This window comes from Populus nigra, chromosome 6 (genome assembly GCF_951802175.1).
Source record: "Populus nigra chromosome 6, ddPopNigr1.1, whole genome shotgun sequence".
NCBI classification, from domain to species: Eukaryota; Viridiplantae; Streptophyta; class Magnoliopsida; order Malpighiales; family Salicaceae; genus Populus; species Populus nigra.
Window position 1 is genome coordinate 16,151,058 of NC_084857.1, and position 60,948 is coordinate 16,212,005.

The 60,948-nt window shown below is 30.4% G+C and overlaps 3 protein-coding genes across 5 annotated transcripts in view; all 3 read left to right on the forward strand.

Moving 5' to 3' along the window:
• LOC133697246 (mitochondrial-processing peptidase subunit alpha-like) overlaps positions 1 to 2,153 on the forward strand; it is a 7,300-nt gene extending 5,147 nt beyond the window's left edge. Inside the window, exons 12-13 of the mRNA XM_062119698.1 lie at positions 1,635 to 1,747; positions 1,834 to 2,153. Coding sequence (XP_061975682.1) covers positions 1,635 to 1,747; positions 1,834 to 1,886 — 166 coding nt within the window. The 3' untranslated portion in view covers positions 1,887 to 2,153. The remainder of the gene's footprint in view (positions 1 to 1,634; positions 1,748 to 1,833) is intronic.
• Positions 2,154 to 12,443: 10,290 nt separating this feature from the next.
• LOC133697689 (uncharacterized) lies at positions 12,444 to 17,167 on the forward strand. 3 transcript variants are annotated; one of them, XM_062120416.1, is made up of 7 exons: positions 12,447 to 12,858; positions 13,121 to 13,230; positions 13,347 to 13,396; positions 13,497 to 14,056; positions 15,223 to 15,303; positions 15,826 to 15,888; positions 16,874 to 17,167. In XM_062120416.1, the coding sequence occupies exons 1-7, from the start codon at positions 12,805 to 12,807 to the stop codon at positions 16,928 to 16,930; spliced, it is 975 nt and encodes a 324-aa protein (XP_061976400.1). In that variant the 5' UTR covers positions 12,447 to 12,804; the 3' UTR covers positions 16,931 to 17,167. The 3 variants fall into 3 exon arrangements, with proteins under 3 accessions (XP_061976401.1, XP_061976400.1, XP_061976399.1); XM_062120415.1 differs by having other exon boundaries at positions 12,449 to 12,858; positions 13,479 to 14,056; XM_062120417.1 differs by lacking the exon at positions 15,223 to 15,303 and having other exon boundaries at positions 12,444 to 12,858; positions 13,479 to 14,056.
• A 17,526-nt stretch (positions 17,168 to 34,693) lies between these two features.
• On the forward strand, positions 34,694 to 36,416 carry LOC133696915 (zinc finger protein 5-like). Its single transcript, XM_062119212.1, has 2 exons — positions 34,694 to 35,670; positions 35,953 to 36,416. Exon 1 carries the CDS (start codon positions 34,870 to 34,872, stop codon positions 35,653 to 35,655), a length of 786 nt encoding a protein of 261 aa, XP_061975196.1. The 5' UTR covers positions 34,694 to 34,869; the 3' UTR covers positions 35,656 to 35,670; positions 35,953 to 36,416.
• The last annotated feature ends 24,532 nt before the right edge of the window (positions 36,417 to 60,948 follow it).

Here is a 60,948-nt window from a genome sequence, read left to right on the forward strand (position 1 = left end):
ATATATAACTAAATCCCTAGAAAAGCTAATGACACATAAGAAATCTGGAATGTACTCAAACAATGACACCTTTTTTTTGGTTGGTAAAACCATGACCATGGCATTTGAAATGCAGAAGTATGAAATCGTTCATATAAGATGTTTTTTTTAGGCGAACCAAACATTGGAGAATGGGGATGATGTTTTACCTAAGGATATTTCATGTGAGACAAACGAAGCCTAATAAATAAAAAGCCAAAGTCAACTACATTTAAATTTGAAGTAAAATATATTCCTAGCCAGAATTACTTTATCTCTACAAGGGATATATAACTAAATCCCTAGAAAAGCTAATGGCACATAAGAAATCCAGAATGTACTCAAATAATGACATATATGTTCTTTTTTGGTTGGTAAAAACATGGTCATGACTTTTGAAATGCAGAAATATGAAATCGTTCAATATAATAAGTTGTTGACCTTCATGCGGCCCCATCTTAGTCTATAACAATGGGCATGCTACGAAAAACAAAAAAAACTGCATCCTCTTCTGTGCATATTCTGTATGGGAATGACAGTCGATTGCTGGAATAGTCTTCAAATTGCCTTGTCCTGATACAAATTATACTTTTACCCTTCACCTTGAGCTCTTTTTTCTCTAGAATAGTTGGTGAGAATTCTTCATCAATGTTTTCACGTTCCAGGTCAATTGAAAGAAACACTTACCATCTTAGTTCAATGATAAAAATATTCAATAATTTGTTTTGATTTCCTATAAAGGAGGTTGCATAATGCTATGTGCCAAGGGTGAGTGCTATTGGGTTGCATTTCAGGGAGACAAACTGAATTGAGACTGCTCAGTTAAGATGATTTGTTAATTATCTTCTATTCTATATCTGTGCATTGTTGTGCATGTCTGTGTTTGTACACTGTATTCTGTTAATTCCACATTTCTCAGTCTCCCCCTTCACTATTTCTCACTTGGTGATGCAGGAGCTCCTAGAATCAAATAATTTCTTTGATTTTGATTTTCTTTCTATTTAGCAATTCTTCTTGTATTTTAGATCTCTAGTTGTCATGTGACTAGCATGTGATGTTTATTAATATTAGGCAGCTAGTGTCATTTGTGATTTCTTTTTGTACAATTGGATCAGGCCTTTTTAACTAGTAGAATTAGGCTAGTACCACTAGGGCTATTTTACAAGTCCTTTTTTTTTTATCAATCTATATAGATTTTAGAGGTTTCTCCATGAATTCTAAACCTTGTTTTTCATTCCAGCTTCAACTATATTCATTCTTCTAGACTTCTACTATAATTGTTGTTTAGCTTCAACTATATTCATTCTTCAGAACACCATGTTATTGCCCTATTTTTAACCCATTTTGATAGCCCACTGGAGATCACACAATTTTAGAGTCTGCCACTGATATAGTGAAGCACCAGCTCATGCGTGTCTGTCTTGTAGATTCTTCTATCACAATGAATGTGTTAATTTATTTTGATTATTTTGGTAACTCATTAATGACTCCACAAGTTTCTTTGGAGGTTGAATTCCCCCATGTATGATCTAGGCCAAATTAGCTATATAATGTTCTGGTTAATTGTCTCAAAGTTGCACGATCATTTCTTTACTCGCAACATTTGCCATCTGCAGGAAACCATTGGGTGATTTCTTGAAAGCGATAGATGAGGTTACATTGCAGGATATTACCCAAATTTCCCAAAAGCTTATTTCTTCACCTCTCACAATGGCATCATACGGAGAAGGTATTCCCAATCAGTAAGAATTCTGTGTTTTGTATCTTGGCAGATTCTTTGATTATTTACCGTTTCTTTTGACTACTTTTCTGCAGTTATCAATGTCCCAACATATGATACAATCTGCAGCATGTTCAAGTCAAAATGAGCCTGTCCACTATTAGCAAACGGGAAGGTCCACTGACAAACGTACAATTTCTCTTGCAACCAATTTGAGTTCAAGTTATCTTCAATGGTCCCTTTCTTTTCTTTATCAATAAATTGGTGAATCTTTGGCCTGCAGCATTTGATATGACTGACGTTGCCTTACACACTGTGTTTTGTTTCCATGCTCGGCTTTGTAATCTATATATCTTCACGGTCATTGTGGAAAAAAAGTTAGTGGTTTGGATGATATTTTATTGGTGATGGGATACATCATGGTGTCGATTTATGCATTTTTGTACTTAGGATATTGATTTATACAGATAATTCCATCGTGATGTTGAGCATAAATGAATTTTATTTTCAAATAAATGAATAAAGGGCCATGAACATGGAAGCATGGAAACTGGCAAGGCAGCTTATAAACGATACAGAATGTCTGCTTAACTGGAAATGATCTGAACAGGTGCAGCTCGCTGATAATCAGGATTAATTTACAATTACTTCTGAAAATATAAGGATTCAATATTAGTTTTTTAAAAAAACTTGAAAAGATCGAGTGATTATTAATGTAATTTAAAATAAATGCGTAACCACCATATTCAACATGCTGTAAAAACTCTATTTTATCATATTTAATTGAAATAAGGCATATAAAATCTGTTTAGATGGCTTCAATGAATTAACTAGATTTTGCAATCACTTGACGGGGAGCTTTTCCTTCTTCATGGCTAATTCCTTGTTGGCTTATTACTTTAACAAATAACTTTCCCGGTATGAAACATAGGATAAAAAAGCTGATCAATTCCTTTTCACATAGATTTATTTATCGAATTATACAACTACACGAGCCACGAGCCACTCGGTCAAGTTTTCATCATCATCATCATGATCATGATCATGTGTTGATGGTATAAAAATTCAGAAACTCCATATTTACTCACAAGAAAGTAAATTTTTAAGATATAGCATGTGTGATACGAAGATTTTACCCGGATGTCATTTTTAATACCGAGGTGACATGTATTTCATGAATTTAAGAAATGATGTGGTTGATGAATGATGAAATGTCACTAATGACAAGGAAAACACCTTCCTAAATATTCTTCTTTTTTTACTTTTAAATAAAAAAAAAAGAATTAAAAAAGAATTGGGGAGCGTTTGGTACTATGGATGATGATGGAATAGACATGATAATTTTGTTATGAAATTATTTGGTCTACATTTGGATAATAAAAAAGATTCTTGTCCTGTCTAAGATAAAGGAAAATTTTTTGTCCTACTAAAAGAGACAAGACAAGCTTGTCCAATTCTCTATATAAGGTGATGCAGGCGGAATTTAATTGGACAACATAATACAGAAAAAACAATAATTTTAATGAGCAAAAATATTATCTTCTTAAAAGGTTTACAAGATCTTTAAATAGATTAGGAAAACCTATCTTCATTAGAAAACAACCTAAAGGTAAAAAAACATTAAGAAAAATTAAAACAAATTCAAAATAAAAATAAGAAATCCAAAAAATCTTAGAAAAAATAATAAAATTGACCTAAACAACAACTTCTGAGTCTAATTTTAGAAGATCTAACGGTCCAATAAGTGATAAAGTAGTTTTCCATGAGAAAATTGCATATAGAATCACTTGGAAAAACTTAAGTTTGATTCAATAATCAAATCTTTTGTTATCTTAGTTTTAAGGTGCTAAGCTAGCTTATTGCGACTAGATCTCCTCTTGGACTAAAACTTGTTTGTATCTCCTAGGATATCCACATAGTCTGTTTGGGTCATATCCCTATCTAGTAGTGTCAGATCCTCGCCTAAATGCTGAGAACTTTCAGTTTCTACAAGTTAAACAGCATCACAAGGCTATTATTTATGAAATGACTATAACGCCTTTCATTATTTTTATTGAACATGTATATTATCTTATGCAACTACAATCATTACATTCTTATCATCTTTCTAAATCAAACTCAAAATTGATTTCATAGCTAAGTTCTTCGACTCAAGGCTCCTTATTTGTAACTAGGTTATCAAATTCCTTGACTCAACTCTAATAAGCTCTCTTTTTTAGCAAGATCAATTAGTAAACTGTTTGGTTATGAAAACAAATAAAAAGTAAAATCAAGTGGCTTAAAGGCGTAAAAACACTATCTTAAGATGTTTATTTATCCCATACATAGACAATATCTCCAGGATACAACTAAAAATTTTAAACCTTAGAAAGAATAAGAAGAAAAGAAAAGGGAAAGAAAATATGTTTTTTGTATATCTTCTCTCTGTGTAGTAATAAGTTTATATAGACTGGAAACATTATAATAAAATTATATTTCTATTAATGAAACTATATGACTATTAATAAAACAATTATATTTTGAATTAAATTAAATAGTTGTTATTCAGTTTTATTTCAACAATCACAAATGTAAAAATTAATAATAAAAATTAAAAGAAATAAACTAAAAAAATAATTAATCTCACTAACAAATTATGTTCCAAGTGTCCAAGTGCTAAATGTTATCTTTTGATATTATAAATATCAATATAATAGTATAAAGAAGTCCACTAAGAGAGCCTATTCATCATGGATTTTACTCAATTTACTACACAATAAAAACCCACACTTATAAACACTTAGGAGGGAATGATTTTTTTTATTCACTTACAAACTTCACCAACAATCCCCTATTAATTTATAATGAATGTCTTTTCACTTGATAGAATTATGCTTACAAGAAGGTATTTTACAATTTAAACTTCCAATTAATGTTAGAACTTGAATCATACTAAAGTTATTGGTGTTTACGGATTAAACTTGAACTTTTTTTTTTATAGAATCAAAGATACTTCACACACAATATTATCCAAACTCTTAAAGATGTTTACAACTATTTAGAACTTTTTATGGGGATGTGCTAAAATCTTATTATCATTAATATTTACAAGAGAAAACCCTAACTTTTGTCAAAAGCAGCACCACTTCTATATTCATATAGGTGGAATTATACATGTCTTTATTATATTAAACACAAACTTTATATTCCATTAAGAGCCAACATTCATCCTCTTTTATGTAATAGAACACACTGAATAATATCATAATAGAGTCCAAAATTTATTATCAGTATCCAACAGATACTAAATAATAATTTGTTATTACCCATTAAACTTAGAGGTAAGCTTCTTGCTAATCCAAAGTTAAGTTTTCATTATCGGTATCTTTAATAATGGGTTTCAACCATATTTCATTAGTTGTTTTCCTTACCATGTATCTAGATAGTCTTTTTGTGAGAGGATCCATTAAATTATTCAAAGACTTCACATATACAATGGTAATTACTCTATTTGTAAACAACTCTCGAACATATCCATGTTAAATATTTATATGTCATGATTTATCATTGTAAATATTACTGTAAACTTGAGACATGGTTGTTTCACTATCTCAATATAAAGAAATAGATGACATGGGTGTGGCCATAACTTAATATCTCATAACATATTTCTTATCTATTCTACTTCTTTACCTACAACAGTCATAACAATAAATTATGATTTCATAGTAGAATGAGATATGCACGTTTGTTTATTAGATTCCTACGACATTGTACCTTCTCCAAGTGAAAAAATCAATTATAATTGGACTTATTATCACTCGAACTAGTTATCCAATTTGTATCACAATTCTTCCAACACAGCTATAAAATTAGAATAAAACAAGCCCAAGTCGATTGTTCTTTTGAGATAATCAAATACTCTTGTAATAGTTTTACAATGATTTGTATTCTGCTTGCTTGTATATCTTTATAACTTGCATATAACAAAAACTATATTTGGTCTTGTACAATGCATAACATACATAATACTTCCAGTGGCACTGATACATTTTATTTGTGCTACTATTTTATCAAATTATCATTTAACTTCACACTAGAGTCAAATGAGGGATTAACCTTCTTTATATTGAAATGCTTACATTTATTAGGCATTTTCTCAATAAAACATGACTTATTAAATGCATAGTCACTACTATGTTTCTTAACCTTGATACCTAAAATTGTATCAAATTCACCAAGATCTTTCATTTTAAAAATAGAAGTGAGATACCTTTTGGTTTTAACTATCTCGATCATATTGATGCTAAAGATTAACATGTCATCTATGTAGAGCCAAATAATCATACCAAATCTTTTGTAAATTTAGAATAAATACACTTATCGGCACCATTATGATGAAAACAATTTAACAAAATTATTTTGTCAAACTTCCCATGCCATTGTTTCAGAGTTTACTTTAAACCATATAAAGACTTTATCAATTTACATTTTTTTTCTCATTTCCAAGAAGTATTTACTCTTAGATTGCTTCATAGACACTTTCTCCTTTAAATCTCCATTTAAGAAAGTTGTCTTAACTTCCATTTGATGAACATGCAATTTATAAATTGATGTTAAAGCAAATAAAACTTTAATGGATGTAATTCTTTCCACTGGAGAATAAGTGTCGAAATAATCAAAACCCTTCTTTTAAGTGAAGTTTTTGACAACTAATCTTGCTTTAAAGGTTTATATAAAACCATCAATATTGTGTTTTCTTCTAAACAACCATTTATATTCTATTGGCTTAGAACTTGGAGGTAAATCTACTAGGACCTAAGTAATGTTAGACAATATTGAATCCATTTCCTCATTTACCATTTCTTTTCAAAAGGCAACATCCCTAAAAGACATAGCGTCATGGTCTTTGGATCATCTTCCACATTTAGGATCATAAGTGTCCTTTTCAATACTGTATTTCTATCACCTTCCACTAAAAATACAATTGAATCATTAAAAATAAAAGATGTATCTAAGTTTTTTTCCTAACTCTTTGACTCCTTCTAGGTTTACTTGAACTTCTGGATTTTTATATTTTTTACTTGAAGTTGAGCTAAGAATCATCACTGTTAGATTTGATTCTTGCATATTTAAATCACTTATTAATTTATTTTCAATAAATCAAACATATACAAATTTAACTATCACATTAGTTTCTAAATCCAAAAGCTAACAAACTTTTAAATTTTATGCATAACTAATAAAAACATTCTTAAGACCTTTGAGTCCTAATTTTGTTCTTTGAGGATCAAAAGCTTACATGACCCTACACTTTAAATTAATTCAGATTTGGTTTTCTACTATTCCATACTTTATAAAGAGAAATATTTAATTCTTAGATAGTATTCTATTATGAATGTGACATACAATAAACAAAGCTTCACCCCATAAGTTATTTGGTGACTTGGCATTTAAAAGCATGACATTGACCATATCCACTAAGCTCCTATTTTTTCTTTTAGTAAGTTCATTATGTTGTGGTGTATAGGGTGTGGTCATTTGATGAATTATTATGTTTTCCTTATAAAATATAGAAAACTCCCTAGAAAAGTATTAACCACCTCTATCACTTCTAAGAACTTTAATTCTCCTTTTCTTTTGATTTTTTTACCATTTTCTTAAATTCTTTGAATTTCTCAAAGGCTTCTTTTTTAGTTTTTAACAAGTAAACATGGGTAAAGCATGACATTGACCATATCCACTAAGATCTTTTTTTTTTTTCAATAAGTCCATTATGTTATGGTGTAAAGGTGCATTAATTTGATAAATTATTTTATTTTCCTCATAAAATGTAGAAAACATATCTTTATCACTTCTAAGAATTTTAATTCTTATTTCCTTTTGAATTTATACCATTTTCTTAAATTATTTGAATTTCTCAAAGGCTTCATCTTTAGTTCTTAACAGGAAAATATAGGTAAAGCATGACATTAGCCATATCTAATAAGGTTCCATTTCTTTCTTTTAGTAAGTCCATTATGTTGTGGTATATATGGTATGGTCATTTGATGAATTGCTTTGTTTTCCTCACAAAATATAGAAAATTTCCTAGAAAGTATTCACCACCATTATCACTTCTAAGAATTCATATATGTCAAATTGTCTGACTCAAGTAATTGATAATTTCTTTCAACCTTAAGAAAAGAATTTTTAGTCATCTTAGCTTTATATACTTCACATTTATCATTATCATCCTGCGGATACAAAATATAATTATGCTTGCACATATATTTTAAATATTTATAATTTAGATGACCTAATTTAACATGCGAAAAGGAAGAAGTAGATCAAACCATATAAGCAGAAATATCATTGATTTCATTAATACTGAACTTATAAATGTCATTACAAGAATAACTCTTTTTCACAAACATCTCATTGTTAATTATAATAACTTTATCAGACTCTAAAACACTATTTAACCCTTTTTTGCTAAAAAAGTTGCAAATACAAGATTTTTTTTAATTTCAGGAATATGAAACACATTAACTAAAGATAATTTTTGTCCAAAAGTAAAGTACAATTCAAAAGTTCCTTTTTTCTAAAACTTTGGTAGAGTTATGGTTGCCCATCAAAACCTCTTAGGGTTTTTTTTTTAAAAATTCTTTATAAGAGTTGAACCATGCTTTGTCATTGTAGACATGAATTGTTACACCAGAATCCAACCACCAATTAAAGTCTTCACATCAGTAGTAACCATATTCAATTTAGCTACTATTCTAATTTGAATGTTTGAAACCATGACAACCAACTCCTTGACTTTATCATTTTCAATTATATTCATTTTGTTAGCACCATCTTTCTTGATGAAATTCTTGAATCTGTATTCTTTTATGTGGTACCTTTTATTTTGACAATAAAAACAAATCCTATTCTTTTTGTTAGTATTTTGTTTCTTCTTGAATTTGTTTCCTTTCTTTTGCACTTTTAAATTATTTTGAGTCATTTTCAAACCAGTTTCAGTAACCAAATTAACTTTAGAATCTATTGCTTGCAATTCACGCATACAAGATTGAACCTTAATTTTCAAGTGTGTTTGATTTCATTCAAAGGTATAATTGTTTGTTCAAAGTAACATCTGCCTTTTATATTCATTCCAGGATGAAGGAATATTTTATAAAATAGCCCCCCTTAAAATGAATTAAGAACTTTGATATCAACATCACTAAGTTTTAATATTAGGATTTGAATTTCATGGACTTGATCCATGATTGACTTGTTGTTAGTAATCTCATACTCAAAAAATTTTAAAGCAAGAAAACAATCAGAACCTGATTTTTCCTGTTTGTGATGTGTCTTTAAGGTTGCCCAAATCTCATTTGGCGACTATAATTTGAAGAAGTTGTCATAAAGTTGATTAGTCAAAGTTTTCAAAAGCTAATTAGAAGAGCCCATCTACCATGACTTTTACTGAATTTACTACATAGTAGAAACCCACACTTATAAATGCTTAGGAGAAAGTGTTTATTTCTAATTTAGGATAAAAATCTTTTCATTCTTTATTCACTTACAAACTACACCAACTAGATCTGGATAAAATCCCATTTTGAAGAACACTAGTTTTGATGAAAATCTCACAATCTTTCACATTTTAATTCAATTTTAGCTACAATCAAATCAATATGACTTTGAGTTTTAAGATTCATTTTTGTCAAGTTTGTATCTTTGTCGCACCCTCGCGGCGGAGCGCGGCGTCGGGGCGATCCTCGATTGATTTCGAGGTCTGTTTTATTGTGAATAAGGGAGTCGCCACCTAGTATTATGGTCACTAGAAAACCTAACTGGTCTTTTAGAGATTCTAAGGCAAGGGACTGGTTGCGTAAATGAAAGGTATTAGCACCTCTAGTACGCCTTACCTAAGGCAAGCTGCTTGATGTTTGGTTTGCCTTATAATTGTTATGGTGTTGGTGTTTTCCTAGGATATGTTTTCCTATGATGAATGGATTTGGGCTGAAAGTTTAAAAAGAAATAAACCTTGGTCAATGTGGATCACACTCTTAGATATGTCTATAAAGTACCAAGGAGAACTGATGCAGATCTCTTGAAATCTGTGTTTGATTCAGACTAAATTTATTAAGATACAAAACCAAGGAGATTCCATGTGCTTTAAAAGCTCATTTTTCCCTTAGTATTTCAAGAGTTTTGAGACTCGTAAATCATAAGGAGGAAGGAAAAAAAATTAGAAATATAAGGAAATTCAAGGCGCTTTAAAAGCCTATTTTTACCTTAGTGTTCCATACTCTCACAGCTCGTAAACCATGGAGTCAGAAATTAAAATGTCCTCAATTATAATCAAGACTTCTTTCAAGAATGTGCGATGACTTATTATTCCTAGAAAATTATTTTGGATATTTACCACTTAGGGTTTCTTTATCCAAATATTAACAGTGAATAATAACAAGTTATTCTCAATAATATTTTGGATATTCATTCATTTGAGATTTCTTTATCCAAACATTAACGGTGAATAATAGATGAATTCCCCCCAAAATAAGATTTTTGCATTTTTTGGAATATTGACCAATACCCTTTAGAGTTTTACAAATATGTTGTAAAATCCAGAAATGCAAGAAAATAATTTTTGTTGTGTTTAAGAAATCCATGCGAAAACACATTTTCAAAAATTTCAATATTTTTTATATAAAAAAACATTCAAAAACATGTTAGGATCTTGGCCGTATGCAACACAAAAAAAATATTTTTTATATTTTCTTTGTAAAAAAAACACATTACAGTTATTCACAATTAAAGTTTAAAAAACCCACATATTAATCAAATTCTTAAGACTTTAATAAATCAGTTATTAAATCCCAAAAAATATATAGAAACATATTCTTATATTTTTAAGGGAAATACAACATGATTTTATTTATCCCTAAAATACTTGATCATATGCAAATTAAAACATTAAATTTTTTTAATCTTTTTGATTTTATAATCCAACAACATACACAAAAAAAAAAATTACAAACACACACACATCCCTTTTTATTTTTTATTATGTTTTTCTCATACACCCATATGTAATTACAAATAATAAAAATTCAAAAAAAATCTAAACACATAATATACAATTCAGAAATTGCAAAATAAACCCCTAAATATTCAGGAATTGCAGAGGAACACTTCTGGGAATGCAGGAACAGTGGTGGTGCATCTGCTTCACGCCCCAACGCCACTGGCGGCGCGTGGGTTAACACTCCGCTGGAAAAAAACGGCATGGGGCAGCTGTAATGGCTTCCTTCTCTCTTCACTGCCCTCGCCGGCGGTGAAGATCACTGTCACCTGCAACAAAAGTAAAACACACAAATAGCAGTTGATTTTAAGTTTTTTCTCTATGTTTTTGATCTGTTTTTTTCTCTCTCTTCTTCACCGTTTTAGATCAACTTTCCTCTCTACAGATCTGTTCTTTTCTTTTTCTTTCCCATTCATCTCTGTTTCAGGTGGCGGCAAGATCAAAGGGTCATCGGCGACTAGGCTCTTGTCGGGTCTAACCGGTGCTGGATGAAAAACTCGTGAACTCTAGAAAAATTTTATTTGTATTATTTTTCAGTTCCTGATTAGAAAGAAGAGATAGAAAAGGGTCGTCGAATTCTTGTAATGAGAGAGAAGTTGTTTAAGCAATTTCTGACCACCAAAATAAATTTTTCTAGAGTTCACGAGTTCCATGAAATGAGATAGGTTTGATGGTGGTTGTTTAAAACTTTAATGTTGCCTGAAAAAACAAATTTAAGCCAAGAAAAACAAATCTAACCCGATTTGATTTTGTGTTTTTGAAACTTTTTTTTGGCTATTTGAGTTGATAGAATTGTTTATAGGTGTTTCAAGGGTGTTGATAATGTGTTTCTGGGTTGAAATGACTTAAAAATTAGATTTTTTGGACAAAAAAAGAACCGTCTTGATTTTCTGGTCACCACAGTATGGTCAAAATTTAAGCTCACAAACGATATGTCATATACATATTTGTTTTTCAAAAAAAAATAAAGTTGTCCACCCCTTTAAAATATAAAAAACTAAACCAAATCTAGACACGCAGGCTTGGCCTTTAAGGCCCACCATGTGCCTCGAATTTTCCTTACAATGGCCCAGGCGTGTTGGGTTGTTTTTCGCCCACTTTTGTTTTTTTTTTGTTGGTTAAGGTTAAATATTAATTTTTTTAGAAAAATATTTTAACTTAGTTGTGTCTATGATTTGGAGGACAAGTTTAACAAGTTAAGCCATAATATCTGGACTATTGTTTTTTCTAACATTGCTTTTTTAAATGATATCTTTTTTAATATTTTTTTTCTTAAATAATTTTTATTTCAATTAATATCATGCTTCTGTGATTTGTTTTCTTATTTAATATTTTTTGGATAAAGATTTTTTTTTTCAATGATGTTACGTGTATTTAGTTTTTGAAAAGATTATTATGATTTATCTATAATTTCTTTTAATATTTTATATAGATGGATTTTATTTTTGAAAATAAAAAATATTTATTTTCAGATAATATTTCTAATATTTGAACTCTTGTATAATTTATGTTTTCTTTTCTTTTATTTAATTAATTTAATATATATTTATTTTTATTATTATTTAATTAAATTAAATAATTATTTTAATAAAAAAACTTAACAAGTATAATCGGATAAATATCTCGCTTTTCACCATGTAACTTCTAACAGCGTGAGAAATACTAGTAGTAAGGTGACGGAGGGAGTCTCGAAATAAGGTTGACCGCTCTCCCTAGTCTCCACAGAATCTTCAGTCAAAACTAAAAAGCTCGTGCCCCCTACGTGCTCTCCCTCCTTTTATCAGCTCTCTCCCTCTCAACTACCGATCCCAAAATTGAAATCTCACAGGGATCCTTTTTTTTCCTCTTAATTTTACTGAGAGAAGCCAATCTTTCTGCTCTTGTTATAGATTAGGGTTTTGATTTTTGCTAGGTTAACCAATAATGGTTATGTGTTGTGATTGTGTGTTGCCATTCTAGTTGATTGTTATTATTATTATTGTATAAATTAAATTTGATTAGCTAGGGTTTTGTATTTGGGGATTTTGACATGACAGAAACTTCGAAAGCTCGCGTCACCATTACTCTTGGCCGCAGTGGTCAGGTATTTTTTTTCCTTCCAGCCCTCCCTTTTCTTTAATCTGAAAATTAGGTTTTTTTTTTTTAGTTATGGATTGTTCTAATGGAAGACTTTATTGTTGCTGGGAGAGAAAATGAATTTTAATTGTTTGTTTAATATGGGAGAAAAGTGTTGAAAGAGAGATTATATTAAAATAAAAATTAGCAGTAATAATGTTTGCATGATAAGGAGATACCTTTGGGTATTGTATAATCGCTTTGATTCATAGGTGTGAGTAACCTTACAGGTGGTAAAGAGAGCTGCAACGATATCGGGTGATTATTCCAATTCTCAGCAAGGTGCTGGGAGTAAGCGGTCTGTTATGGATAGATTAGGACACCAACTTAGCAACAAACGGTGTGTTTGCTTTTGTTTTTGTGTGGTAGTTATGTGACTTTGATGTTTTTGGAACAGTATTCTGCTTCGCAATTCTTAGGTGGAGAATGTTATTGTTTATATTTGCTTTTGTGCAGGCAAAGAGGGGACAGTAGTTTGACAAGTTTAGGTTCTAATGGTGTGAAAGGTAATAGCCTTACTCTACTGCATTGAATGTTTTTAGACATTTTCTGATAATTAACCTTCGTGTATGTATTTGATTAACTAAGATGGTCGCATTGATAAAGATGACCTTCGATACAAACTCATGCAAAAGAATGTATTTAGAAGAGCTCAAAGTGATGATGACCAGAAAACCATGGACCTCCGTGAAAAGCTTTCTAGGACAGTTCAGCCTTCAGGCCATCCACTCAGTACCAATCTTGATGCACGGCAGCGTATGCCTGAGCCAATGGACACTAGTATCTTAGGGAGAATTCCTCCAACAAGAAGTGCAGATGATCTACATCACATGTACTCCTCTAGAAATTCTTTTTCTTCTTGGACTTTGGATCATATACGACGAAGATCTCCGGATAGAGTTATAAGTTCTTCTAGGGGTTTATCGCCACCCAGAAACGTGGATAATCTACAGCGAAGGCCTTTGAACAGGACATATGATGATTTTAGAACAGTTTCATATATGAATAAAGATGCTCTTGATGCTCCAAGGTCTGTGAGCAGTTCCTCAACTTTTATGACAAAATCTGCCATGCCTCCACCATCAACTGTACCTGCTACGTCTGTGGCACCACGTATGAGCCAACTTCCTCCACCAAGTGGCCTTGTGCATAAGAGTTCATATGCGGTACTAGTTTGTTGACTTCTGGCACTTGCATTGCCCACTCACAACACATAAGACATGCAACTGCTTATTTTGATTAATTTCTTGCTTATTGTGTATCATGACTTGATGTGCTTTATATGAGTAGTGGTTGCTTACAATGTTAGCTTACAGAAAATGGAAGATGTCTGTTATGTTTACACCAAGTATTCAGCTAGTTTACCTGTGATAGTTTTAACCTTTTAATCACTGCTATGACTAATCCTTGAAAATTTCATGTGCTTGGTAAATTTTCTGTATTTGATGTGGCCTGGCAGTTTAATTGTTAGGCTTGCAAATAATGAATGTGAGAGAGGGAGCTGCACATATACGTAGATATTGAAATTTTTTGCAGCATGTCTACCTGACAGAAGAAAGAAAGAAATTGTAAAATGGCAAACACAAATATAGTAGGAAATGGAAAGATTAAGGAAAACTTCTGGGGGAATCAGTGAACTAGGCCAGCTATATTACTGGCTAAAATTATTTGGTTCCTTATGATTGGGCACATGAGTCTTTTGATGAACCAGGAATTCTATATCACTAACTCGAATGGCCTGTTTAGAGTCTGAAGACAGTTTGATTTGAAATTGTAGAGAACGAGTGGACTAAGCCAATATAGGAAATGGAAAGATGAAGGGAAACTTCTGGTGGAATCAGTGAACTAGGCCAGCTATACAACTGGCTAAAATTATATGCCTCCTTATGATTGGGCATGATTCTTTTGCTGAACCAGGAGTTCTTTATCGCCAATTTGAATGGCTTGTTTAGAGTATGAAGACAGGTTGATTTGAAATTGTAGAGAACGAGTGGACTAAGCCAATAGCAAGGTTCCACTTCTGCAGAAAATCTAGTTCTGAGTCAGATTTTTGGATGTACTTCTGTCTTGTTACTGATTCCAATTTTCTGTCCTCTCTTTTTAACTCATGCTCCTTCTATCCCCCAAAGAATCCATTTTAAAATTGTGTAAAGTTAATTAGGACAATCTCTGTAGGGACAAAGGGAGTAGTAGTTTCCTTTGGGTTCATGTGAACCGAGTGCAAGTCATTTGTTGCCTGATAGCTTACAGAGCTAACTTCCTCTTTAGGGATAACCCAGATTTCCCAAATAAACACCTACTAACTTCTTATCTATTTCTGGCTTCTACTTAGGCTGAAGAACAACAAACTGTTGAAGGCCTACTACATTCATTGGGATTAGGGAAATATGCCATTCTTTTCAAGGCTGAGGAGGTACACCAAATATTCCTCTTGTTTTAATAAATTTTTTCATAGACTATTGATGCTATCTTCTTATTTGTTTTAATTGCACATTATTTTATGTGAAACATGAAGGTTATGTGATTTGTGCAATTTGACCACTATGGGGCTTCATGCCATGGAGCAACGACAAAAAAAGAAGAGTGGAACTACATTGCAATTTTATTATTTCTTTGTTAGGATTATAATCTACACGTCATATTTTTTAATTTCACACTTGCATGACAGGTCTATACCTGGTACTGCTGTTACATTTCTGGGTGACATGATTATACACATGTTTGCGATCACTTATGGTCAGATCTATGTTTTGAGAAACCAGACATTATTGGTTTTGTACAATTGTCCATCAGGGTCCCCCCCCCCCCCCCCCTGTTTGTGTTGGTGGGGGCATCTTCCCACCACCTGTTGTATGCCAAGGAGAATAATATTATGTACTGGAACTTCTATTTTTTCAAGCCACCTAATTTAAGATTCGTGTAATGTGTCAAACAGGTAGATATGCCTGCATTGAAGCAGATGGGGGAAAGTGACCTCAAAGAGCTGGGCATACCTATGGTAATTTTCCTTCTTTTCCTTTACTTGTCTACTATCTTGGGTGTTATTTTGTAATGGCATATGATGTCCAAGTCTGTTTCGTGCTCATGTTTTCTGCATCTCAAGTATTTCACTGTCTTGTGATATTTAAAATGTTGATACAAAAATTGTTGAAGCATGCATGATTAATCTTTTAGTTATTTGAAATGAATTACTTTATTGTACAAACTTAACTGGCATCTATATACCCCGCCACTCAAGAAATCTCAAGTTCGAGCCTCTCCTTTTTAAAAATATAAAAAGAAACCTTTTCATGATATCTTAGCTGTCATTATACTTTAAAGACTTATCATCGTCGTCGTCATCATCATTACTAGTGATGGTTTTTCAATTTGATGCATTTTTTTCATGTTAGTTATTAAGAACTGTATGGGCTGCCTCTTCTTGTGAGATGAGTTTTTGCAATAAAAAAAAAATTATTTGGGGGAGAGGACATGGTGGGTGTTTCTTCTTCTGAATAAATATTGCACTGAAGTGAACAATATTTATGTTAAAAAAACATGGAAAATACTTGGCAAAAATAAGGGTTGTAGATTCACAGTATTAAGAAATGTATGGACTGCCTCTGCTCGTGAGATGAGTTTTTGCACTCTAAAATTTGTTAATGACATTGCGCTTGGTGGATTTTTCTTCTTCTGAATAAATATTGCACCGAGTTAAAAATATTTATGTTAAAAAAGACATGGAAAATACTGGGCAAAAATGAGGGTTGTGGATTCACGGTACCTTGAAGTACTAAGTTGTGTTTCACCAAATGAATGATCATTATTCCATTTGTTTCGGAAAATATCTGATTTGCATGATGTGTTCTTTTTGCTTATTGAAACAAAAGCTGTGGTGGCACTTCTCTGGGATACCCCACACACCTTGTAATTATTCTTAAATTTGCATTTCGGTAATCATTAACATTAATGTTGGTTTCCTTTGAACATTTTCTGAAATGCAGGGGCCAAGAAAGAAGATTCTTCTTGCACTCCTGCCTCGTTCCAAATGGCATCCTTGACGGTTGTACTTTGAGATTCTAGTGATGCTTGGATTATGTAGGTTGTAATCTAAAATGAGAAGCTCGTATTGAACAATCTTTTTGTGAAGTATTATTTTGTGCGTTTGTCCTCATTTTAGGTTAGGAACGGCCCACGAATCTATTGTCAAATAATTGCTTCCAAGATATAACTCTATTAGTAAGCATTTTGATTCCTGGCAGAGGAAAATTTTGAGATGCAGGATTTTTTTCCATTAATATGTTTCTTCATTTTCATGTTTCTGTTTTGAGCTTGAATTCGAATCATGCAGGATTATTCCTGGTTGATAATTTTACTGGGGATTGGGGCAGGGCCGGTATGAGCATCGAGGTTGCCCTCTAGGGTGATCATAATCTCAATTGAAACATGGAAATGTTTGGTTATAACATGAGAGAATCAGCCAAGAGATAAAATCCGTTTTTGTTTTTATCTGAATGCAATGTCGGGTGTCTGTTTAGACCTTAAACCACTCTTTCTCAAATGAGGTCAATTTAGGGTGTGTTTGTGAGGGCTTTAGGAGAGGAAGAGGATGGCTGGATTGGTGGGTAGCGTTCTCTATTTTTTATTTTTTTTTATTTTTTATAACTGACCCTGTTAAGTTGAGGGATCAAAAAAAAAATTAAATATAATTTTTTTTTTGAAGTTTTAGGGAATTATTATTAAATTAGAAAAATATAGTTGTTTTTATTAAGTCTTAATATTATTACCCTTTTGCCTTCAATTCTCTATCTCTCCACAGTTTTAATTTAGTGCTCTTCCGATTCAAGATTTTCATCTATCTAACTCTTTCAAAGAGCGATGGTTGTTTTTGTTGTAAAGGTTGTATCCGACAGTTTAGTGTTGCTTGGAGAGGAAAATTTGGTGTCAATTTGGGAAATTACAGAACAAAAAACCACAGATTCCCCACTCGATTCTGCCAAAACAAATATTTTGAAACAGTGTAGGCCTCTATATGAATAGGAAAAAGAAGCAAAAAGCAGTAAGAAATGCTATTACTTGTTAAGAGCTCGCCAATTGTTTGATGAAATACTAGCTAGTTTTCCAATGAACTTCTTGTCCCCACATGTACTTTTACAAACCCTAATAACTTCGCGTTGAGGACAGGGTTTATTCAAAAAGGCAAGCATAGCAAGCATGGAAATCATACTGTGTAAGCTTTGCTTTCTTTCTCCCATCTTTGAATATATTGTTCCTTTGAACTTTGTTGGTTAACATCTCAAGCTTTTTTGACTTTTCATGTCTGGTATAGTTGGTAAGGGGGATGCTTTTTATGTTATCGTTTCAGGTTTAATTAAAATCCAAGATAAAAAATTAATTATATATATACAAAAGATATAGATGATCTTCGAAAGATTCTATCAAGCAAAAATCAAGTCTCAATACTTTTACCATTAAAAAAGAAAAAAACTTTTCCATGCATCTCATTTTATTTAATACAACAGTTTTTTCCCACATTATTACTGGTTTCTTTGACCCTTGTTTTTCTCTTCTTTTTCTAACAACAGGGATTTGCTTTCGGTTGCCGTTGGATTTGATGCTATTTCATCATGTTGCCTTTTTCTCTTCTTTGTGGGCGTTACTATTAGACTCGTTCGTATGCAAGGGAAAGAGGCAACAAAAGAATTAAGCAGAGCAGGGAACTATAATATATATCCAATATAAAACTCATTCCCCCTTGGTCTTCTTGCGCCTAAACAATGCCATATCTAATTCTGATTATATCCCTTGTACGATTGTTCCCAAACTCAAGGCTAGCCAAGCCAGCGGCCAAATTAGGTAGGATTGACCCTTAGCTACCATTGAATTGTCCCATCTGCTAATTTTGTGATTGTAATTTTTTTGGCTTATAAATGATGTTAGGTTGGAATGTTTCCGCGCGCTACAATTTTGGTGATGGATTAAATATGCTGCTGCTTAAAAGAAAAGCCAAGATTTCTTTCTATGGTTCAAGATCAAATAATTCAATTCAATTCTATACGTAAACTAATTTAGTAACAACTAGTAATTATTAAGTCACGCTATGATACGGATTGGATCAAAAAATATTTTAAATGTAAAGAGAATGTCCAGGTCGCAGGGAATTATTTGGTATTATAATTAAATCCGACCCAACAAGTCAATCTTTAAACCTAACAACCTGCTTACTTGCCTAACCCTGATTTAAAATTAAACCATGTGGGAGTTGCCTTTACGTAACCTGGTCGACTTGGTAGGTACAAAGATAACTTAGAAGACCGGTAAAAAACTTGATTTGACTTTAATTTTTTTTTAAATGATACTTTTGTTAATATTGAGACAACAAAATATTGAATCAACCTAGACTTCATAACTGAACTCGTGACTTGGGTCATTGACTCCACTGGGTTTTATATTTTTAAATTATTATTTTACTTAATTAGACGATAATAAAAATAAACACTAGCAAAATAGCAAAGGAAAAAAAAGAGAGGGGGGACCTCCTTCACTTTTCATATGAATAAGAAGGAGGTGAGTCTATCTCGATATTTTTAAAATGTAGTACAATCATTCATCCGGTCAAAATATATAAAATAATTGAAAATTCAATGATTATGTATTAGAAAAAATAGAATCAAGTATTTTACATATATATAAACTAGGTTTTAGCCAATGTAACTACAAATAAAGTTTTATTTTGCAAAGTCGATCTTTAATTACCATTGAAATATTAATCGACACTTTTTATATGTAAGGGAATGCAAATTGAAACAAATTTCAACATATAAAACTATGTAATATAACCTAAAAGGATGACATTAAAAAAAAAAATTTTGATAATTAAAATGAAAATTGCATTGTTCATATGAAGAATGCAATGAATAGTGCATCTAGGTTATGAAAAACAGTGCAAAAGACATTATTCCTTTTTTTCTAGTTATTTTAGTATATTTAGCAATGATGAAATCATAAAAAAACTTCAATGGAATTGGGCTTTCCATGGACTTTGATCCTATGACTGGGCTTCAATTACAGGCTTTGTATTTGGGCTTGAATTATAGGCTAAACAAATGATGGTGCATGGTTTTAAAAAAATTTCTGATCTAGAATGACCTACCTAAACTATTCCCCCCTCTGAATCTTTCAAACATATATGTTTGAAAGACTTAACTAGTATAAGTTGGAGAAGAAAACTTACCTATTTTTATAGGGATGTTACCTTTTCTATATATTATGAATATGTTTGCATGAAAGTTCTTCTCGTACTTTTATTAATGTTTTTATAAAAAAAAGGAGAGTTTAATTTTTTTTTCTTGTTAAGGGAAGTAGTCTAGTAATAAAAAGCAAGGATAAAAGTAAGTGATATGATATTTGAATGTATTTCAAAGGGAAATGTCCTTTAAGTAGTCATAGAGACTGAAGAAGTATCCTTGGTCATTTTTAAAGATAAGTGGTCACAGAGACCTAAATAATAATTCCAATTTTTTTTTAAGATAAATAGTCATGAAGACCTAAAGAAGGATAAATAATTGGTTGTAGGGACCTGGAAAAGGATCTCTAATCCTTTTAGAGATGAATTGGGGCACATGCAAAGATTCAATGGAGATATAAAGATCTCACTGTGGAGATTTTTCATGGACACGTTTGGATACTTGAAGATCTCATCATGAAGATTTTTCATGGAGATATGTTCGGAGACATTAAAATCTTTGTTGGAGACATTGGAGAAATGGATAAAAATTATTGCTTTTGATTCAAATTTTTAAAAGATTGAAATACAATTAGTGGAGATAATCTTAAGATTATCTAAACTCATGTTGCTCATCCAATGTGCAGACTTTCTTCATTTCTTTCTCTAGTTTTGTTTTTATCGAACTATTGAAGGTATCCTCTAACAATTAATCTGTTTATCTCCTCTTTCAAAGTGTGGCATTCATCAATGTCATACTCATTATTAGGTGAAAAAGACAAAACTTATTAGGGTTCCTCGTGTTCACGCCACTTTTCATGGGGGAGGATGTTGCACAAATTCTTTTGTTTTAATAATAGCTAGCATCTTAGTACATATGATGGTCAAATAGGTAGTTAAAAACCCAAGAAATATCAGGCAATCATAAATATATACTTTGGTATTCTTTTTAAATTCTATAGTGTGAGACTGATGGCATTGGGGAACCTATAAGGGTGTCTTTTATGGCCATGTTAGCCTTTTCCACCATAATATAGTATTTCATTGTATGTTTTATACTAAAAAGAGTATCATGGGAGCATAAAACCTTTTCTACAAAGAGTAGTTATTGACTCCATTAATTAGGGCTTTTGTAACTATAGGTTCAAGGAATCTTATTGTAAACCCCTGGGTAAATCTATATGGACTACGAAGTAAATAGTATGTTAAGCAAGTAAATGGAATATTTACACTAAGAGAATGATAATAGATTTTGAGAATTTGAAATAAAATGTTTATGTATAAAGTTAAAAATAAAACTATAAAAAATGGATGAAGAAAAAAACACATAAAAATGTGAATAAAAACTCAATGAAAGAAATATATTAGAAAAGAAATGTTGTGGGATAAAGTTTAATGAATTTTGATATCACCTAGGTTAAATTAGATATAAACATGTGTTAGAATCTGAAAAATATTATCTAGAAAACATAAAAGGTATAAAAAAAAGACACCATAGGAATTAACAAAATTTCTCCCTATATATATATTTTTGTATGTGTGGCTGACTTGTAAAGGAGAAAGGAGAATGAAAATTCTTCATTTATTTTGGCTTGATTTTAGGAAAACCTAAGGGAAGCCAGGGAATTGAAAGGAAACTTGTTAGATTTTATGACTTTAAACACCTAACCACTTGAATAAAAAAAGGTTAGTGAGGGGAAAGTAAGATATTAGGAAAGAAGCAAAGGAAAGTGGAGAAAGAAGGAGAAAGCTTGAGGAATTTTGGTTTGTTTAGCATTTGGAGTTTGTATTGATGTTTGGTAAGTAGTTCTACACTTGATTTATCAAGTTTGATGGAAGTTTATATTAATTTTGAATAAGTTCGTAATATTATAGATTAGGGCCCTTAATTTAGAAATTTGGGGTCATGTTAAATTTGTTGTTAGAAATATTAATACATGTAAAAAGGATTGTGATAAGGTAAAAGTTAATGTTATAAAAAAGAAAAAATGGAGAGAAATTGAGGGGAGTGGTCGAACAAGAGAAGAAAAAATGGGTAAATTATTTTTTTTTTATGAATATGTGTAGAAATTATAAAAAATTAGTGTAAAGTGTTATATTAGAAATAATTTGAAAGGAATTAGATCATGTTATCAACTTTGCATAGCATATTAGAATCTTATGAGTTATAGTTTTGGAACGAATTGTTAGTGAAGATGTATAATTAGTGTACTTTGCTTAAATGATATATGCAATAAAAGATTTTTAACTTAAATTATGATAGAATTAAAGAAAAGAATTAGAAAAGAAAAGAACAAGGGGAAGGGGAAGAGGGAGGGAGGGAGCTTATGGCCAAATTATATATGGATTAGAGAGTGAAATTGATAATGGTATAATATTGATTTAGATTTAGATTTAATTGAAAGTTAATATAGTAAGAAAAGAATAAATTGATTAATTGTATGAGAAATGAACTTAATGTACTAAGGAATTATGTGGTGAAAAGTAAGAATATGATTGTAAAGTTGGATTGTGTAGTAGTATATAATGTAAAAATAAATGATATATTATGAGATAAAAGAGATATTGATAAAGATACTTCTTTAGATTCAAGAGAGGCAATCGAAATGACATTTTCCGTAACTGGAGGAGTGCGTATAGCTAAAGGTGCAGGTATGTGTTTATGCACCTTAATCTTTTAATTATTGTAGTTTATTTCTTCCAATTTATTATATTTGATAAATTATTTATTATACTTGATAAATTATTTATTATGAAAAGTACATGAAATTGGAAAGAAATGATGTAAAGGTGACAAAGAGTTGTGCTTGGAAAATGGATATGTTAAGAAAATCGAGGATATGTTGTTTTCATTATTGAATAAAAATCAATGTTTTATTGTTTTTCATTGTCGAATGAAAACTAATGCTATATTGTTTTCAATCTCAGATGAAGACAAATGTTATATTGCTTTAATTGTTGAATGAAAGCCAATGTAGTGGAATCTAATGATATGTTACTTTCATTGTTAAATGAAAGTCAATGTTTGTAGTTTTCATTATTTAGTGAAAGCCAATGATTTATTGCCTTCATTTTTTAATGAAAGGCAATGATATATTGCTTTCATTGTTAAGTGGAAACCAATAGACAAGATGTTTGTTAATATTGAATATAAAAGATATAGTGGCAATAAGGTTATGATTGTAAAGAAATGAAATTCATGGATCAAAAAGGAAAATTTGTTACATATAAGTAAAGGAATAATCTTTGGTGTTGACAGTGTTTAAATTATTATAAATGCCAGTGTGAACTTATAAATTTAATTATTATTTATGTGAACCTCGTGATTATATGGTCAAGCAACCTAAAATCAAGATTAAAATCTAATCCTAGAAAGCCAAAATATGTCCGATAAGGGCTTATTTGGGAGTGTGGTTGCGGTTACTTTTCAAAGTGTTTTTCATTCCGAAATGCATTAAAATGATATTTTTTTATTTTTAAAAAACTATTCTTGAGATTAGCGCATTAAAACGATTCAAAACATAAAATTTTTTAATTTTTAGCAAAAGAAATTGAATTTTTTGGAAATGTGGGTTGGTCCGCGTTTCCAAACGCTCTCTAAGAGTATAACACAATGAAAACATGCCCCAAGACACCAGCACTATTGGAATGAAATCAAATGACATCGTGAAACTAGTTAATTTTTGATACGTAAGATTCAATTCGTTCAAGAACTAAAGAATACAAGAATCTCTCTCACACATTAAACTAAAAAGTTCAGAAGTATTATTAATCAAAGGTGCTGAAAGTTAGGCTTAACATGTATTTAAATAGTTTTGAGAAAACTCTAATGGATATATCCTTATGGGATGAATTGACTCAGTTACAAAAACTGACTCAAAACCTTTATTAGTGTCGCACCTGGACATCGTGACAACCTTAAAATTTCTACAAGGAAAGAACAGATTTCTGGCATCTAGTTCTTTTAGGGAAAAATGTCTTGTTTAAGGAGTCGCTACCTAATATTATGGTCACTAAGAACCCTAACTGGTCAACAAAGATCCTATGGTTCGGGACTGGTTACGTAAAAGGGAAGATATTATCACCCCTTAAACGTTCTGTCTGAGGCAGAATGCATTGCTGATTTTGTCTTAAATTGCTAAACGTTTATTGGTTTATGCTATGATAATTTACTTATAATATTCCTGACTCTGACACCAGTGAATATTCAACTACGAATAATTCCAACTCTAGCGTTGGTAAATATTACGTAGCTATAAAATAAATTTAGATCGATTTTTTTTATTCCTGACTCTAACGCTAGTGAATAAATAAATAAAATAAATTTATTTTATTACGCATTCACATATTTTTTTATTTTTTTTCTGGCTAAATAAAATAAAATACAATGAATAGAAATAATATAAATTTAAACCAGTATTTTTATTCCTGACTCTAGCGTCAGTGAATAAACCAATAAATTTATATTATTTTTATTCATGCACACCTATATTTTTTTTTGTTTTTTATATGTTTTGTTTTTTATTTATTTGTTTTTGGGTTGGGCCTAGCTCAGCTCACATGGGTTAGGCTGGGTTGGACCCAGCCAGCCCGGCCCGGTCACTGGCCCAAGCCAGTGACCCGGCTAGGCCATATGAAGCACACGTGAACCAAATCATATGTGCATGAGCAGGTAAATTGAAAGCAAACGGCGACAATGAATTAAAACGAAAAGCGGGGAAAAAGAGCAAAAGACTTACCCGGTTCTTTTGTAGAAAAAATTGTGCGAGATTGCTGAGGGCAACGTTCCTACTTTCAAATTTCCTCTTGCTCCTTCTACTTGTCTCTCACATTCTATTTCCTTCTTGTTTCTCTATTTCTGCTTTTTTTTTTGTTTCTTTGCTCTGTTTTCCAGATCCTCTCTACTCTCTCTTGACCTGTTTCCTCTTTCGTTTTTCTTAGGTCAGTGTTGGTGAGGGAAAACTTATTTCTGGTATGGGAGTTCTAGAAATAAACCTGAGAGTTCCTCTGGTTTCATTGTGTTTCTTTTCTTTCCATTTCTTTTCGTCTCTCTCTAACCAACCTCCTTTTTTTCGGTGTTCCTCTGTTTATATAAAGCCTGGCTGGTGGTAACGGATGATATGCGAAGGGTCGACAACCATTAAGGCACCCATAACTGAAGCCAACGAACGATTACAGTTGAACATTTCTCAGCTTTTACTGTTGAAAACGGTCTCTAGTTTAAAGAGGAAGAAGATGAGCATCGTCCTTTCAAACGACACCGTTTTGAGATAAGAGGTGGCCATTTTACGTTTTGACCTGTGCAGTTTTGAAAGTCTTGTAATTAAGCCTCTAGTTTAAACTGTAATTGGCCCCCTGCATTTCCACGCCATTTTCAAGCTAGTCCTTGGATTTTAATTTTGCAATTTTGATCCCAAACTTTAATAATTCTTTAATTAAATCCTTGAATAAGTTAATTTCAAGCTCAATTAAGTCTAAAACTTGTCAACTCTCCAATTAAACCCTTGATTGGATTAATTAAATTAATTTTATGCTCAATTAAGTCTCAAAACTTCCAATCGTGTTGCCTTTAAACCAAATTTTAATTTTCTTCATTCATTTCATTTTTTTATTTTATTTTATCATCATTTTTTCATTTCGTTTCATCATTCATTCATTTTTTTTATTATCATTTTCGGTAAATAAAATAAAATAATAATTGTCAAAATTTGGGTTATGACAATTAGTAAGACCAAATCCTGATCCAAACAAGCTTTGGATCTTAGTTGAAATTCAAAGTATTAATTAAGCTCAAACATAGAAATAATAATGAAAGCAACAAGTCTAGACAATAGTGCCACATATAATAGGAAGAAAAACAAGATAAAATATCTTAATTCCTTAGCTTAAATAATCCTTGGTTGAAATCCTAGATATTCTAGGATTGCTTAGCCAACTTTTAAAGTCCTTTAGATTTTAGAAAATCTGATCTAAATAAGAATTTAATTGTTGAAGTCTTATTTCCTTGTAGGACTAGGATTTCCCTTCAGAATATGTAAAACAATATTAGAAATTATTTCTCCTTGTAGCTACACGTCACTTTCCTTTCTTCACTAAGAGAATTAATATTTTAGCATTAAATAATCTTTCCAAGTCTAGGATTCAAATCTAACAGCCCCTTTAATTTCCTTGCATGAGTAGGAAATTTTCTCCTTTGTTTCTAAATATTCTCCTAAATAATATGGACAATAATGAACAAAATTTCCTTTCAATTTTAGGAGAATATTTTGTAGATCCTTAAAAGAAAAGGATCCAAACATCTTAATTAGCCCAAGCCAACTTTGGACCTTATGTAACCCAAACTCGTACTCATTAATATAACTAAAATCATACTTGATACATGCTCCCAACAAACCTATTTTACTGCTGAAATCAGACCCATACATGGATTGACTTAATTTAGCTGAATGAACCATAAAAAAGATTGGATCAAATCCATCATCATGCATAAACCAATGCTAGTTAAAACTATTCCATGCCAAAAACCTATCATGGTCGAATGGAACACAAACTAAATTCCAAGAAAAAACACAATATTGGTCAAATAGCCTCCTTATCAAACCCAAGCACAAAACTGAAGACGTATCATGATAAATCCATGGTTAAACTATATCATTCTCTCTCTCTTAAAAAAGATTCATGATTGAATCATTAATAGGAATAATGGATGTTTTATAGGCCTATTGGTTAAGCCTTCTGAACCCCCTTCTTGCTGACACTTGCCTCCAACAACACTATATGGACATAGTGGCTAATAAGGATTTCAAATAAACATATCTTACTAATCACTTATGCACATAGTTTTGAATAATAACCACGGTTGTCTTCTTTTATTTTTCATAATTGCAATGTTGTTCCTCCTTTTCATTCTAAAACCCCTACACCATGCTTTAGTTTTTTTCCATTCTTGCTCTATAATCATTCTTCGTTCCCTCTCCCTTGTTGAATATATGACATCTTTTTCTTATACCAAAAGACTCAATTCAACACAACCAATCAAGGTTAAGCTTTCACAATGCAAATCAATTATGAATATAGAATCAAGAATCAATAAATATACTAAAACAAGCAAAACAACACTACTATTATGATTTCGTGAGTAGCAATGCAAATTCATATGAATTGTTGACAAAAAAAAAGGTGAAATAAACCATAAGTGAAAAATAATAAAGATACTTATTTGATTGCTAAATAACCCCAATATAACATAAACAAATTGGCTTGGTTGAAATAAATAGTATACAAACACGTTTTGGAACTTTACGCAAATCTGACTTGTTACGTAATTTTAAAGCATCAAAATTGAAACCAAGACCTAACAATATCAAAAAGACCTGAAATTCAATATGTAATATCTTGATACCCAAAAAACTGTAGATATCATTTTATAGGTCCTTTTCTTATGCCTAGGTATCAAAACTCGTGTATGATCAATTTATGGTAGAATTAAACCCCGAATTGAAACCTTAAGAAAAAAATATCAAAATAAGCCAAAATTTAATATATAGTGAGATTTCACCCCCAGTAAGCAGTATATGAAATTTCAATTAATTCTGAGGTGTTCTGCTTAGGGTGCTCTATGAGTTGTGTTTTTACGGCAGAATTGCAACAAGCTTTGAATAACGTCTTTTCTTTCTTTGTTTTTTTACTTTTATGCTAACAATATGTTTAGAGACAGTAAAAAAATGAAATATTTTTTTTTTTTAACTAGTATGCCACAGACACAAAGAAAAAGAAGAAGATTGATGCAAACACTGAAAAAACTTAACGAACTCTAGGAAAATGAAAATTTTTGAAGGATATGACCTGTTCTCAGAGCCTTGCTCTGATACCATCTGATACAAACCTTATGATCACATGGTCATGCAATTCACAATCAAGATTGAGATCTGATCTAGGAAAGCTGAAAGAGGTATGATAGAAGTGTGACATAATGAAAACATGCCTCAAGACATAAGCACTATTAAAATGAAGTAAAGTGACATCATCAAGCCAATTAATCTTTGATAATTTAGATTCAATTTGTTCAAGAACTAAATAATGCAAGAATCTCTCTCATACGTGAAACTAAAAAGTTCAAAAGTATTATTAATTAAAGGTGCTGAAAGTTAGACTTAACATGTGTTTAAATAGTTTTGAGAAATTAACCCTAATGGATATATTCTTGTGGGCTGAATTGATCAACTTACAAAAACTGACCCAAAACTTTTCTAGTAAAACCAAACCCTGATCCAAACAAGCCTTGGATCTTAGCAAAAATCCAAAGTGTTAATTAAAAACTTAAACATAGAAATAATAATGAAAACAACAAGTCTGGATAATAGCTTATTGATGCTGCATATAATAGGAAGAAAAACAAGATAAAATATCTTAATTCCTTAACTTAAATAACCCTTGGCCGAGATCCACCTTCCTAGATATTCTAGGATTGCTTAGCCAACCTTTAAAATACTAGCTCAAAAACCTTCATTTAGATGTTAAGAAATCTGATCTGAATAGAAATTTAATTGTTGAAGTCTTTTTTCTTTGTAGGACTAGGATTTCCATTCAGAACATGTAAAACAATCTTAGAAATTAATTTTCTTTGTAGCCACTAATCACTTTTCTTCCTTGACTAGGAGAATTAAGTTTTTAGCATTAAATAATCATTCCAAGTCTAGGATTTAGATATGTCAACCCCTTTAGTTTCCTTGCATGACTAGGAAACTTCCTTCTTTGTTGCTAAATATTCTCCAAAATAATATAGACAATAATGAACAAATTTTCTTTTCAATTATAAAAGAATATTTTGCTGATCCTTATAAGAAAAAGATCTCAACATCTTAATTAGCCCAAGCCAACTTTGGACCTCATGTGGTCCAAACTCATATTCATTAATATAACCCAAATTAGACCTGATACAAGCTCCCAATAAGTATATTTTGCTGCCCAAATCAAACCCATATATAGACTAACATGATTTGGCCGAATGAACCATCCAAGAAATTGGATCAAACCTATCATCATGCACAAACCAAGATTGGCTAAACTATTCTATGCCAAAAATTCATAGAACACGAGCTAAATTTCAAGGAAAAACACAGTCTTGATTGGATGATCTCTCCATCAAATCCAAGCACAAAACTTAACTATAGGTAAGAAAGGATGTGCATGCTCTGCATAGAACGATGCAAATTGCATAGGAAAATATGATAGTGTTTGCATTGTGACTATTTAGTAGAAGTGTGGTGTCATTCTATGTATTTTTAGAGAATTTATTAGCAAAGCAATGGAAATTTTGTGTGTGGGCGAGGTGCGTGGCACGTGTTTTGAATTTTCAAAACTAAAAAATATATTGAGGTATATGTACCCTGAGTATAGTTTGTACAAGGAGGGAAAAATTAAAAAAAGAAAAAAAGAAAAAAAGAGGAAGGGAGGCCGCTAGAATTCATTCTTTTTTTAAAAAAAAAAAAAACATGCACCATCAGCTAATGAACTAGGGTTCGTGCCAGTATTTAAAATTAAGAGCATATAACAGATGTCTTGATCACCATCATAAGTGCATATAACAGATATGGAGCAGTTTCCTTTCCTGCAAGAGCGGTTCATATGCTCTCAAATTAAGATTTTATCTTTTTAAATCTGTAGCCATCTCTCAGCTAGCAATCAAATAACGCCATGCATATTGTAATTGTTATCTTTCTTTACAGAAAGAAGATGCTGTCACTTGCTATATATATTAAATTGGAATTTGCTAAATAATTATGTCTATACAGTACAATCAATTGTATATATATTCTCCTTCTGAGAGATAGGCTTAGCCTCATATATAATTAAAAATTTGTTATGGTCAAGTTTGTACTACTCTCTTTTTCCTTGTTGGCTTGCTGCTGCTGCTGCTGCTGCTGCATCTCTGAGAGCTGATTTGTTCGTTTTTTGCTCATTAATTTTCCCTTTAATAATTGATCGTTGTGATCTGGAATGCATATATAGACGTTGAAGTGAGAGAAGTTTACTCTTTTTGTCTTTCTTTTGGAAAAGCCTACTCTATCTGACCTTATTACTTAACTATATTGCTTGCTTTTATATTTGACTACTGATCATACATTATATTTAGTACTATCTATGATTTCGTGTGTTTTCTATCTTAGTGGCTTCCCTGCAGCCTTTTTTACCTCCCTATATATACTTTCATACACGTTGTAGGTAAAAACCGAGTCTTCTGTAGAGCAGGTGTGTTGTTGCCATAGATGTGGCAGAAACCTTACCTTCTTTTTTTCCTTTTCTTACTCGAATATTTTTAAAAAATAAAACTAGTCCTGTTTAGGGTTCTAGATTATCTATTCCAATAAACATGCTTCTTGAAAATTAAATTTATATTTTTATTATTGTAGAGATATAGTAGTCTACTACAATACTTAATTGGTTATCTTTTTATTTTTCATAATTTTAAATTTATTTTTATATATATATATATATATATAGTGATGTGATGGCTACTTTTTTTTCCTTGTTCGTGGGTTATTTCTAATTATTTTGAACAGAAATTATGTGGTTATTTCTAATTAATTAGATAGAATAAATTGATACTAATCAATCAACTGCATGTTTTGAATATTTCATCGATTGAGTTGTAGTGCGACTCATTTTTCTATTATTTTATAATAATTTAAACTTATCAGATTTGAAAATTCTAAAATATTATCTTTATCGTTCAAACAATTAATTAAATGACCAATTAATAAAATAAAATTTATATTGAATAATTACACTCCATTTATGTGTCTCTAGTCAATCTTGTTATTAATGAAATTGTAGTGTGACATCTTCTCCCTAATATTTTATAAGGATTTAAACTCATTTGTACAAGTGAAAGTAATCCATTCCTCCGTAACAATTCAAACTTTAAAATATTTCTTTATCGTCCGAATAATTAAAAGAGAAATAAAATAACATCTGAAATTAATAAGATATTGAATTATGCTCCTTTTATGCGTCTCTGGTCAATCTTGGTATTCTTGTGGTTTCTTTATACGCTATTTTGTCAAGTCAATCGTCCTAGAATTAGTACTCTTTTTTATTTTATTTTATTTTATTTTATTTTATTTTTGGAAAAGCCTACTCTATCTGACCTTAACACTTAATTATATTTGATTAGTGGCATGGTACTATGATTTCGTTTATGTTTATCAATAAATACCTAAAAGTCATCATTAAAACATTGAAGCACACAACACGTAAAATATTGGGAATTGAAATATAGTATTTTGACTTTGTATCCTTAGCAGAGCTTGCTTCGTGAGATAATACTTTTTTTTCTACTTGACTTTATCAAATTAATTAAGGATATATATAAATTAATATGTATATATTTTTTTAATATAGTAAAATAATTTAATTATTCTTAAGAATATATTTAAAATTAGGGTACAGAGGTGTGTCAGTATTTTTATATTTTTGCATTACACTTCATAAAAGAAAATAAAAAACAATAAACATCCAGGTGCTTCTTTATAATTTTCTCGTGGCTTTTTAGCTATAAGTAATGTGAATGGGGCCAAGTTAATATTTCAATAAAAATAAGAATGATTAAAAAAAAATGATTGGCGTGTGGTGCTCGTGCTCTTTCAGCGACGCATGGACGTTTCCTGTCGCTCGAACACCATCTTTTGCGACGGTGTTGAAAATATCATGCCGTCCTTTTCATGGTGCACAACGGAGCAATGGTTTGGCTACATTGAACATTGTTTTCCTCCCTCTTTTCTTTCTCCTCGCATTGAATTTTGTGTCGGCTCTTTCAAAAATTAAATGTGTCCTCCAATTTTTATTTATTTCAATTTCGGTTTTTTTTTTAAATTGCTATTTGTTTTTCTTTTAATGCTTTTTTCTATTGATTATTTTCAATTTCATCCCTAAGAATCTTATTTAATTTAATTTTTGTATCTAATTTGATCCTCATTTTTTTATTGTTATTTTTTTTTCAATTTCATCCCTTATTGTTTTCTTTCATTTAGTGTTCGTACCAGATTTGATCCTCATTATTTTGATTGTTATTTATTTTATTTTATTAATTTTTTTATGATTATAGATTTTGCCTAGTCACTGGTTTTGAAGAGTATATAACCCAATTTAACTTGTTTTTTAAAAAAAAATTGATTTTTTTTTCAATTTTATCTTTCGACATTAGGTTATTCAACCTTGAGTTTCGTGAGCGCTTTCCTTTCTGTAAAGTTATTATAATCTCATATCTCTAGTGACAGGTTAGTTGAGTTAATCTGAGTTAAATCGGGTTTTTTTTACTTTATTTTTTGTAGGGTTATCTTGATCTCCTATTCCGGGTCGCAGGTTAGTCGAGTTAACCCAGGTTGAGTCCAGTTTTATTTTATATGTTTTTTTCAGCTTTATCTTTCATCATTTAGTTTGCTTAAAAGTTGATCTCCATTGTTTCATTTCATTTTTTTTTACAGGATTATCCCGGTCTCATAACGAAGACATGAATTTAACATGTTGACTCGAGTCAGTTTTTTCTTCTTTTTATTTTTTTTAATTTGTTTTTCAACGTTTAATTTATTAGAAATTGAGCTTTTCATTTTTTTTCATTTTTTTTATGAGATTACACTTTTTTTATTTAGTTTTTGCTTTGATATAAAATAATATCATTGAGATCTTTTCTAAATATTTAGAGGTTTTTTTATAAAATTGGCAAACATTTATTTTATTTTTATTGGTCTTTGGTTTTTTAATTATCGTTTGGTTTTCTGAATCGAGATTATTAAACTCATTCAAACCATTAACCTAGATTCTAAATTTTTTTAAAAAAAATTATTATTATTATTATTACCTGGATATCTTTTTATTATAATCTAAATTCATTTGTGGCTGTGAATGCAGTCTCTTTTTACACGAAGATTTTAAAATATTTTCTTTATCATCCAAATTATCAAGAGTATACAGTATTGTTTGAAATAACATCTCGAATTAATGAATCAGATATAGAATTGTGCACGATTTCTGTGTCTCATGTCAATCTTGGTATTCCTGTGGGGTTTCTTGACACCCTGCGGAAATCTTTTGGAATTGTTCACAAGAGAAGTGAAGATAGATTGGATGCAAACAGTGACGGTTGGGGCCACACTTTGATCATCCATTGATAAATGAAAAGAGAAGGTGAGCTAAGATGAATCAGCCAGCCAGCCAACCCACCCACCTAGCAACCACGAGCCAGCCTTCCTGCTCGTGGCCTCATTTTATTCCACAATTTAGGATATCGAAATGCTCGGTGACAGGATGCCTAGTTGGAATTCTTCTCCTAAGGCAGGAAAGCAACCTGAATAGACAAGAAAAAGGAAGTGGGAATTGTGAACATGGAAAGATCGATTGGTGCAAGAAGTCTTACCAATGGAAGATCTGGGGAGAGACAATGGGAGAACAACACAATCTAATAGTTTCAAACATGTCCCAGGAAGGGGGCCCAGCTAGAACAACTGTCCATCACAAATGCTTTGCTTAAGTAGAAAATAACATTAACTAATGACTTGATTCACCTGAAAACATATGCTTTTGGGGTATATAATATAAGGTTTGCTTGCTCTAAGAAGATATGCCAAGATCTCACCGAAGACTAATATTAGTATATATGCTCACGTCATTACCCACTTCCTATATTCCTTTGTTTAGCAACTACTCTCCTTAATTACTATTCTAATACCATTCCCAAAACATGGTCAAGATTAACATTTTAAAAGCGTTGTTTTTTTTTCTTTTTTCTTTTTTTAATTCGTGTGGGTGGGAGGATAATTACAAAGAAGCTTCATCTGGTGCTGAGTAATAAATTACATTTCGACAGATCCCCTCATTTTTAAAAGCATTATATTGAGACCTGTAGCTAGACTGTGTAGACTGTAGTGGATGGGACTAGGCACCCACAGCTATTATATTATATTTAGAGCTATGTTGATAAGCTTCGGTAGAGGACAATACATAAATCCACTTACTCATTATAATAGTTTACAACAATAGTAGAAGTAGTAATAAAAAAAACCTTAATTTAATCCTATATATATATATATATATATATTCATTTTCAATTCAGTCTTAAACTTATAGTTCTTATCAATTTGAATTCAGATGTTTTAAAAACAATTCTCCATCATATCTTTCTATTACTGTTTATCAATATTTTCAATAAATTTATTCAAATTAATGCCATTTTAGCGAGCCAGTAGATCAAAAACATAAAATATAAGCATTAAACTAAATTCCAATTTCTTTCTTTGACTTTTGTTTATATGATATATAATTAATAACCTGTGATTGATCCTTTCTTTGGAATAAATGCTTTAATTAAATGTCCAAGTGGCACTACAATTGTATGATATTATATGTTTAAAATTGCTCCCAGGCCATGGAATTCCTCGTAAAAAAAAAGCACACTGAATCCTCTTTGATGGAGAAAGCTTGAGGTGTATCTACTATAAAATGCAAAAATATACGTAATTCAAAAAATAAATATTGCATGAGCTAGACGGCTTCTGATCTAATCTGACTTTTCTTTTCGTGTCTTTTTTAATTGCATGTTTATGGTATTCATGATTATTATAAAACTGTTCCTGTTTGAGATGCAATGCATTGTTGGAAACCATAGAGTTTACTATATAAGGAAGAGAAGCCAAAGTATTAAATATCGATCGGTGCAGATATTAGCTCTGCAAAATTAATTATATCCCTTTTTTTTCTTTCTAAATTCAAGGGAGATAGATGGAAAAGGAAGGGTCTAACATGTTTTCTTCCATACTGGATGGAGATCAAAATGGTCATTCTGCTCAGTCCTGTACAGTCGAGAAGAAGCTCAGATTATTTGGATTCGAGCTGAATCCATGCAAGAATAACGAGAGTTGCATGAAAGGGTGTGTGGAAGGAGATCATGAGAGTGTGAATTCGTCAAATACCGTATTGTCATCTGAAAGGGAAAAACCTGTCAAGGAGAAAAGCTCTAGTTCTGGTCATCATGGGCCAGCAGATGATAAGAAGTTTGAGTGCCAGTATTGTTTCAAGGAGTTTGCAAATTCACAGGCATTGGGGGGTCATCAAAATGCCCATAAGAAAGAAAGACTGAAGAAGAAGAGATTGCAGCTTCAAGCCAGGAAGGCAAGCCTCAGCTGTTACCTTCAGCCTTACCAGAATAACCTGAGTTACAATTATCCATATGGCTCCAGTACTACTCCATGGTTCTTCGATCCCTCCTGCTCTACTACTCCTGATCAGTTCACGCTCTATGAGGAGTCTCAGATTAGTTTCAACCCATGCGAGGATTCCCACCTTAATGATTCTCAGATATCAAATTGGCATGCTGTTCCAGCTCAGGTGATCCCTTTCCAACAAGATACTCGTTACAAATTCACTTTCACGCATGCCGATCAGAGATCCAGAGATTACAAGCCTTCTCCTTTGCTTGCTTCCAAGAAAACCTGTAAATCTGCGGATCTTCAGTTAGACCTCAGCTTGCAATCAAATATTCAAAGCTCCTCGAGGACAGGGATATAAAATGTTCCGGTAGAGGTATTTGCCCTTTGCCTTCTCCAGTAATATGAACTAATTCTTTGTTCTCTCAATTAATTGGGAAAAAAAAGAGAAGAAAAACCCATCATAGGCTAATAGCTAGGCTTTGTAGCTTAAGAGATGCCGAGTCATATTAAGAGGACTGGATTGAGAAATCATACATCTACAGCTCAGTTATACCATATGATCTAGATAGCCCACGATCACATGATGTATTTGTACATGTACTAGCAAATACTGAAGGAAAGCTCATAGATTAATTGTATGGTGAAACATTTTCAGGTTGGCTAGCAAAAGTGTCTTAGAATTTGGCCTCCATCTTAAGTTTGGCCGGCGCCATGAGCTAGCCCAGATTTTCATGTCTTTTGAAAGTTCAGAACTACTCAGTTTACTACCCACACACACAGATGCGGTTGAAGATGAGAGCCAAATCTCATAATTCCAGACTTTTTTCATCAGGGGCAAGGCAATAACATGAACAGATTACGTGTAATTTGCAGATGCACGGATTTAGGTTTACCCCACATATATTTCCCATCCTGATTTGGTTGTACTGCTTCTCTTCTTTCATTCCACGTTTCGAAGAATATTATTATTATTGGAATAGGATAAATTGCAATAATTGAGCTATCCTAAAACTAATTGTAGCAATCAACTTACATGTAATATTTAATTATTGAAGTCCAATATGATTTATTGTATTATTAAATGACTTTATATGCGATCCAGCATTGGTTTGAATGATTCATCGTATCCAACTCAATTGCTCAAACTTAAGAGGGCCGTTGGTTTGTATAAGAGAGTGCCTGCTGGTGCGAGCTGAACTCTCAAGGCACACGACATGCACATTAAAAACTATCAAGTATGGACTTTATGCTAATCTTTTATATATATTGTGAATTTTGCACATGTAAGCTCACCCAGATGTACAGACAAGCTTATTTTCACATCATATCAAGAGTAGCTTTGATTACTTGCTGTATTTTCTTGTCTTCTCTTACAAGCATCCTTTCTGGGCTGGATGCTAATTAGGTGTAGAACTCGTAATTAATATGTATATAAATACGTACGGTAATCAACTCCTCCATCTTTATTGTGGGGATCCAGGTCTTCCTTTCACTCAAAAATAGTTATTCAAGAGGACTGCAATATGAAAAGATAGAAGATTCTGATAATAAAATAACACCTAGATATGGAGAAAAACCATAACAGGCCCTGCATCGAGAAAAACCATCTCTCTTCATTAAGATAAACCATAACACCTAAACTTTATTGAGCATAATTTAACTTCGGTTGTTACCGATTATCTCCTAGAATTATACATTCAATCCGTTCTTATAAAACATAAAATCCACAGCCGACATTTAGTGAAAATTCTACCATGTAAAATTAAATGAGTTGGTGGTCTATACATTTGCATTGTACACGCTATTACAGATCATTACGGATTATATAATGATTTATTTATTTATTTTTGGTCTTTTTTTATTGCATCCTTCTCTTTTCATATTATTAAAGTTCACAGGGTGCTTCTTAAGTGATTTCAAGTGTGTAGAACTGAAAGAAAATGTTATTTTTTTGTTCTTGGATCAATTACTTCAGTGTCACTTCAATTACTAGAATCAAAGTGATATTTCACAATACGAACATCTTTATAAATCTTGTCAAGTTAATGCATATAGTTCAAAATGCAAGAAGAGAAAGAGTATTGTTCTTTCAACAAATGAAAACTTATACCTTCATATGGGTTATGTCCCTATTTATATAAGTACAGGAAGCGGTTACTTCATTTAGTAACCCTTCTAAATACTTAGACCAGGTTCATCCCACATGGACGAATTAGGCATAACCCAATAACCAGCATCTCTCACTCGCCCATAAATGATTGGATTTATCTAACACATTGTATTTCAAACTTGCACAAGAATTTTATACTTGATGAACAGACCGTGTGACCTGAAGCACACAGTGAAAGGAGCTCCAATATATTAATTATTCTTTAACGTGTACTAATATACCCTAAGCATTTTTAGTTACATATGACTGAATATAATTCAATCCCTCAAGAAGTTCATACTCAATCCATCCTTACAACTACAAGTATTCTAAATCATATCAAATTTATTCAAATGATATGATCCCGACCGATGAATACAAGCAACAGGTGTAAAACTAAAATTATTTTTTCTTTCACAATTAACTCACTTTCCTAAGAGTATTCCTTTAAGTAGAATCATTTCATGACCATAGGATATACTCCTAAAGTAGCGATCATTTATACATCACCTCTTGATACAGTTAAAAGTCACAAAGGGTAAGATTTTGAGATCTTAGATATGATTTCTAGGACTCACATAATAAAGAAGCAGGGATCCATTCTTTATTCATGTAATGGTCGTTAGCACATGTAGTATGAAATACATGTTATAATGGAGCTTACTTACTTCTTTTCTAAAGACCAAAAGTGTATGTCATTGCTCTTCTTGTTAGAGGAAATACATCATACGAGTCTAAGTCTTGTTGCAAAAAACATAGACTTCAAATCAGAAATTTTCATTTGTTCATTGTCATTAGCGGTAGATGAATAATTTCATTCTTGACTTCAATCAAATAGACACATGAATGTTGGGAATTCATTCCTGGCAATTTTTTTATTTAAGAACCTCATCTTGGTCCCAACCAAGGTGACTTTTTAATAATTACTTTGAGTTAAAATTGCTCTTATTACGCCCAAATCATTTATTGAGCATTAAAACTCAAATAGGCTCATCTTTACTCACCTTACAAGCGCTAGAGGTGATTGCTCATGTAAGTGAGCCAATCTAAGTTTATCGACATACTTTAACAAATTGTATTAGACGATACTTATAATATATTCCATAAAACAAATAATGAATAACATGATATACTAATGACATTTATTCATTATTCAATCATTGTAAGCCTTCGTCATTCAATGTTTCTGACTAGGGTTTGATTGATATCGGTTAACCAATCCAACAACATAACATATATTGGGACATGTGCATATTATTACATATATCAAACTACCAACGACACTGGCATAAGGTACTCTGGAAATTTTTTCTTTTCTTCTAGAGTCTTGGGACACATATCATGACTCAGGCTCAAGCTTTTATCAACGGGGGTATCCATTGATTTGCTATCTTGCATGTAATAGCACTCTAACATCTTTTTCATGTAAGTCTCTTGAGTTAAACCCAAAAGCCTTTTAGCGCGATCTCTTATGATTTTCACATCAAGAACATAGTTGGCCTCACCCATGTCTTTCATTTCAAAGTTTGATGATAACCATCTTTTAGTAGTAAAAATTATTTCTTTGTCATTTAGCTATTAAGATGTCGTCAACATATAAGGATAATATTATAAAACTATTGTTAGACCATTTTAAATACATGCAATGGTCTTTTTTTATCATTGTAAAACCATGCTTAAGGATAGCTTGATGAAACTTGATGTTCCATTGTCTAGAAGCTTGTTTAAGACCATAAATGGATCTTTTAAGCTTGCAAACTTTGTGCTCTTGTCCTTTAGTCTCGAATCCTAAAGGTTGATCCATATAGATCTCCTCATTTAGTTCTCCATTGAAAAATGCAGTTTTAATATCTATTTGGTATAATTCTAGGTCCATATGTGTGACTATAGCTAAAATGAGGTGAACTGAAATAATCCTCACAACTAGTGATAATGTATCTTCATAATCAATTTCCTCTTCTTGAGTGTGTAGTCTTTCGCTACTAGTCGAGCCTTGTAACGTTCTATTGACCTATCTGCCTTACGTTTAATTTTAAGAACCCATTTATTTCCAATGGATCTTTATCTTGATGGTAAATCAACCAAGTCCCAGACTTGATTTTCTTCTTCCATACCTTTAATCCATTTTTTTGCTTTAGAACCAGATAGAGCATAACCGAATATTTTAGGCTCTTCATCATCTTATAGAGAAATCATGAACGCTTCCCCCTTAATCTCAAATTGACGATGAGAAATTAGTTCATGAATGCTTTTATGAGGTTAAGATTGCTCATAATCTTACTCCATGAGAGTAGGAATAGATAAAATATCACTTTCACTGCTTCCAGTAGGATTAAAAGTTTCTTCTAAGTCCTCTAATGAATGGCTTGTTGCGCTATAATCTAGATTTTCATTTCATATAATTGAAAATCTTTATTAACCTCACTTGTCGTTGGAAAAACATTTTTTAAGAATACAACATCACACGATTCAATCTCCATCACTCTTCTATCAGCTTTTTCACCAATAAATATAAATCTTTTGGAATGTTCAGAATATCATATAAAGATACACATTTTCCCCTTAAGACTAAGTTTTCCATATTCATGAGAATTATTGTGAATATAAGTTGCACACCCTCGTGGATGCAAATAACCTAGATTAGGTTTGATGTCGTTTCATAGTTCATAAGAGGTGGATGTGACAAATTTAAAGGGCACACGATTAAGTATATAAGTAGCAGTTAACAATGCATCTCCCTAAAAGGAAATTGGTAAGTTAGCTCATACCATCATTGACCTAACCATGTCAAATAGAGTTTTATTCCCCCTTTCTGCTACACCATTTTGTTATAGTATAAGAAATTATTCATATAGGTATTCACATCCTCGATCAGTTCTTAAAGTTTTGATCTTGGTACTTAGTTTATTCTTCACCAGATTGGTGTGTCGAATGAAGCAATCCAATGCTTTAGACTTATGTGAGATCAAATAAACATAACCAGATCGTGTGAAATCATCTATAAATATGATGAAATAATTTCCTTCATGTCTTGCCCTCACATTCATTGGGCCACAAACGTGATATAGGTTATGTTTCTTTATAAATGTGATAGTGAAATAACCCTCACTAGAACAAAAGTGATATTCTATAGTACAAATATCTTTATAAATATTGTCAAGTTAATGCAAAGAGTTCAAGATGGAAGAAGAGAAAGAGAAAATTATTCTTTCAACAAATGAAAACTCATACCTTGATATGGGTTATATATAAGTAGAGGAAGCGATTACTTCTTTTAGTAACTCCTCTACATACATGGACCATATACATCCTTCATAGGTGGACCAGACCTAACCCAATAACTAATAAAGTGAAAATAGATTTTAAAAATAGATTTTTTTAGGTTTTGAAAGTCAAAACCTAACTTTTCAGCCACCTAAAATGTCTGGGATTTAACCAGTAAGAGATGTGTCGTCTCCCTAATTGGAAAACAAAGGTCAAGCATACATGCCTACCATTATAAGCCCACACGTAGTTGGTCTCCTTTTTTTGGGGTTAGCCCACACAGTTGTGCTCTTTTTATTTTTATTTTTATTTTTTTTATTAAAGTTAATTAAAATTCATTAAAATAAAGTAATTGAAATTTCATTTAGGATGTTATACCATTCAATTTTATTTTATTTTTCAAATAAGTTTTATAATTTTTTTAATATTAGCAAACACTTTTTTTTATAGCCATTGATATTAAAAAAAAATTCTTAAAGTTTAATCAAAATTCATATAATAAAGATTATATTTAAGATATTGTTTCATTATATAAGATTATAACATTTGTTTTATAATGTTATCAATCATTTCCTTAATTATTAAATATTAACCTACTATGTAATTTTTTTAAAGTTTGTGGTAATTATTGTTTTAACAAATATTTTTATTCAAATTGTTGAAGAAAAACTACATCTTTTTCTTTATGATTTTATTTGTTGTCTTTCCTACTAATATCTTTTTTATTATCATATATTTAATTAAAAATAGATTCCAAGAAATTCCTCATAATAGAGAGTGAGTAGTATATTATTTTTATTTGTTGATACATTAGCATCAAGATTATCAAAACATATTTTTTTAATTAAAAATTGCTTTTATGGTTCTGACAAACTATAGTTTAAAAAATAATTATTCTGACAAAAAATATATTCAAAACAAGGTAGTGCATTAATAAGATTAAGGGGTTATAGTTAAAGGAGATACTTTTTTTTATCCTTGATTTCAAATTGTTCAATTTTTTTTCAATATTTATTCTAATTGCTTTCAAGTTTTATTGAATAAACAACACATCTAAAAAAATATTTTGAATACTATAAAATTATTTTATTTCAATAGAATTTGAGTTATTACTTTTCTTGCAAACAATAATTTTATTGTTATATAATTAGATAAAAAAATTTAAAGAACACCTCATAACATGAGATCAGATATCTTAATACTTTTTAAATTGAAAAATATTTATGAAAAACAACATTCATCATGATACTAAATACATACTAAATAAATTTATTAACTTTTTAACTTGTAATTAAATTTTTTATATATTTAAAAAACATGTTAATAATATCTATAAAAAAAAATTATCCTTGGAATTGTTTTTAATCTAACTCGCACTAGATCATGGATAAGATGGTAGTTACCATTGCACTTATATTGTCCCGTTTTAGCTGGGTCTTTGTAATGAAGAAATTAATTTGTTAATGTCGTAGTTTAATTGTTGCTTGGGACATAGGGCTCAGCAGTGGAGGATCTTCATAAATACATGGGAGAGTAATCGTCCTGAGGTTTTCAATTTTTTCAACAGTTGTAAACACTTAAGTCCTTATATTTTTTTAATTATTTAATTCAATCCTTGCATCTCAAAATTTATTTACAATTGAATCCTTGTAATCAAATCCTTCTTAAAAGAGTGCTTTCAAAATATTGTTTCTTTTTTCACATATAAGATTTAAAATGATATTATATACAAAATTTTTACTATATAAGACAATCAAAACTAAAACAAAAATTTAAAAATAATTATTAAGTTTTTTGAGCTTACATACTCAATCATTATTTTTATCTCATTGTTAGTTTTGATTAGTTTACTCCTACTGTCTGCTAGTTCATGTTGGCTCACTTCTAGAATGTATTTGGTACTGTGGTTGTTTCTGTGATTATGGTTTCAAAGAAACAGTTTTTTAAAAATTATTTTTGTTGAGGTTTGTTTTAAAAATTTAAGTGTTTGATTAAAACTGTAATTGAAATTAATATTGAACAAAAAGCAATTTCATGTGTTTGGTTAATATACTTTTTATATTGAGGTTTGATTGTGAAATTACTTAAAATGACATACATCCACACACACACACACACACATAATTGTAAAATATTATTGATTTATAATTATGATTACATAACCAAATGAATAATCCTTGTACATTATGTTTTTCTTTTATTATCACATCACACTATTTGCAATTCCATCGCCTATAAAATCTATATGTGAAGGCCTCTACGATCCTTGACTATTTGAGCGAGCTACAATATGAGGTAAAAAGTCATCTAGAATAAAATTGGGATTGCGATCATATTCAGCAAAAACCTCATCATCTTGTGATCTCCTTCTAATATAGTTATATAGTGTCATTGATACAACTATAATCTCAACTTGCATTTTATATGGATAAGCATGCATGTTTTGCAAAATTCTCAACCTTGTTCCATACCCTAAAAGAACACTTTATCACGTTACGTAATGATAAGTGTGCACAATTAAACACTTCTTCTCAACCATTTAGTTGTCCATGATGCGTAAAATCTTGTAAGTGATACCACTCGCCTTTATAGAGACCTAAATACCCATACTCAATGGGATATCTAGCATCAACCAAATAGTATTTGCCTACAAATAAGAACAACATGCTAATTTTTTTCAATAACTAAAAAAGAATATTATCTAACTTCAATTACCAGTTTTTCAATTTATATAAAATCACAACCTTCCGGTGGTTTTGGAAATCTTATACTAATATTGTCAATAGCCTCAAGAAAAATACGTGTATTGTGTGTACTGCTTTCTCATCCTGCCCACACAAACATGAACTGCATGTTGAAACTACAAGCAACCATGACATTTTGTGTCGGTACATCTTTTCTTCCAATAAATGAAATTTGTTTATTAGAAGATATATAAGCATGTACATGTGTGTCCATCAATTGCACCAACATAATTCTACATGAAAAAAAATAATGTAAGTAATTAAAAACATTAATAAAATAATTGATATTCATTTAAACAACATAAAAAAATTGATTGTCTTACCTTGAAATGTGGCATATATCTTGGATTCATTGCAATTTCTCTTAGGGTGTTAGTAAATTATGGATCTACTGATTTAATGACTTCTACAACAAACAAACATAATGATTTAAGGATTTCTTTTATACATCTACTAACAGTTTCACCTGAATGTTGAAATCTCTCCTACACTTTCGTATTTGACGCCCCTACTTCTATTATAAATAGAAACATTGCTATCTTTTCAATAACGCTCATTCTTTTTGGAGGTTTTAAGTCACAATGTATTTCTAAATTATTACACAGACTCAATAAAGTTATTGTTTGTTTGTTTTATTCAACCATTAATGTTTGTGTCCATCCTAAACATCGTTTCTAATAACCTTTTAAAACTTTATTCAACCAACGCATCCCTTTATTGTATGAAACCATACATGGTTCTTTATGTATATAATTAATATAATACATGTTTATAGCTCTAACCGTATATATAATTAATTTATTCATGTCAAATTGTCTCCTTAAAAACATTCACCATCATCATCACTTTCATCATCATTGTTATCGTCATTATCATTATTGTCGTTATCGTTGTCATTTCCATCATCGTCGTCTCCAGCATTAGCAATTGAGGCACCACTACCTTTACAACTAGGATAATTAATGTGGTCTACAATGGGATTCATTACATTATCATAATCGTAATCAAAATATTTGTTAAGTATGGCATTAAATCGTGGATCATCCATATCTTCAAATACATGTAAATAAAAAAAAATGATAGGTTGTTAATAAAATACCATAAATCCAATTAAATATCATTCAGTAATAAAAAAACAAAAACAATCAAAGACTTGGGAAGAATAACTTTATCATAAACTTGTCAAGCCTAAGAAGGTGTTTCACTTGCTTGTAACAAATGCAGTTAAGATGTTTGTTCTGAAGATAGTTATTTATTGGAATACATGATAGAAACATTCCTCCTTATATAAAAAAAGTAAATGATGCCTTGCATAAATAATTTGAATTTGTTTGTCAACATTATTGAAATAAGCATATCTACATATCTTTTGTACATGTTTTGCTTTCAATATAATTATTCGCACAAGTTCTGACATATATGAGCTGTAAAATTTAAATATGGATGTTCTTTTGTATCAAACATGTTATTTTCATGTGGCATCAACCAAATTATTGTCTTGCCTCTATTATTCAAGATTTTTTATCCCTATATTTTTGTCTTTATTATTCAAGATTCTTTGTCTCTATATTTTTGGAATTTTTGTCTGTATGGTAAGTTGCACTCTAAAACCTATCACATGCATCATTTTCATTGGCAGCTTTTGCAAATAGGCATTCATTTACAGCCTTTGGTCATCCTTTACTTTACCATTTATTTTTTTATTTTCATACATTTTTCTTGTGTTGGTCGATTGTCTTCACCTTTATTATCATTCTCTACTTTTCATTTTTTTATTATGTTAGCATCCATCTTATTTGAGTAATAAAGCTACTATTATACAAGGCTTCATTCCCTATTTTTAAAGTATAATATTTTATTAAAAGTCACACATCGTAACATGAATACTTCAAAAATTTCTTATCCAAAATGTTGCACTTTGTAATATTTATTTCCACCAATATTCACAAAAATAAAAGTATTATATATTTACGGTAAATAGTTATACTCACTAAAATATTACGTGTTTACATTAAATTAAACGATATCGAGCTAAACAATGCAATAACACAACATCCGTAAAAGAGAATATGTTTTGGAACAACAGCTAATCTTTTAAATTACAATCTGAATAAAAAAAATACAGGTAACCCAACAGTCCGATAACTCACATAAGAAATCCATAACTATAACAACATTTAAATTAAGATACAAAGCAATTAAAAACAACCAAAATGGATATGCCCACATCTCACAACTTTAAATGTTGAATAATACAAAGAATGAAACTAACTTATGCAAATGGAAACTATTCTTTTCAAAACTGACAGCTCATTATTCTGCAAATGTAAACATGTATAAATAAATTATTGAGCATGTCAAATAACATAACACATTAAATTTACCTAGCATTTTAACATAGTTAATAAATTAATGCTTTAGAAAATAAAATCATGCCATGTCAGCTAAGCACGTTTACTTCATACATACATTCGCTTTAACTAATTCAACTTCTCTTCAAGACCACCCATACTAGACCACATTTCTCTTTTCCTTCTTAAACTCAGTTACTCCATAGCAAAGTCATGAAAATCATCATCAATTGAAACTCCAAGAATTGAGTGGAGCTCAATCATCACCTCGGGAATATTACAACCTTACCGATCCATATGTAAAGAAGTGGAATCACTCTTAGTCGACATACTCTCAAGTAGTTGATCCCACCTTGACAGCAGCTAAACACCAATTCCAGACATCTTCTTTCTACCTCGAACCTTAGAAGGATCTCTTTATTTTCTTTTTCCACTACTCTTTGTGTTGCTATTGCTCGACATATTCACCCCGCCAACCATTCAAGACATGTCATTCTCCAAATTTAGAATCTCATCCTTCTCTAAATTATCGCTTCCTTCTTCCAAATCAGCACATCAATGTTGACATTGCGTGTGCCAGGATCGACATCATTACCACCAAGTACTCCTAACGATGGAGCTTCTACATACTCTTTAGTAGCAACAATGTTGGAATACATTCTATCAAATTTAATTTTCAAAGACGGTTCAATACCAGTATGTCTAAATTTGTTGGCTCCTCTAATTTTCTACATAAAAGAAATAAAAATAATTAATGCAACATAATGTATTTCAAAAATTTATGAAATCTAACAACAACAAATAATATTGTTAGGATCATGAGGAATTAACCTGAATTTTCGCTTTCCACTACTCATCACTAGTTGAAATTGTTCATAATTCACTACTCCAACCTACACTAGTTTCATAAATCAACTTTGTCCATATCCTCTAATCCTTTTTGCATCCATCCCATTTGTTTTTCAATTGTGTTTTAATGAATGCATGGCCAGTTTGTTCTTCGAATGATGTTATAAGAAATTTTCATTCCGTTTTATCAAAATGAGTATTAGGTTAGATCTCATTCTCATATCAATGACCAACATAGGTCACAAAATATATACAACATTTCCTTTATTCAAGCAGCCTTATCCATAGATTCAAGACCTTCCATTGTATCTTTTAAAATATTTAACAAAAGGAAACAAGCAATGATATCATGTTTATATGTAAAAATCAGCATTAACACAAATACAAAATACTTATTATAAATACTAAGAAAAACTAAAAAGTATAAAATGCATGTTGTGGAACACTTTAGTTTATTGAATATATTTAACATAGCACACTTTAATAACCCTTCTTTAAGGAAAACTAAAAGCATGAGGTGTTGATACAATGTAGTTTTAATAATTTGTAAGACAAAACAAAACAAAAAACAGCAAGCTATGAGGGGTAATTATATAGATGACTATAAGCAAGTCACATGCTTGCTTACTGTAAAAATCAATAGTGAATTTTAATTTGTTCTTTCCCCGGCTTTCTACTGATTGGATTTCAAGTTTTGAAACTGACTACCTTATCTATTTGTCGGGGTTATTATTGGAGCAACAATTGTTCCTGTTAATTTTTTAAAAGTGAATTTCAGTTATGTTTAAGCATTGGATGCTCCTGGATTTCTTGTTTCCCTCAATATCAAATGAAAAGCATGAGGGACATATATTAGAGCTAGCATCAAAGTCATATAGTACAGACCAAGTGAATTTGTTCAAGACTTTAAACACTGCTTTCTACAAATCAAACCTAATCTGTAATTCATGACTTTAAACACTACTTTTTACAAATCAAAATCAATTTGAAATTCAAGGCTTTCAACACTGCTATCTACAAATCAAGCCCAATATGTAATTTATGATTTTTTTTGTTAGAAACAAGATGATTATTTACTCCTTTATATGAATAAAAAACCTCAGAACTTCATCAATTATACAACACCCTAATTCAATCCTCACAAACAAATATTACATTTCTTTCCAGCTATATACAAAAAGAAAATAAAGAAGCAGCAATTAAATCCAACTATTAGCTGAACTAAAGGAAACCCATTTTAGAGCAGACGAAACCCATGTTAATAAATTAATCATACATACAAAACTCCATAAAACATGAGTAATTTCAATAGAGAAAAAAATGTAAAAAGAAAAATCATCTACTTTTAAGAACAGGTTGCATACGAGTGCAATAATTTGTAGTTAATTAACAACATTAATAATTAATCACAATAAAAACAAAAATAATGGAGCATCACATAAATTAAAATTTATAGATAATTAAAATAAATTTTAAGATGGAGATAAAGAAGAAACTCACGATTACTCTTCTCTCGTTTGAGTTTCCTTAACACGGATCCGTTGTTTATTTCTGAAAACTAAAATAATAAAGAAATGTTAGAAACATCATATGAAAATCTATGTTGAATTTGATTTGACTTGAAGACGATTGAAGAAGGGGGTGCAGGGATATAAGATTTCAATTTATAGAAAAAACAAAAAACAATACAAAGCTTTGATGGATGAGCTTATTAATCACTGACAATTACCTCTGGTTGAATGATTCTAGCAAGGAAAACTCTTAGAGAAATAGGAGGCAAGTTAGAAGAATAAATACAAGAGAAGGAAACATATGAGAATAACAAGGCTGGAAAGATTTGAGAATGAGATGATAATGATATATCTTAGAAATGGTTAAAAATGGTATTGTTGATTTTTAGATCTGCGACACATTTTGGTATTTTTTTCCAATAGTTTTCTTCTCTGTAAATTTTTTTCAATGAAAGTGAGAGAATGTTTCAAAGAGAGAGAATGCACCCAAAAGCAAATGAAAATTGCTTTTCAGAAATTAAGGCTCACCCTCAGTTTCTGATGAGACTCATGTGCATAAAAAGTGTGGTTCATATCTAATCAAAAACTATAAAATTGTGTTTTAACATAACCACACCCGCAGCCGCAACGCCAAACACCTTTCTAGTGTTTTGGGACTTGTATATGCTTTTGCTAGGGGTCTTGTCTTGGGCGTTCATTATAGTTTTTTTTTTATGCTTCTATTATAGAAGCTTGCCTCTTGAACCTTTTCTCTCTAATTGGGCTTACTTTGTTGATGTTTATAAATTGATCTAAAAACAGTGTAGACATAAATTATGATTTTGTTATTTTAGTTATAATTGTTAAACTCCATCTTGAAAAACTCGCAACTCATGACTTGATTCACATTAGGTTTTAAGTTGAACAAAAAAAAAACACTGACCTGATAAAACTCGAATGATCAAATAAGATTTTTAATGATGTGGTTGACTAATTCAAACCCAATTGGATCAATTTATAAATAAATTAAAAAATAATATTGTTTTAATAAAAATAATTGAATTTGATTGATTTGGTAATTCAATGACTCCAGTCTTTTTTTAAATTAGTGTCCCGATCAAATTTCACAACTATGATTTTAATAGTGTCTTACCTACTATGATTTTAGTAGTGTCTTACCTCCATTAAAATTTTGTTCAAAATTGGGGTTGATGCATGAAAGTAATTCTTGAAGTGGACTCTCTTTGAAGTTAATGAAAGCTAGCTTTAATTTAGGGCTTGGCTAGCATGAACAGAAGCGTTCGCATTTGGAGGTCATTAGGTCATGTTTAAACAGGTCATGGCATTTCTAGTGCACACTGTACAGTATACGATAAGGCAATAATAATATATTTGCTTAAATCATGGCAAAGTTAGGTTTTATTTTGGCTGTTCCTCCAGACGTGAGAGATAGGAAATGCGACTGGGATGACTTTTGTCCTCCAAATAAATAAAAGAAGAAAATCCTCCTTAAAAATATTACAAAATACAACTCTTGGACCTTGCCCCACGAGCAGATACATCATTTTATTATTTTAATAAAGTATTTGCCTTTCTCTCTCGCTTGTTGAACATTCTTAATATCAATTAAATAGATCATTATTTCTAAATCGACAATTACAACCAGGTTTTTCTAGAATTTTAAGGATGTAGAAACAGTAATTTTTTAAAAAAATATTTAATTAAACACATTTGATGAAGATACAGCAGTGTTTATTAGTGTATTGTATTTAAATGGAACACGCTAGTTAATAATAGAATAAAAAAAGAAAGAAATTGCAAATAATGATTGCAGGTGATGCCGTTTAAGAAAAATAGTTGAGAATGGAAGCTGGCGTGTCGTCTCCAGCAACCAAGAAGATAATCTTAACCCATTAATCTCTCCCTTCAAGGCTGCAATTAAGTAAGTTTTGTTCATGATTTAACCTCTGTTTCAGAGACAAAATACTTGATGGCGATGGATCAGCCTCTCTGTGGAGAGATTGTGCTCAAGGGGCTCCACCCAACAACTCTGATCTTAGAATGGGCTGACCTTGAAGACGCTAATTAGTTGCTTTCCCCCTGTAGAAGGCTCTGCATGACTCCCATCTTTTTATCGCTGAGTTCTTTCTTTGATTTTTTTTTTTTAAAAAAATCTTGATTCATGTTATTGATGAGTGACTAATTAAACTAAGAGATCATGGGTTTATCTAATTTTATCAAATCCAAACTATGATCTTTTCCAGATCATCAAGTTAGTAAGTTAATTAATGGATCATTGATAAAAAAGTTGTGTTTATATATTAACTACTTTAAATTCTGATTCTTCTCATTAAAATAATGTAATCATTAATTTGTTTGATGTTAACCCACTATCTCTCATGTCTAGGTGTTGATGATGAATACTTCAAAACTAGCTATTTTATTTATGTTTTGATGTGGATTGGATAATTTGTTTTTTTTAGTAAAAATTGAATATAAAAGTTTTTTCAATGTGTTTTATATATATATATAATCTTAATTATAAATTGAAAAGCCTATATATACATATAATTAAGTAAATTAAGAACAATTTGTGTTAATAAATAAATAAATAAAGTGTTAACGTTTCTGTAGGTCAAATAAGTTTTTTTTAACACAAAAAAATAAATGTATAAATGTTATTAACGCATTTTTGACATCGAGTAAAAAAAATATAATTATGAATTAAAAATTCGATGCTTACATATAATAAAATAAAGATTATATGTGTTAATAAAAAGCATGTAAGATCTCAAATTAATTTTTAATATATGAGAAAAATAGGATACTGTTGCAATTGCTACAATAAAATACCATTTACTTTTAGTTTTGTATAATATTGTTTTAAAAAAAATGTAAAGAAAAAAAGGAAAAAATACATAACAAAAATAATGGTGTAAATAGATCAAATATAGAGTGATAAATATTTCAAGTGTAATAAATGAAAAATATTTTTTTTCATAAAGAAAGTGCAAAGGAAAAACTAAAAAACAATTACAAAAAAAATGATGATAAATAGGTTAAGTGTAAAGTGATAAATATGTCAAATATAAGAAAAAAAGGGAGAAAATCTAAGAAATTTTTTTCTAAAAAAAGATTTACAAATTTACCACTGCTACAATTAAAAAAAAATCAATTATACCATTTCTATAGTGAAAGAGGGTTTTCTTTTAGTATATACAAATTACGTGGCCCACGCAATGCCACGGACTCACCTTTTATTTTCATAAAAAAATTTGAATATTAACACTGGCAAGACCCAAGTCGATTTGGGTCCTGTGCTATTTTGGGCGCTGCCCGACTAGGAGCCAAGGCTATTTTGGGTCTTGCATTAGGGCGGTCCCAAGGCTATTTTGAGTTCTGCACCGGCAGGACCCAAGGCTATTTAGGTTCTAAACGGGCACGATCCAAGGCTATTTTAAGTTTTGCACGCAGTCGGGACCCAAGCCTATTTTAGGCTCTGCACATGCATGATCCAAAGCTATTTGGGTCCTGCACACGGCTGGACTCAAGGCTATTTTGGGTCCGGGACAATGTTGGACCCAACATAGCTATTTATAATATTAATAATAATATTTAACTTATCTGTCCAAGTTTTTATATTTTTTAATAATTTAAAGTTTTTCTTTGATGGTAATAATAATTGTTTTTCAATATACTAATAATAATAATAATAATTTGTAATTCTACCCTTCAAATCAAATCTATTATTGTGTTTTAATAATAATAATATTTATGATATTAATATTACTATTTTTATATTAATACTTTTAATTATATTAAAATAATAATATTTATAACACAAATAATACTATTTTTAATTTTAATACTTTTAATTATAGTAAAAAAAATATTTTTAATACAAATAATAATATTTTTAATATTAATACTTTTAATTATAATAAACAAAATAATATTTATAAGATAAATAATAATATTTTATCATATTAATAATAATATTAAACTTATCTAATCAAAGTTTATACAATAATATTTTTTTCATAAAACTTTTTTTAACAATAATAATAATGATAATTGTTATTATATTTGTTTTTCAATTTTCTTGTATTCTTAATATTAATACTTTAAATTACAATAATGATAATAGTATTTAGAGTACAAATAATAATAGTTATCATATTAATAATAATAATATCAAACTTGTCTGGCCAAAGTTTCTACAGTAATAATATTTTTTTACTTGAAAAAAATATTAACAATAATAATAATAATGATAATTGTTATTATTTTTTTTGTATTTTTCTTCTTTGTAGAGTCTGTCGATCTAGCTACGCAGGTCTCTAAACCTAAAGGGTGTGAGAACAAACCTCGGTGGCCGGGTCTACACACCCTGAGCTAGTAGGCTATAGACCCCAGGCTCGCAAGGCTGCAAACCTGCTCGCTCTGGGGTTGCAGCAAGGCACACAGGTCTGCCCCCAGCGCCCAAGACTAGGCACATCCTAAGCCAGGTGTCTGCTGCTAGGGTCGTAGCCAGGCGCACATGGTCGTCCCCAAGACCCTGGCTTGGCAGCCTTAGCACCAGGTATCTATAGCCTGATCTAATTAATTATAATTAATTAATACTTTTAATTACAATATTTAGAATACAAATACTAATATTTTATTATATTAATAATAATATTAAACTTGTCTGATCAAAGTTTATACAGTAATATTTTTTTCAAATTTTTTTTAACAATAATAATAATATTGATAATTGTTATTATATTGTTTTTCAATTTTCTTCTATTCTTAATATTAATACTTTTAATTTCAATAAAGATAATAATATTTAGAATACAAATAATAATATTTATCATATTAATAATAATATCAAACTTGCCTGGCCAAAGTTTCTACAGTAATAATTTTTTTAAAAAAAATTATTAACAATAATAATAATAATAATAATAATAATAATAATAATAATAATAATTGTTATTATATTGTTTTTCATTTTTCTTCTCTGCAGGGTCTGCCGATCCAGCCGCGCGGGTCTCTAAACCCAAGGGTTGTGAGAACAGACCTCGGTGGTCGGGTCTGCACCCAGCGCGCGGGTCTGCTGGCTAGGTGCTTGGGGCTGCAGACCCTAGGCTTGTGGGACTGCAAACCCGCTCACTCTAGGGCTGCAGCCATGCGTGTAGGTCTGCCCCCAGTGCCCAAGGCTGGGCAGACCCCGCGCCAGGTGTCTGCTGCCTAGGGTCGTGACTAGGCACACGTTGTCGTCCCCAACGCCCTGGCTTGGTAGCCTTAGTGTCAGGTATTGACAGCCTGAGCTAATTAATTATAATTAATTAATACATTTAATTACAATATTTAGAATAGAAATAATAATATTTTATCATATTAATTGTGAAACCTAGAATAAAACTACACAGAATGGGAAATAAATATTTTTTCGATATGGTAAATTGAATATTTACCTTAATGGGGATGGTATTGGATTTTTTATATTATTCGGGAAAATTATTTTTATGTAGACACTGGTGTAAATATTATGATATAAATGTAAACCTACAAGGATAGTGAATTAAATATTACACTGAGCATGTGAAATTTATATTTACCGTAGAGGAATGATATTGGGTTGAGAAATTTGGATAGAAAAGTTTATGTACTGAGTTTAAAAAATGAAAACTTGAAAAATACTGGAAAATAAAAAAAAGACTAAAATGAGAATAAAATTATATGAAAGAAAATAAAAATAAATAAAAAAATAGTAACATGTAATTTAATGAAATTCGAATTCACTAGTTTTAAGTTTGGTATAAACCGACGTCAGGACCCGGGAAAAATTACATGTGAAAAATTAAAGGTGCAAGGCAAGGACATAAAGGAATTTTTTAAAATTTATTGCCTATAAATAAGCTTGTTGACTGAAACTTATAGAAATGTTTAGGAATGAAAATTATTCATCTTTCTTAGTTAGATAATAGAAAAAAAAACAAAGGAGATCCTGGATTTGTGAGGAGGTTTGTGAGATTTAATGATTTTAAACACTTATGCACTTGTGATTAAGATATGAAATAAAGAGAAAGTAGAGTTTAGTGAGAGAAGATAAGGAAAGTGAGGGAAGAAGAGGAAAGCTTGGACCACTTTCATTTTGGCTAGTTTTTGGAGGATATATTAGTGATTAGCAAGATATTCTAAACATAATTGGGTTAATTAATATGAATTTGATTGAATTGTGATTGAATTAGTTAGAATTATGTCATTAGGGTTTATTTATGAATTTTGGGGTTTTTGTCAATTGATTGTTAGAAATGTTAAAATGAGTATTATGAATGTAAATTGATGTTAAGAGAGAAAGAAAGAAAGAAATTAATTACTTTAGTGGGAGAAGCTCCTTGCATGGCCGACCAATCTAAAAGAAATAATATGTGAGTAAATATAGTCATTAGTGTAGAAAATATGATATATGAGTAAAGTTTGGAATGGAATGATATATAATATCAAGGTTAACTAATATATTGGAATTCTAGTAATGTGAGTGTAGAAACGAAAGATTAGAGGAAATATATTAAGGAGTGTGTTTGGTTATGTAATATATGGAATATAATTTGGATTTTAGACTATGATAGAAGTAAAGAAAAGAATTGGTAAATAAAAGAAATGGAAAAAGGCTTTATGACCGAAAATGAAGAATTGGTGTAGGAAAAGATTTTAGTGATGAGTTGGTGTGTAATTTGATTCTTGAGTAGTTATATGAAAAGGGCAAATAAGAATAGAAGGAAATTTTTATATAAATATATTTAGGAATAAAGAAAGGGAAATACTAAATATGACTTTGAAACTATAAGTTAGTTTTAAAAGACTTTTTGGGTATATCATGAAATGAAATGAATGAAATGTTAATTGTGATATTTTTCTTAGATTAGGAGGAGTTTCTGGAGGAGCATCCTTAGAAGCTAGAGGAGCACACTTAATTGGAGATTCAGGTAAGTGCTATTGCACCTTAATCTTTTAATTCAGTATCTAAATTCTTACAATATTTTAATGTTATTAGGTACTTATAATGAATTTAAATTGAAGAAAGGCTTAGTTAGAGATGATAATGGTTGAATTAATGATGATTATATATATGTAGAAATATTATGTTTTACTATGTGTTAATTGAGAAAGAAATTATGGTGTTGAAAAGCGAGTGTATGAGAAGATGATTTAGTAGTGAAGGGTATGATAATGGAAAGATTATGTTAAGACAGGAAAATAAAGTTGGTTTGTTGCTTCCATTATGATGGTGAGCCACTGATTATGTTGTTTTCATCGTTGGATGAAAACCAATGTTTGTTGCTTTTATTATTGAATAAAAGCCATTGTTTGTTGTTTTCATTTCGAATGGAAACCATTGTCATGTTGCTTCAAGCCAATGTTTGATGTTTCTATGGTTGATGAAAAATCATTGTATGTTGCTTTCTTTGTTGAATTGAAGTTAATGATGTATGATGAAATATTATAAGAAAACTCATATCAGGATATAAGAGTATGTAAGGAATTAAGACATGGAAAAGGTTGTGAAGGTGAAGATAACTAGATGGTGGGTTGTAAACTCAATATAGGAAATGGATTATTAAGAAAGTGGTTTATAAATAGATAAGATAATTATTTGTACTTATTAAATCATTTATGTTCTTCAAAATGATTTGAGGATTACCTTTAATAATAGTAAAGTATTTATTCATGTAATTTTTATTTTGTTTTGTTGTATTTAGGTGCTGGACCATCACATGCAGCAGGACAAAGATAATTAATTATTAGGATAATTGGTAGTGTTAGGTATCTTTTATACTGGTATATTCCTAAGTGTGTATTAATTAGAATTCCTTAGTTATCTTGTAAATAATTCTTTTGTAACTTTTAGTAATTCTTATGTGATAATACCATTTTCTTTCTTCTAGACTTTAATTGATGATATATGTACTACTTTTATATTGTTCTTGTTCATAAGGTATATATGATGGATGTAAGAATTGTGTGATGTGTTGAGTAATGATGATAGAAGTAAGTTCAGGATGGTTGGACTATGTAATGATGATGGTTTGGGTAGCTATGAATTAGTCGATAACTTGGTACGTTATAAATATAAAGGGAACTCTATCAAAATTTCAGTAGACTCCTTTTACATGGAAATGCAAATATGATAACGTTTTAAGGTAAATATTTTATATATAAATTTTTTTTCCTAAAGGAGTCATATTAATATGATTAATGGACTTACTGTGTCATGGAAGGTGGGGTGTTATATTAATAATAATATTAAACTTGTCTGATCAAAGTTTATACAGTAATATTTTTTTCAAATTTTTTTTAACAATAATAATAAAGATAATTGTTATTATATTGTTTTCAATTTTATTCTATTCTTAATATTAATACTTTTAATTGCAATAAAGATAATAATATTTATAATACAAATAATAATATTTATCATATTAATAATAATATCAAACTTGCATGGCCAAAGTTTCTAAAGTAATATTGTTTTTTGAAAAAATTATTAACAATAATAATAATGATAATTGTTATTTTTTTTATTTTTCTTCTCTGCAGGGTCTATCGATCCAGCTGTGCGGGTCTTTAAACCCAAGGGTTGTGAGAACAGACCTCGATGGGCGGGTCTGCACCCAGCGCACAGGTCTGTTGACTAGGCACTCGGGGCTGCAGACCCTGCCTCATGGGTCTGTACGGCCCCTTGGGGCATGCCTCCAGCTAGCCACTTGTGGCTTGCAGGCTGCAACCTCACCATGCCCCCACCAAACAGCACAGTGAAAAAACTCACAATGCACAATAACTCGCGCTATAGTAAAACATTGATCTCTAGTTATAGTTAATATAATCTAATTCCTTTTTAATACACAATGCTTTTAAAATAGAACATAATACACACACACACACATTAACAAGAAATAAAAGGCGTGACTTTTTCACAATAGCATTAGACACAGTTTACTAAGGATTGCTACATTGAAGCTATTGTTTTTTCCATGAGTGGAGAAAATATGAGGCTTTGTGCTAAAGATAATTTAATCTTTTCATAGGTCTATTGGTCATTAAAAGGTTACTCATAGGCATGTTAGTTTTTTCCATATTTTTTGTATAGTAAAATTATGTTTTTACCCTTGAAGTCAACAAATTTTAAAGTTGTTCACTAATGGTTTTTTTCATCTTTTTTAAAATTTTAAAATAGTAAAAATATTTCTTTACCCTTAAGTTTTGTGTAATAAATTTTCAAAAAAAATGTAAAGAAAAAAAACAGAAAAATTATAAAAGAATGAAGATAAGAACAAAACAAATGGTAGAAATAGACCAAGTGTAAAGTGATAAATATTTCAAGTGTAAAAAATAAAAAATAATATTTTTTCAAGAAAAAAAAGTGTAAAGAAAAGAAAAGGAAAAACTAAAAAAAATATTATAAAAAAATGAATCCAAGAAAATAAATGGTTGCTTTATTTTTTTTCCGGCCTTTTGTAAATTTTTTATTGGTTTTCAATCTTGTTTTTCAATCAAAGTTTATGATGCTTTATTTTTTTCTAATTTCACCGTCATTATTTTGATTTATTTCTCCCTTTGTTATTTTTTTTCCAGTTTAACCATTCAATTGAAAATTTTAGTTTGCCCTCTAATTTTTTTATTTTTATTTCACCCTCATTCTTTTAATTACAATTTTATTTTAGATCCTTTTTTTAATTGATTATTTTTTTCTCGGTTTTGTTATTCAACAATTGATTTGTTAATGATTAAGCTTCATATATTTTTCATTTGTAATGCTTCCGATTTAATAACCCGAGTCACGGATTTGAAAAGTTAATGTAATTCGACATCTTTTTTTCTTATTTTCTTTTAGGTTCTTATTGTTATCAATGATATTTTTTTTTTGTGATTATCTTCAATTATTTTCTATAAGTTTATCCTGGTCACATGATCTAGATCACAGGTTTTGCAAGCCTTTTTAAATTGAAGTTTTTTAAAAAATTATTTTATTTGTACTTGATTTTTAAAGATATTATTCTAATGATTTGTTTTTTTGTCTTATATAGATGAAATTTATTTTTCAAAATAAAAAAATTTATTTTTAAATAATATTTCTAACATGTTCGATTGTGCATAATATTTTTTGGGCTCAATGAGTTTTATTTTTATTTATGTTTCTATTACATTTTATTGATTTAAATAAATAAGTTTATTAAACACAACTGGATAAATATCTCATTTTGTGTGATTAAATATTTTAATTTACATTCATCTCTCAACTTTGTTCAATTTCTCTATTAGTTATTGTTAATGACTTCTTTTTATTTATTTACATAGATCATTATCAATTTATTTAATTAGATTCTTGTATAAATTTTTTATTTACACCTTGAATTTTTTATGTAAAAAAAACACATTGAAATAACCTGCATACCTAGTATTTTAAAAAACATTACAACTTATGGTAGAGCGCGGGTTCAATAGCTAGTGATGAGAGAATTAACGAGACGTAGTTGATTCCCTCATGAAATGAATTAAGAACAATTTGGCATTTTAGTCAAATACTAGATAAATTGCCTCCATTTTGCTGCAAGCTAGGCTAATTTTTTTATAACGTTAAAAAACAATGCTTAAGTGTTGTAAGTGTATGTTAAAGAAAGCAAAAAGTTTAATGACTTGGCATCATAGGAAGAGAACTGAAAAAAAAAATAATGACTATCAATCTCTAAGAATCAAAACGTTGAAGGATAAAATTAAAAAATAAAATCTATGAGCAAAAAAAAGTCTAAAAAAAAACTACCAACAAACTCAGGTGAAGTAACCAAAACTCGCAAGTAAGATCATGAGAATGTGATAATCTAATAAAAAGAAAAACAAGAAAAAAGATGAATCTTAATTTTAAAAAGAATCAAATTTTAAAGGACAAAATAAAAAAGAATTAAAAAAAAAGCTATCTAAAAAACATCTAGGCCACCCAACTAAACATTTTCACTAGATCGTGAGATGAGAGTAACCTGATTGAAAGCAAAACAAATAAAATAACAAAGTTCATTATTCAAAACGAACAACGTCAAAAGAAGTAATCAAGAAAATAAATAATGTATATTCGTGTTAACTTTTCAAATTTATGATCTTAGCTAGTGAATAAACGAGAAGCACCCTATCTCAAAAGCTATTATTTTAAAACTTGGCTCGACCCAAAGGGTTGACCCGTGACCTAGGTGACTTAGGGCTCAAGCTAGTCCAGGTTTTAAAAGAGATTAAGAGAAAATTGATCTAGTGTGAAACGATAAAAAACCTAGGATGACCCAAGTCTCTATTAACTTGAGGCAAATCTAATCAAAATTGGGTCAAAACCAGTTGACTATTATCCTTTATTTTAGTTTTTAAAAAATATGATGTCATTTTTACTTATTCGTAAAATAAAAATATTTGGTTGACTTGGGTTCACTCGGTTCAACCCTCTCAACTCAAGACTTGGTAGTTTTCTCGGATTGACTTTTAGGTTGGGTCTAAAAACTATGGAAAAAACGACGGAGGCCAGATCCCAATAAATCAAATGTCAAATGACGAGATAAAAAAAAAAATCAATTAAGAGAATAAGAATCTCATATGAAAAAAAAATAAGAACACAACCTAAAGTTTTGAATAGAAGGGAAAAGATGGAAACAAATTCAAATTAACAAAAGAATCTAAAATAAAAATCAAGAGAATAAGAACCAAATTCAAAAAATGTGAAAAATCAAGATTACGGATCCAACGATGAAATTAAAAACAAATTAAAATTTGATAAAAGGGCTAAGAATCAAAATTAAAAATCAAAATATTGAGGGTCAAACTTGAAATATCATCAAATCTTGAATTGAAAAAAAAAATCAAATTCAAAAAAGAATCCAAAACAAGAATCAAAATCAAGAGAGTGAGGATCGAATTTAAAAAAAAATTGAAAAAATTAAAAAGATCAAAATCAAAATCCACTATTTTAAAGCATTGCTCAACTTTATAGGTTGACTCGTGACTTAAGGAACCCAGCGCTTAGGCAAGGTCGAGTTTCAAAAAAAATTGATGGAGAATTAATCTAGTGTAAAGTAGTCAAAAAATCAAATTGACCCATGTCCTAATGAATACGGGGCAAATGCAATCATAACATGGTCAAAATTCATTGACTATTTTTCTCTGTTTTTTTTTAAATGATGCCATTTCTACTGTTTTATAAAATAAAAAGATTTGATTGGTGGTTTGTCGCCATTAGTTTTTTAATTGTGTAATTTTTTTAACAATAGAAAGAGATGTAAAAAAGTTATTAATGCAACATAAAACAAAGAAAATCTGTGATTCATGTAATTGAAAGGGATTCCCCGTGTTGTCGAAATGGCAACCAAAAAGCAAATTAAAAATACCATAAAAGCGAGTATTTGATGCTTATATTTAATTAATCGATTTAATTGAATTCAAATAAAATCTGGAAAAAAAGTTATAGGTAACTTGTGTTTTTTCCAAAAACCAACGGAAAATCCCATAAAAAGTTAAGAGAGAGAGAGAGAGTAAGAAAATGTTTGAAGATGAAATTAGAAAAAATGAATTAAAAAAAGGAGAAAAAAACTAAGCAAATCCAGGTGAACCTTATAAACTCAGGTTAATCTCTCAAAATTATAACCTGTTAAATTCCACATCCGAGCTAAACTACGAAGTTGAATATCCAATAAATTTAATGTTGAAGGATAAGATGAATTAATTTAATTTAAAACAAACCAAATTCCTTCTAAAAGAGTAAGATTTAACAAAGAGTACAAA

Bases quoted from the DNA above. Each gene is read 5' to 3' on its own strand.
- LOC133696915 (XM_062119212.1), top strand. From the start codon at position 34,870: ATGGAAAAGGAAGGGTCTAACATGTTTTCTTCCATACTGGATGGAGAT.
- LOC133697689 (XM_062120415.1), top strand. From the start codon at position 12,805: ATGACAGAAACTTCGAAAGCTCGCGTCACCATTACTCTTGGCCGCAGT. The intron at 13,397-13,478 runs GTAATAGCCTTA...TGATTAACTAAG, and splicing joins AGGTTCTAATGGTGTGAAAG to ATGGTCGCATTGATAAAGAT. The intron at 15,304-15,825 runs GTACACCAAATA...TGTGTCAAACAG, and splicing joins TTCTTTTCAAGGCTGAGGAG to GTAGATATGCCTGCATTGAA.